General features: G+C 44.1%; 1 protein-coding gene across 1 annotated transcript; it reads left to right on the forward strand.

Moving 5' to 3' along the window:
* Nucleotides 1–23,186: 23,186 nt before the first annotated feature.
* On the forward strand, nt 23,187–53,268 carry LOC119174125 (uncharacterized). The gene is made up of 6 exons (XM_037424935.2): nt 23,187–23,328; nt 29,408–29,562; nt 34,086–34,153; nt 46,910–46,993; nt 52,892–53,033; nt 53,136–53,268. Exons 1-5 carry the CDS (start codon nt 23,227–23,229, stop codon nt 53,026–53,028), a joined length of 546 nt encoding a protein of 181 aa, XP_037280832.2. The 5' UTR covers nt 23,187–23,226; the 3' UTR covers nt 53,029–53,033; nt 53,136–53,268.
* Nucleotides 53,269–72,089: the final 18,821 nt, after the last annotated feature.

The following is a 72,089-nucleotide window of genomic DNA, read 5'->3' on the forward strand; positions in this document are numbered from 1 at the left end:
AGTTTGCATATAATCTATTGTGGAGTAGCCTGTACAAAATTCTGCTTAATAATTTGGTTGACTGAACTTTAGTTGATTCATATATCTCTATAAGTTCGCAGGGAAGTGCCAGTATTTGTCGACCAGTATTTTGTCAAGTCCTTGGCTTCTCCTTTCTTAAAAATTAAATTAATGTTCGTATTCTTCCAAGATCCTGGCACCCTTCCCGTCAAGAGATACTTCGTATATAAGGTGGCTAAATGTTCTCACACAGTCTCTCCGCGATCTGTCAGCAGGTCTGTTGTTACTTTATCCTGACCAGGGGTTTTACCTCTTCGCATTTCTTCTAGAGCTTTGCTTAATTCCCCTCTAATAACCGGTAGGAAGTTGAATTCATCTGGGCTTTATTGCTCTTTACAATTTTGCCATGGTTGTTTTGCCTTCTGTGCAGCTCCTTGTAGAACTCTTCCACCACGTCAACTATTCAATCCGTATTGGCTATGACATTGGCTTCCTTGTTCCTTAATTGACAAATCCGATTTTTGACCATGCACAAGGAGGAAGAGGAAGAAAGTTTAAGCGGAAAGACAGGGAGGTTAGCCAGTTCTTAGACCAGCTGGCTACCTTGTGCTGGGGAAAGGGGTGAGGGGAATGAAAGGTGTTAAAAAGAAATGTTGCGAAGAGAGAGAGAAATTACGAAAAAAATGCGACAGTGGTAAGGCTACATCAAAAAGTATAAGACACTAAAGTCTGTCTCTGAGGCCAGTTGTCCGCAAAAAGCGCAGCAAAGCATTCAAAGCCTTCTGGGCTGAGGATGAGCTCGGCCAATGACCCAGAATACTTTGTTCCGACAAACGCCGATCGTCCAGTCTATACAGATCTGCAGTGTGTTCTTGTCTTTGCCCGTTGAAATGAGTGCAGTCACACAGAAGGTGCGCGATGGTTTCTTCGCAGCTGCAGTAAGTGCATGTAGGAGAGCTGGCCATTCCAATAAGATAAGAGTATGCATTCATGAAGGCAACTCCAAGCCACAGGCTGCATAGAAGAGTCTCCTCAGCTCGAGATATCCTTGGGGGAAGACGAAGCTGCAGATCGGCATCCAAGTTATGCAGGCGCGCGTTTGTGAAGTCTGTTGAGTTCCACTGTACCAGTGTGAGGTCACGTGCAAGCGAACGAAGTCTTGTAGCTGCGTCGGTTCTTGAGAACGGGATGCCTTTATATTGGGTAACATCGTGTGCAGATCTAGCGGCCTCATCTGCACGGTCATTGCCATATATTCCGCAATGACCTGGTATCCACTGATACACTGTGCTGTGCTGTTTCTCAATTTCTAGGTGATGAAGAAGTCTGATTTCAGCTACTAACTGTTCATTAGGTCCATGGTGAAAGGGTGACATAAGACATTGAAGAGCTGCCTTTGAGTCCGAGAAAATAGACTGAATTCCCGAAGGTTCTTCCAATATTAACTGAAGAGCTGCCCGTATGGCGGCATGTTCTGCAGCCGTCCACGACGTCAAATGCGATGTCATGAATTTAATAGTGATGTGCCTCGCGGGAATAACCACCGCCCCTGCAGAGCTTACTGAAGACACCGAGCCATCCGTGTAATTGTGAAGGTGTCCGTTGCGCTTCTCTTGCAGGAAGATTAATGTGGCCTGTTTCAGGGCTAGATACGACGACGTTTTCTTACTTTAGATGCCAGAAATTGTAAGAAGGGCTTTGAGTGGGTGTAGGCACCATAATGGTATCGGCGGCCGTGCTGCATTCGTAAGTGCAATGGAAGCACTGCGCAATGCTGAGCTACAGTTGCGCTGAACGCTGACTGGGGCCTAGAAGTTCGAAGTGAGGCGAGGTGATGAGATTGAAGCCGAGCGAGATGTCTTATGTGCATTCTCAAAGCGTCTCGGCAGATGTATGCGTTGACTGGATAATCACGCGCAATGATGACTGTCGCTGCTGTAGACGCGCATCTCGGGCGACCAAGGCATATTCTCAGTGCTTGGGCTTGGATCAACTGGAGGACGCGCAAGTTTGTTCTTCGGATCCCGCAATGCACGGGTAAGCTGTATCGCATATAACCAAGGAACAGAACAGTGTAGAGTTGAAGCATCGCTCGTACCGATACATTCACGTTTTTTCAGCAAGAAACCTCAGTACGTGGGTGATCATGGTGAGTTTAGTTTTCATGTGGGTTATGTGAGGGCTCCAGAAGAGGTCGCGATCAGCTATGACTCCGAGGAATCGGTAGGTCTTCACGTATTTGATCGTGTGTCCGTTGATTTTATTAACTAATAAGCTCATCGCCTTATGCGTGTATGCTATAAGCGAGCATTCCTCTGATGACAGCTCGAATCCCCGTTCTTCCAGGTACTTTGTCGCTATTGTAGCCGCTCTCTGAAGCCGGGCACGCAAATGAAGGCGTGTTACGACTGACGCCCAGATGCAGATGTCATCTGCATGTATTGATAGATGGACAGATTCTGGAAGTGCGTCAACCAGCCCGAGTAGCGCTAGATTGAAAAGTGTGGGGCTAAGAACACCACCTTGAGGCACACCACGACGGTTGCAATGATGCGTTATTGTGCCATTCTCCGTCTGTACAAAAAAAGTTCCGCCTTTCAGATAGCTGTGGATCCATTGGTAAACCCGACCCCCTAATCCAACATTTTCCATGACATCCAGAATGGCATCATGTGATGCGTTATCGTATGCACTTTTCACGTCCAAGAACAACGCCGCACATAAACGTTTCAGTCTTTTTTGATGCTGAACAGATGAGACCAGGTTTATAACGTTATCAATTGCGGACCGCCCACGCCGAAAGCCTGTCATAGCATGAGGGTATACCTCGTCGTGCTTCAGGTACCACTCTAGGCGAGTCAAAATCATCCTCTCCATCACTTTCCCGAAACAGCCTGTAAGCGCGACGGGGCAATAAAAGGTCAAGTGCAGGGGAGATATTATTGAAGCTATGTAATAATGAAGCTATATATAAGGGTTTGTTGTATTCCGCGTATTTTATTCTACTACCTGATTGATAGTTTGCATATAATCTATTGTGGAGTAGCCTGTACAAAATTCTGCTTAATAATTTGGTTGACTGAACTTTAGTTGATTCATATATCTCTATAAGTTCGCAGGGAAGTGCCAGTATTTGTCGACCAGTATTTTGTCAAGTCCTTGGCTTCTCCTTTCTTAAAAATTAAATTATTGTTCGTATTCTTCCAAGATCCTGGCACCCTTCCCGTCAAGAGATACTTCGTATATAAGGTGGCCAAATGTTCTCACACAGTCTCTCCGCGATCTGTCAGCAGGTCTGTTGTTACTTATCCTGACCAGGGGTTTTACCTCTTCGCATTTCTTCTAGAGCTTTGCTTAATTCCCCTCTCATAACCAGTAGGAAGTTGAATTCATCTGGGCTTTATTGCTCTTTACAATTTTGCCATGGTTGTTTTGCCTTCTGTGCAGCTCCTTGTAGAACTTTTCCACCACCTCAACTATTCAATCCGTATTGGCTATGACATTGGCTTCCATTGGTGTAATCAGAAGGACGAGGCAGCTGGATTTCTATGAATGAGCGATAAATCAGCTGCTCCACGAGTCGTTGTACACGGATAGAAGGGCCCGTCGAGCTGCTTCTCTGAGGTTGAAAAGAGCCAAGTACCTGATCCCATCCGAACCAGGCGATAAAGATCGTTTGCACGGCGTCAAGGCCGCTTGTAGTTCCTCTAGAGAGGAAAAAGTGTTCATTCTTGAATCTCTGGAAACTGAAGCGTTTTCTAGGTGGCGAGCGGTGCACGCGGACGCCTGACCGGCCACTTTCATGCAGAAATCTTCTGCTACTTCAATTTCGGTGCGGCCTTGGTGGAGAGAAAGACACTTGAAGGGGCCATGTTGATTTGGCGATGTTCATAGGCCACGAACAATCCTCCATGTCTGCGTCAAAAGATTGTGTGAATCCAACGATTCGCACAGATATTTCAAGCGAAAGAACGGAACTGAATTGATTCGCCGCTGAATTTTTTCTCTAGGCGCCTTGCCTCCTTCAAGTCGTGAATGGACATAGTGCGCCGATATCTTCGTTCCGTACGACGACGGATCACTCTTAGCCGTTCCAATTCCGCTTGATGTAGAAATATTCTGAACTATGTTGAATATGACAGGTCGCTTCTTGAGTAGCACCTCTAATCATATCCTTGAGGGTGTCAAGGGGAGGCGCTTTGTTTTCTTGGCACCTTTTTTCCGTCAGTGACCTGAGCTTTGTCCAGTCGATGCTAGTTGAAGTGTAGTAGTTTGGCGATTTTTCCAGGCCTTTGATATTTAAATAATTTGGTATGTGGTGGCTTCCATGAGTTTCATAGTCTGCGAAGTACTTGACTTTTCCATTTAGGCATCGTGACACAAATGTCAAGTCAAGAGTGCTGCTGTATGTCGTTCCTCGTAGAAACGTTGGGCTTCCGTCGTTTGCACAAAAAAGCTGCTGCTCCAGAGCAAAGGAGAATACTTGCCTTCCGCGACTGTCTGTCTTTTGACTTCCCCGTAGTGGGTGGTGAGCGTTGAATTCTCCGGTGATGATCCATAGTCCAGGCGTGGCTGTTAACAGTGCACGTAGTCTTTCAGGTTCAAAACAATTTGAAGGTGATATATATGCACCTACCAGCGTGAAATGGAAGTCTATACGTTTAGCTGTCAAGCAGACATAGTGGTTGTCATCGTGAGGTGTTACGGGGTGCTCGATATAGGTAAAGTCGCATCTGATATACACAATGACTTCACCTTGTTCGTTGCAGGTAGCGGACTTGAAGGCTTCGTACCTGGATAGTCGTATTGCATTGTGTAGCCATGGCTCACAGATAACAATAATTGGAAACTGGTTTTTACACAAATTGTCGGATATCAGAAATTCGGGACTTGAGGCCTTGGGCATTCCACTGAAATATCGAAGCTCCTTTGACCTCTTTACGAAACGTTTGCAGAGGCGAAGCCATGGTGCCTTTCCTGACTTGATAGCACCGGCTTCAGCACATCCACTAAATAGAGTGCACTCCTAGCAGCTGGACTGTCAATGCTAGTGAGGAGCATACGAATGGTATTCATAAGGGCCTTTTCAAGGCTACGATTTCTTTGTCGCGACTATCACCGATCTCTCGTTCCGAAGGCATTGTAGACGTGCGATGCGGCGGCTCAAATGGCGAGTCTATCATTGGCAGCGCTGGCCATGCTTCAGGAGAGCCAGTGATGCTTTTTATCTTGCTTGGAGGATTTGTTGTCGGCGTGTCTGGACGCCTGAGGTGGTATGCCGGCGGTCATTTGGTGAGGTTCAATCCTTGCTTCGGCAGTGGCTCTCCTCAGGGGCCTCCGGTGACGAGGCCGCCGGCGTCGTACTTGGGCAGCGGCCTCCCTGTGAGTTGAGCCATCCCGGACCATTTGCCTCAACACTTGCACTTCTTTTTTCATGATTGGGCAACCTTTTGACAATGTTTCGTGAGGGCCAGACAGTTTCGACATGTTCGAAGTTCTGCCTGGCAAGCGTCTGCGCTATCTGATTCTGAGCATAGCGAGCACACAACCAGGTTAGTAGAAACAGCGCTGACAAGTCGCAATCTATAACATTTCTTGCATTCAAGGGGCTTCGGTACAAAGGGACACACTGTGTGTCGAAAATGGCCGACCTTGACTTGCGATGGAAGGCTGTCACCCTTAAACACGAGCTTCACGCAGCGTGATTTGCCAAGGCGACGAGCTTGCAGTGTGGTAAGTTCTGCAGACACAGGTTTGATGAGAGCAGCAAAGTCACTTTCGCTGATGGAAATGTCGACGTCGTAAATGACGCCTGTAGTAGAGTCCCGGCCATCAGGTATATATGAGTGAACATTGATGTTATCCAAAATCTTGACGTTGCTCAGCACTTCTAATGTGCTTCGTTGAGTGACGTCTACGGCGAGGATATTTTTACGGCCATTGATCCGCACTTCTGCAATCTCTCCCTGGGCGAGTTTTTCAAGAGACCTAGACTTGGCTTGACGATTGAGCCGGTTGAGAGTATGAGCCGCATTGACCGGCTCAAACAGAATTGTGTATATTGTGGGCTCTCGCGTCTTTGCCGCATTCTTACGTGTTGTTGGAGACGGCATCACTAGTCTTCTTTTTCGCGGCCGCCTTGTCACAGGCACGAAGTCACCTTCATCGGAGCTTTCGTCGCTGACGTAGAGTAAATCAGCGTGTCCTTGCTGTCGGCATCACTCAGGTGACCCCTACGCTTTCTCGTGGTAGCTGCCGACGATGTCAATGGTTGCGGTGGAAGCACAGACAAATCCACGTTCATCGCCGCAGTCACTGGAACGGTTTCTTCTACAGAGCCGCAGAAAAACTTTGAAAAATTACAGATAGCGATAGCAGTGTTCTACGCCAGAATCACTTCGTCGTCGTTTTCTCGCCCATGCACAAATTTGTAAAAAACGGCAGAAGCTCAAAAGCTGTGAGGCCCATGCACAAATTTAACTTCACAGCTTTTGAGCTTCTGCCGTTTTTTACAGCCTATTGTAAAGGGTCGAGGTTCATAATGGCATTCCGCCGCTGCCATCAGTTGTCGAGAGCTCGGATTAGGGTGGGTCTCTTTACCGTAGCTGGATCCCTGCCATCGTCCACAAAGCCGATCTTTTCCACTGAGGAGACGCGTTCTTTGAGGCCGAACGTAGGTTTATTTACGTGACGGAAGAGAGAATACTGTACAGAGATTCATTAGTTATGTACTAAATGTATTCGGTTTTTTATAGCCCGTCAATTTCTTACATGAATGTCTGACGAAGGTGGTGACCACCGTTTCCACGAATCATAGGACGTTAAGTCTCAGTCATCCACTCACCAGAAAGCGTACAGATATTGAACCACTCGGCTAATGAGAAACACGGGCGAAAAGGTTCGTTGGGGTAGCACGAGCACACCACACAATGACGCACATGGTCCCCGCATCGAAGATATCGAAGGGCGAAGAGGTAGATGGAGGGGGAAAGTTGACCTCCTCCAGGCAGATGGCCACTGACACGAACGTCAGCAGTGGTCAATGGCTGCGTTCATCTAATGTGTTCAAGAAGTTTCTCAAACCCGGCCGGCCAGGTGCTCGATCCCTGAGAAATGCGACTGCGACGCCTTCCCACGGTTCCAAAATGTGGGTTGTTTGTCACAATCTCGCGAAGGTGACAATGGCTGTGTGGAGAGGTTAACTTCATGAGAACTGCAACAGGGACGCCATCTGACGCTGTTTGACCTCACTGAACAAAGGGTTGTTCGCAAAGCTTCCGGTAGCCTTGTAACCCGGCAACCGCTAACTGCCTGGCCCACCTGCAGTACAGCGTCGTGCGTTTTGCTTCCGTCCCGGCACCAATATTGGGGTAAAAGAATTCGTGGAGACTTGCTCACGCACAATGGCGTCTGCTAAGACGAACTGCTCGGCCAAGTGTAACGCTCTGCAGTTGTCGTCATCTCATACCTTTTGATGTCGGCTACCATGCACCTATTGAGTAACCTCGAAAGGTCCACGAGCTCTATATTCTCGGCTGTGTAAGCTTTCAAAGATTCTCGGCTCTGAATAATAATTTTTATTACCCGAGATAGTTTGCCAGTGTATTTTCTTGACAGTCAATGAAGTTGTGCATCAACAATATAGACTTATAGTGTATAATAAGGGCCCACAGTATAGTGAACAAACATATCACTGAATGATCGAGTAGAGCCTGAGCATTCTATGTTTAGTAGCAAAAAAAAGTATGCCTCCCTCAATCGAACAGGTGAATTACGTTATAGGCCTCTAGATTTTGAGAAAGTTAGCTATGAACCGATGTTTCAGTAGTAAGCGAGTGCGCCTTATATAGAACCTGTTCCAGTCGCTGACCACTGCTAAAAAGGTGGCGAATGGTGACAGGCGAATGCTGCACAATGACTACACCATAACGAAGACCACACACTCGAGTAAAGCTGCACTTGCACGCGTCAATTAGGTAATAAGAAGGGGGTATTTTGCATTTGTTTTAGCATGAATATTCTGAATTCTACAGCATCCCCAATTCCACATCTGCCGCAGAAACACATCACCGATGCAACCATCATACACCCTTGTCTTTGAGTCTCGCACTACTGGAAGTGTTATTGTGGATTCAGACCAGAAAACTGTTTAACTATCTCAGATGAAACCTAACCACTCTAGATATTCTAATTCATTGCAGTGAAACACGAGCAGTGATAAGGCAGCCGTTGAATAAATTAAAATTAAGGCGTAGAATTTGCGTTAATGTCATGTTTAGACAATAAACTACTTGAATAACACTCTGCCTTAGATGTTAACTGCCTTCCCCACGTTGTAACCACCTGTCATCACTGGCGATTGGCAGATTTTTTTATCACAGCCCCGTCTGTAATCACCGCCAAATATTTGCAGCCGTCTAAGGTGAACCAACCAGTTCAAGCTTCAAATATGGTAGGTGGACCAAGAATTCCCTATTTGTCCTTGTTATAAGATGCTCATCGTTTGTACAACAAACAGATAATGTAGTTAGTAAGTATTTATTCGAAAAAAACCAGCCAACCCAGAAGGAACAGAAGAAAAAGGTCAAGACGCTGCAAACGCGTTAGACATGTCTTGACTTCTTTGCGTTCGTCATTGCATGCGAAGTTTTTTTTAGAATGAATATCGCGGTAATTAAGTGGTAGTAAAGCTTCATTTAGTGGTTTGGGCACATGCAAGATTTGAAGAATAATACATCGATGTCACATTTCTTGCTCAGCCCCCACGTGACCCATATACCGTTTTCGGCCTTGCCCTTTGAGCCGTGATACACTGTATTAGGGGAGGAGCTCCTAAAGCTGCAGTTTGTCGACGCGTTCCTCTTGTGACCACTTCAGAACCACAAGAACCACTCAATGAACAGGTAGCACTAGTGTGAGTAAAATGAAGGCGGAAGAATTAACAGAATAGAAAGACAAACTGAAGGATGAACAAACAGATGGACCGACACACAGACACACGGAGGGACGAACAGAGAGAAAGTTGAGTAGACTAACCGACAGACAGATAGACGGGCAGACGGACGGATGGACAGACAGACGTATGAACAGACGGACGCTCGGACGGACGCCAAGAGAGAACCACGGATCGACATACAGACAAGCGAATGGACTTATGGACAAATTGATGGATGGATAGTCAGATGGATGTACTCCCAAAGGAACGGACAGATGGAAGCACAACCGGATGGACCCTTTTTTTTCATACTGCAACCCCCACTACAGAGATTTCAGCAGGGTGGTTACAGATATGAATTTCACAATGCTGGCACTCAAGAATGCATAAACCAATCAAACAAAAAAATAACGGCAGGATGTGAACAATGAGGTCAAATTTGCTGCAAACAACTTTAAGGACGGCTCCATCACTTGGTTAATAGTTAGTCCATTCCACTGAGTTACTGTACGAGGGAAAAAGGAATATTTGGAGCAGTTATTTTGGGACCAGAAAGGGTTACTGTAAGTTAATGCCTTTGGCGGGTGGCGTACCCAGAAGAAAAGGAATTAATATTGGAAACATCAAGCTTGTAGTGCCCTTTAATTATTTGGTAAAGAAATCTTAGTCGTATTAAACGATTTCTTTCGGTAGTTGAAGGCTCATTGGCACGATGTAGGAGTTCAGTTATAGAGGTGCGTCCAAAGCTATTAAAGATAAAGCGGATTGCCTTTTTCTGCACGTTTTCCAATTTAGTTATGTTAGCTTTAGTGAAGGGGTCCCAAACAATCACTCCATATTCTAACACTGGGCGAATGATAGTCCTGTACGCTAGAGTACGCACCGTGGAATTAGAATGTTTTAGAGCTCTTCGAAGGAAGAATAGTTTTCGGTTAGCGTTTGTAATTACGGAGTCAATATGTTTAGTCCAGCTAAGGTCATTGGACCTCAGCTAAGGTCATGGACGGACATAAGGATGCTTCGCCCCGCTCATCATCGTTCACTCCTTGCATATGCCGTAATTTTGTAGATGCGAAGCAGCTCTTTGATTAGCCTGTGTATAGCTGTCTCTACGCCAGCACTGCTCCCCCTGCCGCAGGTGTTAGAGTAGTGCCAAGTAGATATGCCCTCCTAGCAGTGCGTGGCGATCACTCTCTCCCTTCCTAGCCGTGCGTTCGGTCGTGAGCTCTCTCCTCGCGTCAGCCCATTCCTCACGTATACCCGGCGACAACTTTCTGTGGCAGCACGGCCAAGGCTACGTGGACGGAGCCTATGCACATGTGCTACTGCACCAAGTAGTCCGACCGCTTCGACGGGTGTTTCGGTTTCGATTTCTCGCGTTTGCTCGCGTTTCGCTGCAGGAAACGCGAGTCGCATCTTTGGGAACTCGAGAGCAATTTTTAATAATATTGTGACGTGATTTACTGACGCGTGGACCCAGATTGCTGGATGAATGATACACCCAATTATTCATGTAATGGTTACACAACTCATCATGCACGTACCGTTTTTGAGCGCGAAGTTGTCGGATGGTACGCAGGTACCGCCGCCGCCACGTGATGATGTCGTCTCTTTCCAAAAGCTCACAGTTTCTCTTCCGTTTGCGAAAGGAAAAGCCGATATCGTTAAGCAGCCTTTGCATCGTTCGCACGCTCATTTTAGGCATGTTCATGTCACTGTCACTGGTTACATCTTGAGCCAGTTTTGCAGCTGTTGGGAGTTCATTCCTCAGAAAGTATTGATGCACTTTTCTTCGTAGAGCTGCGAGGGAGAAGCTGTCGTGAAGCTTCAGTCTCGTCTTCTCGTTTTTCGCACGGTCATCCATGGCGGGGAGGCGCAGGCGCTTGCGCTTCGGTGACTTCAGGGTTCCACGGTTAACGTCGAGCTTAATCCGGAAGACACTGCACTCGCTAACACCAGTGAGCTCGCTGACTTTCCGACATGCGGCTCTCACAGACAGCTGCGGGTCGCTTTTCCTTACTTGCGCGTAAACGTTGTACGCCACCTTCTTGGCCTGTACGGACAGCTTTTGATTTGACAACGCCTGGTACGGCTGCGCAGCTGGTGGACTCGCGGCACGCGGCGGTGTCTCCTCCGTAAGCGACGTTGACGAGCTGTAACCGGCGGACGCCATCTTTGACAGTGAGGAGTGCGGTGAGGTAAAAAGGCGACGGAAGCCAAAAAACCCCCAAAAAACCTGAGAAAGCGTGAAACGAAATTTTTTCTACTGCGCAACGTTTTTATTCACTAATTAAAAAATAAATCCGCGAAAAATGTAAGTGACGAATGGTAAAATCTTAGTTCCCCAGAACAGTATACAAACGTTTTCGTTGAGGGACTACATGCTGTGGCGCAGTAAGACAAGCGTGCTTCGGCTCCGTAGCCTTGGCTGTGCTGCCTCAGAAAGTTGTCGCGGGATATAGGCATCATCTCACTCTTGCCACCTCTCTCTCTTTGTCGGCGAGAAGAAGCCGCGAGCCGGCGGATGAGCGCGCCACGCGCGCCGCGCACGCCTCGAGAATCTCTTGGCGTCCACAATGTAGACAGCGCACCACTGTTTGTCGGGTGATCGCGCCGACGGGCAGGACGCTGTACCGGCATGCTTCCCGCTAGAGCGCGCGTGACTTTCCCGGCTGTCGCCGACGTTGCAAAGTTTAGCGAAACCGATCGCATTCGCTAGTGGCGACGTCAACACTGACGAGGCGCAAGCCAGAGAAGCCAAACGCAAGCGACGGAACTGGAAGACCACTGACACCGACGAGGTGCCAGTCAAGGAGTCCGAGCGCAAGCTTCTTCATCGCGTCTTGTCTGCCGTGTCTGCGTTTCAAACATATGTTTACTAGTTTACTCGAGTTAACCATACACCAAGTTTCGCTTCAAACCATTCTTCCTGCACCCGCGTCAACGCCCCTTTTAGGTGGGTCAGTGCTGCACGCACCACTGCTGCTTCGCAACCCATCAGGGTGATCTTCGGGAAGATGGTTGATTGTTTGGGGGCCAAAGCTCCCTATGATATGGGCCGTGCGTCCGCAATGTATGTGGTAGTAGTAGTAGTAGTAGTAGTAGTAGTAGTAGTTGCAGTAGTAGTAGGTAACCACCTCCCCGGCAGTACTAGAGGAGTGGTACGCGCGCAACCTTTCCAAGTGAGGAGGGAACCCGCGCATGTTAATCCTAAATAAAGCGGTAGTTCTTCCTGATGTAATACCTTACAGAAATGAATATTGGTTACTTCATATCTAAGAAACTTTCGCTTGAATATGATGCTTACTAAAAAAACTAGTATCACAAGGACGCACTTTAGCACACTGTGACCAAACAGGGTTGCCGCATTAAACTCGCTGGGGGTAACCTTTTTTGGTTTTAGCAAAGTCGACCTGTCCTGAGATAGATAAGTTGAACCACAATATAGTGGGGACACCTGCTGCTTTGTTGCTTTTGATGGTTCCCCCAGCCTATCGTGGTCACTCTAGTCGGGTGTCTTGGAGCACGTTCACAGCTTCTTTTCTGCCTGCACACCTCCGAGGCTTCTTGTGACGCCTGACATGGAGTGTTCTCCCCACTTTGGACCGCCTCAAAAGGGGGAGAATAGTCCAGTCAGCAACAAGTCCGAACTGCTCCCATCGGAAACAAATCAGATGAAGCATACTTTTCTTCTTCTGGCACGACACACTTGGGACATAAGCTAGAAGTGGGTAGTCTGCTGAGGAGAGGGAAGAAAAGGAGGTAGTTGGAACAATGGCGGAGTTTACTTGGTACATGCAGAAACAAAAAATGTAATAGCTACAGATGCTTCTGTCAACAATGAAAAGGCAGGTGTAGGAATTGCGTCTGATTCCCTCGGCTGGTCTTTTTCAGTAAGGCTTCCAGATTTTACTCCTATATTTGAAGCCGGGCTAGTAGCTATTATTTTAGCTCTTCGTAAAATTCCTACGACAGAGACCAGTGCAATCATCCTAACAGACTCACTTTCGTTGTGTTCAGCTCTGACAAACTCTGAATAATCTCGTGCCCTAGCAGCGTTCCACACATTAGCACCGCCGCATTTAAAACTCCTCAAATTAGTTAGGGTCCCAGGTCACTGCGGATTACAATTAATGAATAGGCAGACGCTTTGGCACGAGCATCACTCGATGGACCAGTAATTTCAGTACTTCCCGAGTTAGAATACTTATCAGGGGTTAGATATAGCAAATTCGCTATTTTTACAGATAGTTTAGAAAATATCACAAAATGTACAGATTATCAGCACCTCAAATTTCCATGAAAAGCCCAGTGGAGTCCGTCGAAAAAACTTGAAATTATAATTTCTAGATTCCGGTGCCGTGTCCCCCCATTAAATTTTTATATACACAGAGCTGGTCTGACGCTTTCCCCCCTTTGTCCGTTCTGCGAAGAATCAAAAACTATTGAACATTATTTTGGCTCATGTCGTAACTATGCATTAATTAGGAAACGACTTTTAGATATTCCATTTGCGAAGCTAGGTTTGAATTTAACCACAGAAAATGTTCTAAGTTTTGGTGCCTCTGTTTTGGGAAATTGCCACAGAGATGCATTCGATGCGGTGTGTAATTTTATTCAAGACTCTAAACGTTTTTCCACATAAAGCCCTCGTTAACAAATACTTAAAAAAACGGATCAAAAAGTAATTTTCTGTTCTGGATATATCCATGACATACCAGATTAATTGGGTTTTGCAAAACCAGCTGTCTGGTCGGCTCCCAAAATCAAGTTGTAGCTATTAGTGTCTACTTTTGTTATTGATTTTTTTCTCACTATCTAAATCTTTGCTTTATTTCCTTTTTTTCAACATACTGTCTTCACTATACAGCCCCCCCCCTTTTTTTTCGTTGTAAGCAATAATGCAGTTATCGTTCATATGAGACTATTTGTTCTCTTGGCCAATCCCCCAGAGTGGGTACGAGCCATGGATTAAAGGATACAAACAAATGGCGGAGATGCATTAATAAACCGCGCTGTGTTTTCGGAACCGCGTTTCAGAGTGCTATGTTTATTGGTGACCCGGACTACGAACGCGACCTTCCATGGAGCAGCGTGAGCATCTCGACAGCCTCAGCCCTGGTACCGCTGCCACTGCACCCGGCCATGCACCCTCTTCGGGTGTTGTTGGAGGTACTACTACCATGACGCTACCACAGCTGTGGCTTGCTGATCTCTTCTTATGGTTCCTTCAAATCGAGAACAAGTTGTGCATTCATCGAATCACACCAGAAGTTCGCAACCATGAGCTCCTCGTTGAAGCGTTGCCGTCCCAGGCAATGGCTGAAATACGCGACATCCTCGTGGGCCCGCCTGTTAACACTTCATATACTACAGTCAAACAGGCTCTTCTTCACCGACTCGTTCCGCCTAAGCATCGGCGCATTCAGCAACTTCTGTGCAACGAAGAGCTCGGGGACCACCGTCCACCACAGTTTCTACGTCACCTGCAGCACCTGCTTGGGGACCAGCCGGACGGCTCGGAAACATCCATACTACGTGAGTTGTTTCTAAAGCGTCTTCCGCCTAACACGCGAATGGCTCTTGTCCCAGCTCAGGATAAGCTGCTGGCGGAGCTGGCAGAAATGGTCGATGACATGACAGACATTGCACCGGCAGTCATAAACGCTACCCACACCTCTCCAATTTCCGAAGCTAATTCCATTCTAGAAACGGTAAAAGATCTCGCATCTGAAGTCGCCAACTTGCGTCTGCAATTGCTGAGCATTCGCAACCTAAATGACCAGCCTCGTCCACATCGACCATCTCTCATGTCGGCTGCTCCGCAACGGCCCCTCCACCAGCCCGAGCACTGCTTTTTACCGCAGAACACATGCTGTTATCACCGGAGTTTTCGTGCCGTGGCTCGCAGATGTGTGCCACCTTGCTCATGGCACATGGAAAACGCTCCGTTCGATCGTCAATAACAGGGTCGGGCGATCAAGGCCACATCACCAACAGAACCACAGGTCTGCACTTGCTGGTGGACACTGGAGCAGAAGTCAGCATAATTTCAGCGTCCAAAACTGACCGGTGTCTTCGCGAGAAGTGGACTCCTTTACAAACGATCAATTCTTCGATCATCGCAACTTACGGACAGAAGTCTTTGACCCTTGATCTCGGTCTTAATAGATAACTGCAGTGGTTATTTTGGATAGCAGACGAGCGCTACGCAATCTTGGGCGCCGATTTCGTAAGGCATTTTCATCTGCTCGTGGATATGAACCACTGTCGCCTGGTGGATAGCTACACCGGCTTATTGGTCAATGGTTTTCTGTCACGCGCTACGGCCCTAAATCGCACTTTCGTGAAACCGCCCACGTCACCAGATACAGCTCTGCTCGACGAATTTCCGGAGATTACAACGCAGTCTCCCACGGATAACACCCCCAAGCACACTGTGACCCACTGCATCGTTACCACAGGCCCAGCGTTTCACTGCCGCCCTCGCCGACATGGCCCTGATAATTTTTCGAATTGCTGGCAACGAGTTTCAGCATATGTTACAGTTGCAAATCATTCGTCCGTCATCAAGCTCGTGGTCGTCGGCGCTACACATGGTTCCCAAGAAGAACAATGCCTGGCGGCCTTGTGGTGATTATCGGGATCTCAATGCAGGCACCGTTCCAGATCGATACCCGTTACCCAATATTCAGGACTGTACTGCTTTTTTAATCGGCACAACTGTATACTCGAAGATTGATCAAGTGCAAGCTTATCACCAGATCTCCATTGAGCTTTCTGACATCTCCAAAGCTGCAATAATTACCCCATTTGGGCTCTCTGAGTATTCACGAATTCCTTTCGGTTTGAAAAACGCAGCTCAGACATTTCAGCGTTTTATAGACGAAGTCACAAGAGGCTTGCCGTTTTGTTTCGCCTATATCGACGATGTTCTCGTTGCAAGCAAGGACGCTGAAACGCACAAGGCACATCTGCGTCAGCTTTTCACTCGACTGCGTAATTACGACCTTGTCATCAATGTAGAAAAGTGTCAGTTTGGAGTCTCGGAGAGAGCATTCCTCGGACATCAGATCACTAAAAATGGCATCACCCCTGTACCTGACAAGGTTCAAGCTATCCTCGAGTGCGCGCCTCCCACGTCCATCCGCAGTCTACGACGTTTTCTCGGACTCTTCCATTGTTATCGCCGCTTCATCCCTACATGCTCTACACTGCTGCAGCGTCTGGAAGCACTACTCTTGACTTCGCAAGCCGAGTCAGCCGCACTTCCCTGGGACATGGTCGTGGATCAAGCTTTTGCCGCCGTTAAGACCAAGCTCGCCCAGGCCACCCTCCTGCGCCACCCATCACCAACTGGTCTCACTAGCCTCATGGTGGACGTTTCTTCTGAAGTAGTTGGGGCCGCTCTTCATCAATGGATCAATGGTGCATGGGCTTCAATTTGCTTCTTTTCCCGCATGTTACGCGACACTGAGCGCCGATATAGTACTTTCGGACGGGACTTCCTCGCGGCCTACCTTGCGGTGAAGCGTTTCAGGAACTTCCTTGAAGGGCGACAATTTGCCATTCTAACCGACCACAAGCCCCTTGTTTCGGCTTTACGTTACTGTAGTGCCACGCACACTCCTAGAGAACTTCGACACCTTGCTTTCATTGCCGAATTCACCGCAGACATACGTTATGTAAAAGGCAGCTTTAACAGTGCAGCGGACGCTCTCAATCGTATTACCATCAATGCCACGACAGGCACCACCGACCTTTCATTGTCCTCACTCACGGAGGCGCAGGCATTAGATGATGGGCTTCCACGACTCCGATCCTCTACTTCCCTCCGACTGGAACAAGTCAACTTTCCCGACGACGACGTTATGCTCTGGTGCGATGTTTCACACAAATTCACTTGTATCTATGTTCCTTCACAGCTTCGTCGTGCTGTTTTTGACACCCTCCACTCCATCTGCCATCCAGGCGTAAGAGATACGCAACATCTGGTCACTGAACGCTATGTCTGGCCGCGCATACGAGCTAATATTCGTGACTGGGTTCGCACTTGCAGAGCATATCAGCGTATCAAGGTACAACGGCACACCAAGCTTCCATGGGGAAAATTCCCTCTCCCTGATGCACCTTTCGACACCATTTATTTAGACATTGTTGGGCCTTTACCTCATGTCGGGGAAATACGTATTTGCTTACGTGTATTGACAGGTACACTAGGTGGCCTGAAGCAGCTCCAACGCCTGACATCACAACAGAAACAGTTGCTCGTACCTTTCTTACTACCTGGATTAGCCGTTTCGGTGTACCATAAACGGTGACTGCTGATCGAGGCAGACAGTTTGAGTCAGCGCTTTTCATCTCTGTCACATCTCTACTGGGTTGTGCGCGTATGTGCACAACTGCGTATCACCCAGCATCAAATGGCTTAGTGGAGAGACTCCCCCGTCATCTAAAAGCAGCACTCGCATCGCAGCCTCACGCCGATGATTGGGTATCACACCTCCCCATCGTGCTTCTCGGCCTGCGTTCAACACTTCAGCCAGAACTTGCCTGCTCTGTAGCCGAGATGGTTTATGGCTGCACACTTTGTTTGCCTGGTGACCTCGTCTGCCCCGTTACTACGCAGAGTGTTTCAGATCCATCTTCTTTTGTCTAGCGTCTGCGGATCTTCATGCAAAACATGCACTCATCACCAACTTCAGCTCACGCTAAGAACGACGTTTTTCTGCCGGCAAACCTACAGACATCTTCACACGTTTTTGTTTGTGTCGATGCGTCTCACCGTGCTCTTCAGCCTCGCTATGACGGTCCTTTCTCAGTCATCAAGCGGTATGAACAACATTTCACAAACCTGCGTAATGGGCATGAAGACACAGTCAGCATTGAAAGGATCAAGCCGGCACCCATTCTGACAAGCTTCGTCTGATCATTTTTTTCGTCAAGTGCCCACAGCCAGTTGTCTGCAGGGGCTATCTGTGGCATACTTTTCTTCTTCTTCTGGCACGACACACTTGGGACATCAGCTAGTAGTGGGTAGTCTGCTGAGGAGAGGGTAGAATAGGAGGTAGTTGGAACAATGACAGAGATGCATTAATAAACCGCGCTTTGTTTTGGGAACAGCGTATCAGAGTGCTATAAGTATTTTTTGAGGCATTGTGTCATTGCTCGAGTTTTTTTTTTTGAGAGCCGTAATTGCTGGATTTCGCTGCCTCAGAGCGAATTGTTTCGTTTTTTCTGGGCGTTGTTCTCGGGGCCGCTTCACTTGTCTTCTCATTGTTGCCGGCTCTTTCTACCTCTGGCGCAACCCCGGTGAGGCGGTTGCATCGGGCTGCCGCCGACACGCCCTCTTCCCGATCCTAGAACTATTGTACTCAGAGCTGCTGTCTGTTTCGTCGGAGAGGTTTTTCTTCCTCTGTAAAGAGGAATTCATTCGGCACAAGTCTTGACCTTTTGTTTCGGTCTGTTACGGGCGAGTGAAATTTGTATTTCGGCCAGCCTGGTATTGGCAGGCTGCAGTGTTGATGCGCCAGAAAAAATGACATGCCAACATGTAAACATAATAAATGTACATAATGATGTCTTATTTGTGCCTCTTGTCTACCTAGCATAATTCATGTGTATCTATTCTTCTGTGACATATTTTTGTGTGGCTCTGTTTGTGTGAATCATTGAATGTACAGTGTGAATTTTTATGATCGGGAACACGGCGACGCGTGGCCTGCGCATTACGGCGGCTTCTGGCAGCGCGTTCAAGTGGAATCAAGACAAACCACAGTCGCATTTCGTGTCGTCTCGTGGCGAGAAAAACAACCATTTGTTGCTGATATGAAACCAGCTGTGAGATGGTGACCCCCTTCCCCTTCAAAGCAGTTACGCAAGAGCTGGTGATCTCCTTGAAAGGGGAGGGGTTTGCAAGATTGTGGTTCTATATCAGCAACGAATGGTTGTTTTGCTCGCTGCGAGATGACGCCAACAGAGAGTGTGGTTGCTATATCTCCCGCTTTAATTCGCTGCGAGCAGTCACCGGAGCGCACAGGCCAGGCGTCGCTGCTTACATTTCATAAAAATTGTCACTCTTTCCACGTCACCTGATATCCATGTTTATGTCAATGAAGCTTTTGTCATCATTGTTATTGTATGGCTAAGAAGAAAATGATCTGTTGAAGTGTTATTGACGTCTGTGGCAATAATTTTTTCTAGACAGGTTTAGCGAAGGTGGTGCTACAGGGCCATCCATATAGTGAACTAGCATATAGCCATGAACTAGAGGTGGTGAATGGTGGGAAGTAGGCACAAAACGCGCGCCGTAAGAATGTGCGCAAGCGCCGATTCTCGTTAACTCCTTAGAATGTCCTCTGGATGGCGGTACTTCTATTGGCTGAAATAATGATGTAAAGATGCGAGATCGTGCTACTTGGTAGTAGATGGAAGGACGAATAGACGACGTATAGGCAGACAGACGCACGAAGGAATGCACAGATTGATATACGGACGGATGGACGCATGTATGGATGGACCCACGTATGAACGGACGGATGTATGGACGCGTGGACTGATGAACGGACGGGTGGACGCATGGATGATCGCTAAGACCGACGAAATGACGGTTAAAAGCAAGAACGAACGAAGAAACGCTGCTTCACCTCACTCGTTATCATGCACTCAGTGGGTTTGCTGTGATTTTTTTTACTGTTTCATGATCTCAAAATTCATGTAGTCCTCACCCTGCTATCTGGCTAAGAACGAGGTCTTGATATCTTTCTGCTCGTTTACTTGCAGCCCGCTACCCAGTTTGTGCAAGATTCACTCAGATTCCGGCGTTTGTATTGGTGCAGGCAAAATCTACGCTTCTCTAGGTGGTGAAGAGACATGACGCTTGTCTCCTTTCTATGACGGCGCGACTGTTCCTTCAGGGCACATGTTTATTATGAAAATATGAAGAACCTTTAAGTTTCTGTGAGTAGCATTCCATTAGAATTCATAAAATATAATCTTGAGAGCAAGTCAACAGTCCTTCACACTGATTTTTTTAAATTCATCTCGAAGCACTAATGAAACCACAGCATTTGGACGTCTGTTTGGGGGCTTAGCCTACGACTTATGTTATTTTCAAGCCAATCAGTTTTAATCTGTGGTCAATTCGAACTCTTTACACTCAGACGTATTTTGCCACTTTTTGCACTCAAAAATAAAATCGTCCACTGTCACAGGTGCGAAGAACTCTCTGCAGCTGCTTACATTATTTTTCGTCAATCTGGCGTATGTCTTCTTTTCTGTCCTGAGTTATCGTGGTGACGCTCAGGTATGAAACACCCAACTTGTAACGCGCGTAAGACCTCGCTTGCGGTGAGTTTTGTTGAACTGGTAAATCTGTTACGCGTAGTACAGCATAACATCGGCTCAACAGAGGTTTCTAAGCTACCTGATAAACCAGAATGACCGCCTACAGATCACTTTCAGCCTTTGTACACTCCTTGAAACGCGTTCCGTGAGACCCGTCTCGAATTAATGGTTTTTCGCATAAACTCCTGTAACAAAGTAAATCACGTACTGCTACCTGCTTGTACGACGTGATCTGTGGTTTCATTTTTTTGTGCAACTTAGCCAAGAACGCTTTATTAACGTCGTAACCTACCACGTTACAAAGTTGTTACAAAAGAAGCGCAGCAGGACGTACTCACTGAAAGTGATCGCACACATACTTAACTTTCGCACGGCAAAAAAGCCAACCATGGGCTAAGGTCCAGAGCGAACGGCATGACTAAATACACTGATAAAGTGCTCACTAATATACTGGCTGCGTATGAATGTGACGCCCCCTCCCCCGCCCGACTGGGACATTATTTGGGCGCTTGAAATAACCAAATGTAAGGCTCTTGAAAGACCACTGGTTGTGCGCTCAATTTCTCTTTAGTGATGCAAATGCTACGTTACTCCAGACAACCTCAGGCTTCTTCCTCAGAAAATTCAATATATATTGTGAAACAAGAAATATCCAAACTGTGCCATCCACACGCACCAAGTTACCTGTACTTGCTTCGCTATGTGACCCTCCTCTGTCAAGGGGGTAAGTCAAGTGCACTTACAAGAAGTGTACTTTGGGTCCCTCGGGCCACGTGAGGCTCGGGCCACGTGAGGCTAAGTAGGAAGACAGCCGCTTTTTGTGGGACATTGTTAGGGTAAATCTGTCAAAAAATAAGTAACGTTGCTAGGAAATAGGCACAATATTTGTATACTCCGCTGCACCCTTTTTTTTTCTTTTCCTCTGGTCAATATATTTTTGTGTTCCTTTTTCTTTTTTTCTATTTAAATCTCACTTTTTTTCTATTTCTTTCTTTCGTCTCCCATGTATAATTCTTTTCCTTTCTCCGATCTTTCTGGCTTTCATTTCTTTCTGTCTTTCTGTATATCTGACTTTTTTTCAGTATATTTCTTTCATCTAATCTCTTTTTGTCTGTCAGTGTCTCTGAATATTTATTTGTTTCATTTTTCCTTATTTTTTGTTTGTTCTGTCTATTTTCTTTTTCTCAAGTATGATGTAATGTATACCTCCTCCTCACCAGCAAATATCTCCTCCTCAACCTCACTTCCCTTTCTTACTCCTTTCTGTGCAGTACTATACAAGGCTATATTACGCTTTACTACCACGCCTGGCTATGAGAGTAGTCAAGACGCTTCTCTTCGCATTGCGGCTACGCGGGTTTCAATCTTTTCATACGACAAATTTGTGAAGTGACGTGACCAGAACTTCATTGATAATTCTGAAGTATATGATCAATGGTGTCCTAGGGCTCTCCATTAGGTCGGTGGTTCCACGGAAGAAGGAACTGGCATAGCGCATGCCGGTGTCGCAGAGTAGGTGCGGCGTAGCCGTGGTGTGACTGGTTGCTAAGCAACGCGAGGCGCTTGGGGGCGTTTTATGAACACACCTAAGTTTTTTTATGGATGCCTAAACAGCTTCACTGCTGCAACGCCAATGTCGAGCACTAATAATGGCATACCTTTATGCCGCTCAAGCGAAGCAAGCCAATGAAAAAAAAGCGGGGTGGGATGAAGCAACGTTTTAGCCTGTTTGAATGCAATGTTGACACTTTCTAGAATGTAGTGCGTGGTCGAGAACTCGTTGGATTTGCACTCGGCCAGCAAAGTCTGTTTCTGTGCAGTACCTTAGCAGGATTTTACTCTTCTGCGAGTGGAACTCCTTTCGCGGAGTGCTGATTCAGCAAAGCGCACTCAACGAGGCATGCTCTTTTCGCAACTACACTAATATTTGCCGCCATGCTGCGGTATGAGATCCGTAAGTGATAACTGCGTAGCTCGAAAACTCAGCGCACGTCAACCAACTTCCTTCTGCATTCAGTTATAGTCTTGCGGTCTTCTAGAAGCTTTGTAGGTTATCAAGATGGTTTGCCCTCCAGTATGCAAGATCACGTAGCGTCTGCCTTTGATTTATTCATAATAGTTGTAGAATGTATGGTATTTGTGATTTTCTCTGCATTAAATATCTTCCTTAGAGGCACTGTGTACGTTGTCCACGATATACAACAATTTTTAGGCACCCTGATACAGTCTCTATGCACACTATCTCGCCCTGTTTTTTTTTTCGAGCATGCAGCTTGCGTTTGTGCCATCAAAGCTTAGTGCTACTACACAGCACTGATTAATTGATATGTGGGGTTTAAAGTCCCAAAACCACCAACTACGCAGTACGGTAGGTGCAGAGTCACAAGTGAAACTGTATAGTGGGCTCAAATTAGAAAAAGTTTACGGTTATTTTTTCGTATATTTATCTACATTTGCTTTCTTATTATCTTAGTTAATATTGTGTTTAAACCTGTGGCAGTAAAAAAATTTCCGAGGTCTCATTCAGAAAGACTTAGCCGACGATGAACCTCTCCTGTCAACTGGCAACTCAGAGAATTAAGTCGAGTCTCTCTATGTAGATAATATGCCCTGTGAAGAACGTCCACGCGAATTTGCAATGTTAATATTGTCCCCGCTGTTTCTACGTGCAATACCTATTCGCCAGCAACATAGAGAAAACGTTAGCTTGGCTATTGCCTGCGCTACAAAACTGCATAAAACATATTGCTCCCATGTGTACCTCTGTATGCATTCATTAGCATAGTCAACCAAACACAGCTGGTTTTAGCTCCATTTGGTGATTGGTAGTCGAGAAGAAAAAAAAACTTCTGTGCCTCATTTCTGTATATATAGCCACGCTAGTGCTCACTCAATCTCGTCTCACCGCGGCAAGCTTGACGCTGTACATCGGCTGCCTTGAAATTATGATGGCTATGTTGACGGCACCAGTATTAATCGCAGCTGTACTCTTGGGGTCAACTGTTGGAAAAAAACAATGTGACGTTTACGACACCGATGGGTTCGAGGTAACGTTCTGTTATTACAGTTTTCATCAAAATGCAGGCAATGACGCATTACTTGGTATAGCCGCCCGTATGTGCCAGTGGCGACGACCACGAAACATCGCGAGTGATGTTGTTTCACTGTAGTCAGTAATACAGGCTCAAAAGCAAAATACTTGTAGGTTAAATTTCATGCCTTACGTATTATCATCATTTCATGTCATTAGTTTTGAAATAACCTACAATCCTAAAGCTAGAATTTAAAAGTCTCAACGTCGCGTTTGTTGCCAGTTCCTCATGGTGGGTACTCGCCAGATATTGTAGGAAAAAAACAAAGAAACAAAAGTGTGTTCGAGATCAGGGACGAAAAACATGCATCGCGCAACCTGGTTTATTACAACCATGTGCGAGGTCAGACGTTGTACGATGGTGCCGATGCGCTGGACAATATGAGTTGAGAGCATAACTATAACCCGTTACTTTCTTTTCACGTAACAGTAAAAGACTACCAGCTTTGGGGTAGAAAATTCTCGCTCCAGCACCCAAAGCTCACTAGACATCAATCTTCTACCCTTAGATTGTTACAAACTGTATAATTACCGTTGAGAGGATGGCTCAGTCACTTTGCTTCAGACATTGATGGATTTGTGGAGTTTAACGTACCAAAACCACCATATGATTATGAAAAACGCCGTAGTGGGGGGTTCCGGAAATTTCGACCACCTGGGGTTTTTTAACATGTGCCCAAATCTGAGCACACGGTCCTACCGCCTTTCCGCCTCCATCAGAAATGCAGCCGCCGTAGCCGGGATTCACCTCCGCGACCTGCGGGTCAGCAGCCGAGTCCTTTAGCCATTAGACCACCGCGGCGGGGCAGACAATGATTCATACTACACTGAGAGCCATTAAAAGTATTGCTCGTTAATTCACATGCTCTGGCAATGTTTGGCGTTACAGCATGCCTCCTTCAAGAAAGAAGAAGGCTGAGAGGAAGCCCTTAGAAGTGGTTGTCTGCATAAACAACTAAGGGCTGTGCAAAGGGCCCGCGAATGGGCGGACAGCCATGATCATTCAGCCCCAACGTGGGCCTGGCCCGCAACTATAACTCTGTATTTATTTAAGAACCAACTAATGTTTCATCGCTTACTGACTGACTGGTTTATTATTTTTTCGTTGTATTTCGCCTATAGGTGTCCTGCACCTTAAGTAAACCTTTCTGTACAATTTCTTCTCGATCCACAATCCACCCAATAAAGAAGGGTTATTTCGGCTTGTAATTCGACAAAATTCCTTCAAATCTACTTTGGTAACCTTTTTCATAATAGAGCTAAGCACCCCTCTAGTAATATGTTAGGAGCTACTTTACAGAATTACCCGCTAATAATGCAAGTAAACGCGAATATTGCGACTGGTGCATCGCAGAGATATGAACTGAGTGGCATCGGTAAAATCTGCCCTATTCTGCCTCCACAATTTTTCTCCGAATTCCATTCCGATCTCACGTAAAAATTACTAAACAAGCACCTATTGCACATATCTGCACGCACTTCCTCGAACTTCCACACAAGTGCACTAGCCCAGAATATTTTACAAATGCTTCGAAGTCTCATGCATCTGTTGACTCATCTCTTGCGAATTCCTGTATTTTGCACTATAAAACAAGCCTACTCACTGCAGAAACTCATGCAATATATGTGGTCGTCAAGAATATTAAGAAATTGGAACTATAATGTCCGGTTGTATGCATAGATTTGTGGAATGTGGTATCAACTTTCAAAACACTGAAGTAACATAATAACCTTGTCGTGGTGTCACCATAATCTCTTTTGTGCATGATCTGCGCTTTCAAGTGACATGATGTACTCCACTAGGTGCCCAGGCTCCGCGAGTTAAGAAGAAACATGTTGGCGCACCAAGTAGCCACATACGCCTATGCCAACGTGGCCACCAATAGATTAATAGCTGTCCCTGCATTTGACCTAAGACTTTTCGCTATACGGAGGCTAACGGCGGGCTGGCAGCGCCCATTGGATATGCAAACTGAAACCAAATTGCACATTATCAAACAAAGACTTCCAAATTGGTCAACTCTATCCAAATCCCACTACACACAACTAACACTTCATTATCATCATCAGCCTGACTACGTCCAAAGCAGAACAAAGGCCTCTTCCATGTTCTGCCAGTCAACACGGCTTCTGCTTGCTGCTGCCCAAACTTCTTAATCTCATGTGCCCACCTAACTTTCTATATCCCCCTAACCCGAGTACCTTTTCTCGGAATCCAGTCAGTTACCCTTAATGACCAGCGGTTATTGTGCCTACGCGCTACATGCCCGGCCCATGTTCATTTACTCTTCTTGATTTCAACTAAGATATTCTAAATCCCGGTTTGTTCCTTGACCCACTCTGCTCTTTACTTGTCTCTTAAAGTTACACCTATCAGTATCCTTTCCATCACTCGCTTCGTCATCCTCAATTTAAGCTGAACCCCCTTTGTAAGTCTCCAGGTTTCTGCTACATAGCTAAGTACCGGTAAAATACAGCTGTTATGTACCTTATTCTGAGGGATGGTGCCAATCTACCAGTCATGATTTGATAGTGCCTGTCAAATGTGCTCTAAGCCATTCTTATTAACACTTACCAGGCTACCAATAGGAAACACCAGCACAAATGCATACTCCTTGCTTTTTTGTAAACAACCCATCTGTGAAAGATGCGAAAAACCACTCGTGGTTCGCCACAGCCTCGTTCATCGCAAGGCGTTAGATGCTCTGAGAAAAAAACACTTTTTATTGATTTATATGTGGGGAATAACGTACAAAAACCATCATATAATTATGAGTGATGCCCAGTGGAGGGTTCCGGAAATTTTCACGCCCTAGGGTTCAATAACGTGCAACTAATTCTGAGCACATGGGCATTTAGCATTTTTGACTTGATCAAAAATTTAGCCGCAGCTACTGGTATTCAATTCCACGACCTGTGGGCTGGTAGCCGAGTACCTTAGCCATTTCATCACCACGGCGTGGAAAAACACATTTTATTGCTCTAGCGAAAGCAGCTTCCATTGCCTTCTGTCACTCTCATCATTAGAGATGCGCTTGTATATCCTCAATGACGCTTCACGTTTTCAAAAGATGTGCATAGATTTCGCCCCATGTTCCGCGGTGACTTGTTGCTCAGCCTCAGTATAGAGGTCATGGCTGCGGCGACCATCATTACGAACACTGCCTTATATTAATTCTACCTGGACACATTTCACGACACCCCTATGTTTTACTACATTTAGGTTCTAACGCACATTAAGGTGCGGAATTATAGGCTGATATACAGCCATGTAACATTGCAATCGTTTACATCTCTCATAAAGAATCACAAATTTCAGCCCAGTGTAATATTTTTAGCGTTCGTTACGTTGCCGTTTGACCAAGCGTGGCCCTTGTGCCATGAAAATTCGCATATCATCAACATTATCGCAATTTTCCTCATTCTCTTTTATTCAGGTGTTCGCTCTCCTACCATCTTCCTCTCTCCGCCAGCGGTGCGGTGCAGCTGGCCGGGGCACATAAACTTTTTTCACTCTCTCCTTTTCTCTCTAATGGTCCCCCTATGGCGTTGTATCAAAGTCGTTCGGGCAAAGCACCAAATTGTGCGCTTAGTGTTAAACATGATTGCGTAAAAAACAGCATAGCCTTCGTGATCGGTGTACTCTTCGGCTCGGGGCAGCCTCCGTTCAGCGGCCTTTACAGCCATACTGCTCATCTGCTACTCTCCCTCATTATCCTTTCCTACGCAGGCGGGGACTCGGCTCCTCCCTCTGCACCTCTCCAAAATAGGGGCAGTACAGCAAGTCCTTGCACATAACACTCTCACTCTCTCTGGAACGGTCGCTCTACGAAGCTGTATCTCCCAATTGGGGTTGCACAAGTAACGTCTTTTCTATTTTTTTAGCCCCCCTCTCTTTCTCTTAAACGCTTTGTGGTGTTGCCCCCAACCCTCATTGGCATCGTACTAAACGCGCTGTGCGTTTGCTGCTGAAAATGGTCGCACCAAAGACAGCACCCCGATAGGGATGAGTGGAATGTTATTATGCTGGGGATAGTGCTCGTTCTGGGGCTTCGACAGCAATACCGCACATGCGCAACTCTCTCTCATGCTTATTTCCTACGCAGGTTGGTGCTCTCCTCCTTCCCTTCACCCCACTCCGCCATAGGTGCGGTGCAGCAAATCATTGCATATAAATATCTCTCTATCACTCTATCTCTAAGGGTACGCCAGAGGGCGACGAAAGTGTTGCGGCGCCGAGTAAGGCATGCAACAGCTATGTATCTTGGCAGCTTTTGTCTGTATCTCGGGTACGGCTTGTTCATTTTTGTATCGCACGAAGACGGCGAGGCTTAAACTTGAACGAGTCTCTACAGCAAGACCCATTCACGCTACACTTCACCGACCACCAAGCCATTGTATTCAATATACTGCGTGCATCTAAGCGAGGTATCACGTGTGATATCTATATAAAGACGCAACAACCCCGTAAAACGCCTATTCTCAGTATACTCTCTCACTGTAACTTTTATTGGGTTGTGTTGCCAAAAGAAACAAAACGAAAATCTGATTAGCAGCCCACCCCCGCGATGCTTTCGCCAGCCAGCATGGTTTGCCGTAGCCCCTTTAGATATGCATTAGGATGCTATTGTCAGAAACACGTGAAATCCACGAGGCATCATTTCAACGGACTCAACGTTTAATTGAAAAAAAAAAGAAAATGAATTATTCTGTTGTGTTGCGCAACTTTCTCGAAATGAAGTTGTGTGTGGCAGCGTATTTTCTGATTATGCTGCGATCAGCCAGCTTCAGTGTTTGCATAAAATGAATTTCTTTCTTGGCCTGAAATGCAAGCAGAGTTTATTTTTTGGTTATATTCATTTTGAGCGGCCAAAAACAGTTTTCACATTGGTCCTGACCCGCGGCACGTTTACCAATCGTCAAACGTGGTGGTGGCTTCAGAAAAATAATCTTCCACAGAAATACGCAGCACAAACTAATTCAATGACTGCTAGTTGTCAACTCACGAAGCCTTCAGGAGTGCGTGCACCGAGTTTCAAGTTATTTAAAGAACTAGGTGGCGTGTGATGCCCTTTTATATTCGTGCCCATAAGTGAAGACGCCGTGACTAAGGGGGTATGGGAGAATGGTGTGTAATTGTTAGACCGTACTTCGAAGCAACAGTAGTGACGATTTCTTGAAACCCCAGAGTCCACCGTCCACTGTGGTTTTGTCTGGTTGTCGGGATAGCGGATTGGAAACGTACAAGAATTCACCTTTAGGATTGCCAATAAAACGACGATTTAACAACTTGGAAACTGCATTAACTACACAGCCTGCATTTTTTTCATTCAGCATTGCTAACGTATTTATACATCTGTCATAATTACTTTTGAAGAGCACCCGGAGACAAGGCACAAGATCGAAGAAAAGACATACAACCGCTACATTCTCAACTAGTTCATTTTGAAGAAAATATGATTAACTTGCAGTGCAATAGCGTGCCACATGTAACAATGAAGTTCAAATAACAACAGTTTCTGGAAAACTTTAAAAGTGATTATTTGCAATTGTTTAGACCAACCCAAAGTTGGCTGATACAATCAAATTTTTATCTTAGTCATAAGAAAGACCTACACCAACGCCTTTCCATACGGGAAAGAATTCACTATAATTATTGACATAGGCATTTGGTTGATTGGTTGTAGGCTTGTGTAATAATATTTGGCGGGTCGTTGTTTCATGAATGTATCTGCCACATGGCTGCATTAGCCACCTGCAACAATGTTTCGTCTATGAATTTCATATTTGGTTCATGCTTCCTCCTTGGGTAATGTCTATAACAGGCCGTTAGGTTCTCTGAATAAAAACTAATGAATAAATAACACAAAACGTAACAATGCTGGTGCAGCCCCAAAACACCGTTTCAGCTGATACAACAGCCAAATATTTTTTACAACAAAACTACTCTTCGGTATCTTTTAAAAAATTCAAAAGGCAGATTCTGTGTGTAGCTTATTTTGTTACGCCAACGAGTAACTTCGTTCTCGTTGCAGGTGATTCACAGATTGCCTCACACATATGCAGCGTTTTCTTCGGGTGACGTTGGCTCGGAGCTTTTGTGCTCGACGGCTGACCTTACCTACTACAGCGAGGAGAAGGGAGAAGTGCAATACACCTTGCATGTGCCTGGCGTCGGAGGAGGAGAGAAGTACGGGAGTTAATTTTGTGCCTGTTACGATGCGGCGAATGACTGCCTTTTTGCTTTATACTGTGGAAAACTCTGATGCGGCACGTGTATCCTCTTTTAGGTCATCTGCATTAAAAGTGCCCCGGCAAACATTGAGTAATGCTTAAATTGCCGTATACAACGTTATTGCGTGTTTCTGAATACTCGTGTGAATGCCCCACTTATTCTTCTTTCGCGGATATTTACCTCATTCCAACTACTTGCAGAATAGTGTATACAGGAATAAACGAAGAAGCGTCTGCAAAGATATCTTCAAGAATATCTGAAAAGAACTCATTTGTGGGACGCATTTTATTGCTCAATTGTTCCTTTATTATTTTCTTTGCAGCCACTCTGATTCCTGCATGTTCCGCTTTGGTAGCTAACTTTCAGTCTATTTGTGCAATGACGCATTTCTTTAGTAGTATGTGCATAGAAATCTTAGCTTAAAGGCATCTTTTGCGACGAAAGTGTGCATGTGTGAAACGTATAAGAATTTTTCTTGCTCGCACAAGCGGCACGCGATATATATACGCCTGCATCGAAGCTGGACCCCTTTGCACGGGAAGTGCCCGCGACATTCGGTTTTGCAAAATACGGCTTGTTTCTCTATCTCAAAACTTCAATGGGTTCTTCGAATGAAGAGCTTTAATCCTGACTTGTCACATAACAAGCTGACTGCTCTAATTAACAAGTGAGTTATTTATTGTTCCTACTTATTGTCAGAATTATTTCCTTAACACTTACCAGATGTCTGTAACTATAGAAAATGTATTGATAAAAGCGGCGAGCAAGTATCGCGTTTTCTTGATTTATGAGTAGGTTAGACACATTTCTTGAAACACCATGTACAGCCTAGATACTCAAGACGTAGTACGCCCCTCTCACCTAAAACGATAAATTTTTAAATTCAATAAAACCTGAAAGATAGATGCATCAGAATGAACAAAGAAGGAAATAAAGATTGAAATGCGAGGGAAGGGTGAGAACGAAAATTACAGCGGGGCTGGTTAGTCAAACAGGAATACCCCTTCTTTGATAAGCAAACAGACTGGTGGCTGACTCGCCGATCGCCCCACCTTCCAGTATGGAGTTTTAATTACTACATGACTGTTTTGTCACGCTATCTAGTCGTTTCTTTTGGCTACAAATATAGTAAAACACTGTACGTACTGAATCAGACATGATGATAGCAGCCAAAGCCAAGTGGCTCGCATGTAAAACGAATCGTGCTAAACACATTTACCCTCTTGTCAAATGGGCAACCGGTGTCGTGTTCATATTGCTCCTGTCATGTGGCTATGTCTGCGTTGGCCAAGTGGCCGATGTTTAAAGATTCGTTTGGAGGAACACAAAAGAGAGGCAGCATCAAGGGGAGGTACGTAATTGGTTCAGAAACGCACTTATGCTGCTCTTCGCTCAGTGTTATTGATACAGCCGTCAAGCCTGGGCAATACTGGCCCCACTAAAGCTAACGAAGTATGAAAAAACTGCGACTCGTCTATACTGCTTTATGAATTATTTTGGTAAAGGCCAGCCACGGTAAATTCGGCATCGCTTCTAATCACGAATGCATTTTTGGTATGACATACTAGAGGCACCATAGTATATATTTATAACATAAAAGCTCAATATTTTTTACTACTTTAATATTTTTTCACATTAGCACACATAGCATAAACAGAGTTGACACATAGGCCTTTTGAAAGTGTTCACGTGAAGCTAACAATATGTCAAAATAGCGCGTGTAGACTAGTTGAGGCACTTTTAAACGAAACGGGAGCGGGCCTGAAGCGGGCCTGAATTTCACCTTCTGCGCCAAGTACAAATTTTTCTATGAACTAATTCATAATATTTTCTAAACGACGCGTAAAAATGCCACCTATATCATTTTATATGTATGAGTCTTCTCCCTAATGCTTTGTCAGTGATCGCGCTGCGCGGCGCAATCACTCACAATAACAGTTTATTCTCTCCCTCTCTCCTTCTGTCTAGAAGGCGTAAGTGTGTTGTGCGCTATGCACAGAACCACACATAAACGGACAAATAGCTACGTTTTGGAGAGTCTGCAGAGAAGCCCTTCTGCGGCTCTCCAAATTGTCCATGCCCTGGGACAGTCATGCAGTGAAAAATTACACCAAATCACTTGAAAGAGAGCCATGTGTAGATGCTAGACAGCCGGTGCTAACGTTTACACTGGCGGTGGCATTCACGCTGGCGCTCATCGCGGGGTTGCGCAGGAGGACAACCTGGCCAGGCGCAAATCACGCAATCATGGACCAGTGTTTTTAACAGGCCAATCGCCGTCTATGAGCAATGGGAAGCAGAAGACTACAGTAAGACACAGAAACCCACAGGGCGCTTTAATTTAACGGGTACGCTGCGAATTTTTATTGTTCAACAATACACAGGAGAAATGTTGGAGAAACCTTGGGGATCAAGATCCAATGTCTGTTTATACATGTGGATAGTGAATAGTGCAGCGAGGCCAGCTGGATGGTTCCAGCAAAAAAATTTGCAAGCGGACGCTGGCTGTGTCAGCATTGTGAGAGCGAAGAGGAGATAGCGTCGGAGAAGAAGGGAGGGCTGCGCATGAGCAGTAATAGTTGTCACATCATATCGAGTTCGACCACAAGACGCTTCGCATCTAGAATTGTTGCAGGCGCGACGCATGGGGGGTGTAGTTCATCCCAAAGTGGTTGGTCTAGGTCATCCTATTGCCTCCAGTCAACCATTATGAGGCAGATCATATATTTTATTTAACTGAATAGCATGCCACGTTCGTTTACCAGGGACACCCATTACTTTGTGGCTACTAGAGGGTGGTTTAGGCAACGGTGTAGGAGATAACCTAAGAGAGGCATAGATAGATAGATAGATAGATAGATAGATAGATAGATAGATAGATAGATAGATAGATAGATAGATAGATAGATAGATAGATAGATAGATAGATAGATAGATAGATAGATAGATAGATAGATAGATAGATAGATAGTGTTGTGAGAACTAGATGACGGAAAGATGAATTGCAACGTGAAAACCTAACGACTGTTTATTCGCTTTGTAGCAGAAGTTGGTGAGAATACCGACGCTACACTCGTCTGTATAGCAAAGGAAAGCTCTTGCGATCATATCGCAGGCTCTTTTAGCCATTACCGCCAGCGACACTCATCTCTGTTTAAGCTGTGGCGAGGCTGTCGTTTATGCGAAGGCGATACAGCGTGTAGGCATGGCATGACGAGCCAACAGACACTGAGGTGGAAGCTGCGCAGGAATTCGCGCAGAGTCCGTTGCCACAGTGTCATTTCGCCCTTACTTTTCCAAGAAATACTCTACATTTCAAAGTATTTGACTAAACAGAAACGCCAGGAACTAACTAAAAGTGCATTCAACCCGATATAACGTAGAGTTCAAGGAACTACAACAACACGAACCACGAACTCTATCCAAGTATTCGTGTCATATAAATAGGGATATATCTGTTCTTTATCTTAAGAGAATGTTCTCCCTTTTATTCCTTTGTTGCCCAATACTGAAAGCCTCAAAGAATGTCGCAGTTTTGCCGCAAGGGTGAAACAATAAATATAATAGAGAGAATTCATCATTGTGCACGAAGAATCATCCCGAAGTTGGCAGTGCTGTGCAGAAGCACAAAGAAGGGCACTCGAAAGGAACGTACAGAACAAGCCCAAAATAAATAGTTTACCAGTTGTTACGTCTTTGAGCAGCACGCTGCTAGTGTGCATTCTACAGAATGTAGTGACACTTTTAGATGTCTCTGTTTTTAAGCTGCTCCCTATGAAGTGCCTTCTCTGCGTATCTGGCAACGCGGTGGCGTCTAATACAAGGTTGGTATTGAGGCTGTTTCCTTGTTCATCACGTGAGCGGGTACAAAAAGGACATTTTAGTGTGAGTCTCAAGCATAGTTTTCAAATTTACAAGAAACGAAGATAAGCTGCAGAGCAGAGCTCTTCCGAGAACTGTGAAGAACTGTGCCTCAACAACTCAAGAACTCTGTCTCAACAACTGTGTCTCCAGAACTCAAGAACTGTGTCTTCCGAGAACTGTGAAGAGCAGAGCTCTTCCAAGCTCTTCCGAGAACTGTGTACCGCCAGCGGTAAATAGTGTATGTTAACAGTCCACCGTTATTAAGCAAGTGCATGCCACGCGCGCGGTAAAATTATCTAATGCGTCATCATAGTGGTGATTCGAATCTCCAGGTGGGTGTTCCAGATTATTTATTGTGCTCATTTATTTTGAGGCCTACTTATATATAAGGAATCTACCGGGACATACTAGCAAAGACGACGGCATTGCTACTATGAGACTGTTCATATAATTGCTCCTGCATTATTACTGTGCTGCTTATGCCCCTGGATTTTGTTTTATTAACCTTTCAGTATGTGTGTTACGGTGTTGCATGAGTTAGTGCGAAATTTGTACTAGTTACGTGATTGCACGATGCGTCTTCTGACATAAATATCAATGCATTTCCTCCGTAGGACTGATGTCACTTTGGACTACAGCAAAACTGAGTTTCCAGCCGTGCTCAATCTTGTAATAAACAATGGTAAGTACAAAAATACCAAGAACTTTTTTAACGTCTTAAGGGCGCAGCTCGAGGTGCCATAACGTAGAACTCCGGCTATCTGTTAGCCAATTCTGTGTTAGTGCCTGGACGTCATTCCTCGGTACTCTCTTTCTGAATTTCTGGGCAGCCTTGTACATCTCTTCTTTAGAGCTTTGTACAGCTCCTCTTTGGAGCGTTGAGATCCCGCAACACGGGTAACCCTCAGAGAATTCAGACTGAATTGCGTAATCCTTTGCCTTGATTCGGCCAGTGAGAAATTTTGCTGTGTAGAGCCTGATCAGGAAATCGCTCGATGGGTGCTTAACCGCGTGAAGTACATTGATCTTACAAGACTCCACTCAGTTTGAGATGCGGAGGTGACAAACGTCGCCACTTCCCTTTGTACTTTGCGTATTTTAGTTTTTGAAACCTAAAGAGAGAGCCAATGAACATAATGAAAATAGGACGTTCACAAGCGCTTCCTTTTAAAATGAATTGGTTCTCTTCAACTACCATCTTGTGTAGCCAGTCATAGTAATGTAGTTCAGGTCATTAAATTCAGGGGAACAAATCTTTCAGGAAGCTCCACACCGCTTTTTCCACTAGCGTAAAGGCTGTAAAAGAAAAAGGCGTTTGCAATGCGAATGTCAACATTCATGTCGTACTCTGTCAATAGTGATTGTTGTCACAGTCTGTCGTAGCTGAAGCGAAGGATTGTTTGACTATTTATAATGACTCATTGGTGCAACCTTAACTTCATAGCGTATTCATTCTTGCACATTGTCGCAGTGTATGTGTTGGTGGTTATAGCGGTGGTGTTGCAGTAGGCGGGGTTAGCCTGGCCAGCATGGCTGGCAATTGTTCCGCCTGAGCATCTCATGAATTTGGAAGTTGTCACCACGTGTCAGACAGCCCAGTGTCTCGCAGGAAGACCAACAAAAATTGTTGCACGTTCCTCTTAGTTGCCGCGGGTCTTTCAGGAAAAATGACGCCATCAACTGTCTGGTACCTAAGGCAGCCTTTTTGCAAGGTGCGGATCATCGCTGATCTTTGCACATCAAACTGTGGGCAAAACCAAATTAAATGTCCAATATTCTCGATGTCACCGCCGAAGGCACTGAGCGGGATAGCGTATCTCCCAGTTTTTAGTGACTAGGCCGGGGTTTATGCAGAGCCGGTTCTTATGCGGTACAACAGCATCGCTTGTCCACGAAAGAGTTCAAGAATTACACATGCTTGGTTGGAAACTTGTAGATCACCTTGAAATGATTGCGTATCACATCTCTGTTGTTATGTTAAGCCTTGGAAGTTCTTACTTCTGGAACAGATGTCCATGCTTCGCATGCAAGGGCATCAGCCTTTTCATTGCCTTCAATGCCAACGTGGGATGGGATCCACTGAAACTTTATATTAAAGCTTTTGCCAATTAGTTGTTTAATTGGTTCCAGAGATTGCCTGGTGAACCTTTCTTGAGGTGGGCCACGATTCAGTCTTTGTAGCGCCGATTTGGAGTCTTTCAGCACTACAACATCTCGTGCAGAAAAGGATCGCAATTTTCGCAAAGCCACCATGATTGCAGTGCTTTCTACCGTTATGAACGAAACCACGCGATCCAGACGGCCCGACCATGACACGCCAGGCACGGTATGCAGAAAGCCGCTGCGCAGCTATCCGTTTGTGTGCATACTGATCCGTCGGTGTACACTTGTAGGTGGCCGCGGTACATGGTGCTCAAGTGGTACAGCACAAGAAATTTTGCTTCGCGGCCTTAATGGTGCGCTTCGATGGTAGCTTGGTTACGCTGAAGTTACACGCAACATCCACAAAAAACCATGGCGGGTCCAAAGGGCGTCGTTCAGGTAGTTACAAGCCTAACTATCGAAAAGTGTTCAGTGCCACTTTGAAATGTGAGCCAGTTCTTGCTCTTAGCCGCCGGAGAAGCGCTGTGTCTGCGAAGGACTCGCCCAGTATTGACAGCTGCGTCAATAAGGCCTGAGACGCCAAATGGTGGAGCGGAAGAGACTCGGCTTCAATGGTGACCTTCGCGTTTGAAGCCGCCTGAGGAACCCCCATCGCCAAGCAAAGACGCTTTCTGTGCACTGCATCTAGGCCTTCGAACTGGCTCGGTGATGGTGGTCTCAGGGGCAGCTGATAAAGAATGCGGCTTGTTATAAGCGCAGCATTCAATTTAAACATGGACATAGGATTGTTGCCCCAACGTACCTATGCCATGCGACGAAGAACGTTGATCCTTCGCGCTGATGCAGTGGCTATACCGTCAGCCGCAAGTCGCCATAATAGCTTGTTGTCGATGGTAATGCCTAGGAAACGGACACTTGTTGCACAACGAATTGAGTGGCCTCGAATATTCAGCGACAGACGTGTTGACTTCCGTCTTGCTCCCGGGAAGTGCATGAAGGTCAATTTTTCCGCTGAACACGAAGCTAATATGCTTCTAGAGACCAACAATATCTGTGGCCTTGCCATATCTGCCAGTGTACCACACAGCTACACGAAAAATACATGCATTTTAAAAGGAGTCCCAAGATGGTACTCGGACGAAGAGCCGTTAACCTACCTGAGACCTCAAAGAGTATACCACGCAAGAAGAATCATACGACGGGTTCAAACCTCATCGTCCGAGTGGGAATCAAGGCGCACTGACTCTGTGGTTCTCACAGAGTCAGTGCGCCCAGAGAATGTTTGGAACGAGAGAGAGAGAATTCGGAACGCCCAGAAAAGATTAAACTTGGCTTCACCAGACACGAGCTTGTAGACTATACGTGGAGACGCCACCACGCTGTTTTAAATGTCAGCGTTTTGGACATGTTGCTAAACACTGTCGTGGGGAACAGAGGTGTAAGCGCTGTGGGAGGCCTAATGACTTTAAGGCGTGCACAAGTTAAGAAAAACTTGTGTGTGCAAACTGTGGCGGCGACCAGCAAGTCCAGCACGAACAGCTGCACAGCGAATAAATACGACGTTTCTCCTCGGCCCGAAGACTGTGAACGAACCATCGCTCACAAAGAAAGACGTCCGGCGCGCCACAACCTGGTGGTTTGGTCATTGACCAAGCAGGAAATACTCCGCGCCTAAATCCGATAAAAGCTGGTACTGAGTCAACGCAAGTGCTCAATGCTGGTGATAAATGTATCATGAAGGAGTCCGCTATGCGCACCTATGCTGATGCACTGAGCCCACCTCAAGTACCACCTGGAAGCAAACAGCACGAAAACCTCGAGCACGTTATTCGCGCTCTGTTCACCGCACTACGTTCACACGTCGCTAAGATGCCTACGAGTTCAACGAAGGACATGTTGGAAGCGGTCCTGGCTCTAGTGTCAGTATTACTTTGCTCTGCCTCCACATACACACAATAAAATAATGGCGATGTCTCGCCCACCCGGTCTAATTCGTCCTTCAAAAGTGCCCTTAATATAGCAATGGAACTGCGCCGGTCTTCTAAAGCATCTGTGTGAACTCAGCCTTTTCCTGCGCGACATTCCAATGCCAATTCTAGCCCCCTCAGAAGCCGGTCTCCCGAATGCAAGGACGCTCCCAGAGTACACGCCGCCACCGCCACCCGAGCATAATGTCATTTGCAAATGGAAGCACAACGATATATATAAGACGGGAAATGCCTCACGTCACCTTACCAGTGCAAGACATCTGTTCCAACTCACTGGAAGCCGCTGCTGTGCTAGTGCGCCTGGGAAACCGAAAACTGAGTGTGGTATATGTGTACATAACCCCACGAAAGAGGGTCTCCATGGAGGCTTTCCTAAAGGACCTTTTCACTCGTTGTCCCGCTCCTCGAATAATCTGTGGTAATTTTAATGCACACCATCCACTCTAAGGAGATAAGAGTGTAGAGTTTCGAGGCAAGGAACTTCTAGCAACTGCGGATGATGCCGACCTATGTGTGGCGAACGATGGCAAACCTACATTTTTCTGGCCACCAGATTCATGGAGTGCAATAGACCTTGTACTTCACTCCACGGACCTTCTGGTATAATCCATAACAGCTCTAGACAGGATGGGCAGCGACCATTCCCCCATCTTCACCAATACTTTATGATTTCTAACTGGTGGTTGACAATTCTGCAATGTAACATGCTGGGACACCTACAGAGAAGCGTTGGACAAATTCACTGGTGAGCTGTTCGTAGATATGTTGCAAAGCAAGCGAGCGGCAACTTTGCTGCTGAAACTGCCCGACCACTTTCCTGCTTCTGACTTGAAATTGAAGAACCTCTGCGCAGCACGGAGACGAGCGGAGCGGAAAATAATGAGAACAAAAGGAAATTCATCTGCCAAAACCGATTATAACGGCATAAACGCAAAAATTCGTCGCCATACAAAACAAATAGGACGAATTCAATGGGCCACTTTTTGTGACAGTTTATCAACGTTTACGCCCTTGACAAGGATATGGGTAGTATTAAATAGTCTTTCTAAGAAGACCCGCTCAAACATGCCATTCGAAGCACTCCCTTTGAAACAAGGAAAAGATTTGCAAACCCTTGCAGAGGATTTCGCAGACGTGTACACATCTGGCAGATCAGCAGTATCGGCGATTGCTTTGCCACCCGTTTTTTCACACGATGTATACGTCATTCACCTTCCAAGAGCTCAAAATGGCACTTAGCAAATTAAGAAGACGCTGTGCCGTGGGACCCGATTTGATCAGCAATCAAATGCTGACAAATCTGCCACATGAGCAAAAAAGGGCCCTTTTGGACATATTTGTTCATGTCTGGAGCACGGGAGAGATCCCAGTTGTTTGGAAGACAGTATGGGTGGTGCCAGTCCTAAAGTCCTGAAAGGATTTTGCGAGCCTCGCATTATATCGACCAGTATCTCTTACATCATGCGTATCTAAGTTGATGGAAAGATTAATATTGTCGCAGTGTACTTTTTCTTTTAACAAGGCTTTTCGCAACTGACATCACCTATATTGAGTTGCGTATGCTCGCATACCTTTCAGGGCTTGTTTAGCGGCGCGTTGGAAGGCTTATGAACATTTTTCTGTTTTTCAAAGTTTCAAACAGCTTGAGGGTCACATAAATTTTCAATCGTGGTCAAGGAGTTTAATGGCACTGCGCAACGCTTTCAACTGGCTTGAACACCATGGAGCGAAACCACACCGCACATTTTGGATTTCCAACGAACAATAATTGCTTTAATCACCTGAGCAGACACTGATACAGATTTCAATTCCAACAATTGTCGTACTATTACGTCATCATTGTTGAAACAGAATGTGTCACTGATCAGAACTTGCGGCATATTTTTAGTGTAGATGACACCCTAATGTAGCGTCACCATTATCATTTATACTATGAATTGATAGCATACAGCCCATGGGCAAAATGCAACCCACGCACAACCATCTCCTTCCTAGAAATATTTACATTTTCATATTTAGTATTTTATGATCTACTCAGATGAGAGAAGTAAACAAGATATTTTTCGTGGGCCAAGCTACACATTCACTGTGTGCTAAGGCATGACTGCAGCAAAAACCCATATTGCAAAATTTTCTTTCATACTTTATTCATTCTATAGACGAATGTGAAATGCTGACGTCAAATCCTCTCCAGAAAACAGTCCTTATGCAAGATGGAAGAATGGTCTACTTTCAGACACAACGTTAATCAGCTCAAATTTTCATATAACTTTTTCCACTCTTCGCATACGACTGCTACAGCGCTGCGCTTGTCCTATAGGGTGATGTAGTGAGACATGTATTAAACGCATACCACTCCGATGAAGCTTCTTGATTGATTCATTTGTGCGGTTTATCGTACCGAAACTACGATATGGTTATGAGAAACGCCGCAGTGGAGGGCTGCGGGAATTTCTATCACCTGGGGTTCTTTAACGTGCACCCAAATCTGAGCACATGGGCCTACGACATTTCCGTCTCCATTGGAAATGCAGCCACCACAGTCGGGATTTGATCCCTCGACCTGCAGGCAGCAGCCGAGTACCTTAGCCACTAAACCCACGTGGCGGGACCCAATGAAGCTTCTTGCTCCTGACAGTGTTGCAGAGAGAACCAGCTCAGTAGAGACCAATTTATAACCTCAATGATGACGTTAGAAACTGATTCGTCATGTAGTGTCCAGATCAAGGTCGCACGTGGAGATCATTGCGCGAGAGAATCACCCACACACGGAAGGGCACGCGTGGTCTTTTTCTCTTCAGGTACAAACGCGACATAGCGGTAATGTAGAGGAGGTGTCAGCACAAGCTTTTAGCATTCAACTCTCTAGGACAGACTGTAAGGCCCGAAAGAGAATGTAGTAGACGGGTAATTTACGCTAGACATACGAACTTCGTACCACAGCTCAGCTAACATTCAGATGTCCTCGCTGTCCAGCCGAGCTGTATGCGAATAATGAAATCTTTTTAAGTATATTCATTGTATACGTAGCTCCCGATGTTCCAGACGGCGCACCGCGTACAAAGAAGTATCTATATTAAACATTTCAACATCTGTGGTCACACGCAGCCATCTAAAGCAGTGGAAGAAGTTGTCCTACGAAGCATCTGGAGTTTTTGTGTGAAAGCTATGACCGGTACAAGCAGTGAGTTGCTCGCTGAAAGAGAAATAGGGCGTTAGGAGATAAAAATTAAAATAAAGCAAATTACCATCTCGGTAAGGAGGAATCTGATAGCAACGACAGCTCTGAAGGAAGAGCTTCATTCGTCAGCACAACTGTTCGTACTCGCACTTGCACATGTATTGCTGAAGTAGGACGTAACAACATGCAATCTTTGTTTGCATGGAATATAACCCTCAAACAGCGTGACGACTGCACGTGACACTTGCCCAGTAGCACAAAATTTTACATCTGAAGCGTGAAAATTATGGCCAGCCACTTCTTGTTTAGAGGCGAGAAAAAAAAAGCAAAAATCAAAACGACGACAAAAGGAAAAATACAATCAAGTGCACACCATCGCTGGACTTGCAAGCAATTGATTTACGCATGCATGTTTACTTAAACACCTTAACCGCTAATTATCATGACCTAGCGCGAAAAGACACAACGAACACTTAGAACTACACACCACCATTCGATACTAAGAACTACATTAGAAAGGGCAAGACGCAGATTATACGTTCCAACCAAGCAGGTGCAAGGGTTCCATCCGGCCGCCTACGGAGTGCGCTATGCAAATATTACACATGAACAATACGACTGAAAAAAACGCATGTTTGGAGGCGAACAAAACCACAGGCGCCTGGCTAACATAATTACTAACATATTGGTTGAAAAAATGCTTTTAAAAGTTTTAAAAGTTATCGTGAATTTCTATCTTCGCTCATACCCAAGATCTTACGTGATACCTTAGAGCACAATCAGAGGCTTTGCGATGCGCAGAAAAAATTGTGTTTATGTCCTTATTAAACATATTCACATGCTCCGTGATTCTGTACTTGACGCATCGACCAGTTTGCCCGACTAATGGCTTGCTACAAGACAGGGGTATTCAATAGACCACGCAAACTGATCGATGTCTCAATGACAAAATGAAAGATCCTCCTCGGTGGTGCTCTTGCCACTGAGGCACTCGGCTGATGACCCACAGGCGGCAGGATCGAATCCTGGTTGCGTTGGCTTTAAATGCTGTAGGCCTGACTGCTTCGATTACGGTTCACGTTAAAAGACCCCAAATGATTGAAATTTCCTGGGCCCTCAACTACGGCGTCTTTCATAATCATATGGTGGTTTGGGGACGTTAAACTCCGCAACTTATAATTATTATCATAACGACAGAGTAAATGAATACACAATTAACATGAACAAGGACATAAAATGACATCTTTATGCGCACTGCAGAGCCCGCGAATTTGCTCCAAGGTTTCACGATGTGAAGAAACTGAGAAGGAGTAAAGATGAAAAGGCATGAGGACCTTTAGAAGCTTTTTTTATCACCAGATATGGTGGTTATATTGTTAGTCAGACGTCTGTTGCCTTGTTTGCCTCAAAAAATTGATTTTTTTCACTCGTACTTTTGACGTGTAGTTTTCGCTTACCACCCCCTATAGCCCGCTGGATGTAAGCTTCAAATCTGCGCGGTTAGAACATTTAATCTTTGTGTCATCCACTTTCCATTGACGTCATTAGGAGCACGTTTGGTATGTAGTTTTCTGTCGGCGTTGTGTTTTATCCCGTTACATTATGATGAATAGCAAGCTATAACAACCCCAAGAACAAGTCATTCTGCAGAAACCTGTTCTGCGCACGTGCATAGGCTCACATGAAGCATAGGCTCACATAGAGCGCATAGGCTCACCAAAAGCCTATGATCTAGCCGGTAGAGGACACCCGAAGAGAAACAGTCACTATTTTTCAGTAATAAGCATGGAAGGTTCGGAAGGTTTTCTAATACTATATGCCTATTCTTTTTGATGTGATACACCTTGACTAGTACGTCTTTAATCTTTCAGTCTTTCATTTTGTCCGGTCGAGAATGCTGGTATAGCGCCCCACCGCGGTGGTCTAGTGGCTAAGGTACTCGGCTGCTGACCCGCAGGTTGCGGGATTGAATCCCGGCGGTGGCGGCTGCACTTCCGATGGAGGCGGAAACGCTGTAGGCCCGTGTGCTCAGATTTCGCTGTGCGTTAAAGGACTCCGCGTGGTCGAAATTTCCGGAGCGCTCCACTACGGCGTCTCTCATTATCATATGGTGGTCATGGGACGATGGACCCCACATATTGTTCAACCCCACATATCAATCAATGTGGGTATGGCGTAACAAAGACTTCCAACCATTGTGAGCTTTTGTTTTGCAATGCTCTTTATAACTTGATGTGTGCGCATCAGGCCTTAGTTGAAAGCACTCCCCGAGGTTTCTAAAAGCGATTTTGTCCTTTACACCCACAATATCCAATTTTGTGAAATGTATAATTGCTGAATTTTGTATAAATATGCTGAGCAAAACTTGTCACCATGTCATGTCGATATGCCTGATGGAGCAGGTGGATCGGCTGAGACCATGTATTTTCATACCATACTTCGCAATATCGGTTGGTGAAATGCTCACCAGAAAAAGTAAGAAAATCTTATGGTCGGCCACAAGATAAAACAGCAAAAAACATCGAGATAATGCGTGTTTTCACACGATGTCTCACGGGCTGAAACAAGCATCGCGAAAGTTCTATGCGAACCAAGTGTTTTCAGCCCCACGCAAGATTTCTGGCCTTCACGCCTGTATATAGGGTGACGAGAACGATTTAGTCTAGAAGACTGGTCAGAGAAATGTTTTCATGAAATGTAGATTTGGAGTACTTTATTCTATTCATACGACTTGTGGGCACGTTTATACTGGCGAAACTGGGAAGTGTTTCCTATGAAGGATTGCAACGGTTACAAGCCACTGTTTCGCCAAACCTGAATACGAGGCAGGGTAAAATAAAAAATTGAATGCTGACTGCTTGATGCCCAACCTGTCAAAATATTGGGCACGTTATAATAGCAAACATTCGGTGCATATCCCAGTAAAAGAGTGGATGCTTCTCATCACGGTATTGATGGCTATCGAAGTGGTGCTAGGTCTCAGGTTGTAGCGAGTGCTCGCGGAAAGAATATGGAGTGTAGGTACACGTCGATGCTTGAACAAATTATTTGTAGGTGAAGCAACAGTGAGTGCTAGAACGTGCGTACTTCTGTGTGCTTTTTTTCAGTTTTGGTGGTTTTTCTCGCTTTTAGACAGCGCACGACAAAAGCAGGGAACTCGGTTGGGCTGGCTGTGACGACATACCTCATCAATTAACTTAAACAATGTTTTTACATTTGATACTTGAGGCCGGCCCATGGGCTTGAATAAATGAATGATGCTTCTATTCAAAGTGCGCGCACATGGGAGAAAAGAGTTTTTCGATATGGTAGTCTTATTGTTGTTGCATGGATACTTTCTACCTAAATGTGCTCCAGATTTTATTTCTTAAGAGCTACGCCATTATTCCGCCCGGCGCAATACCACAAATTGGCAGATCCCACGTACAATAAAAATGAATGATATGTGAAGCTGGAATCAGGAAGGTTGGTATGTCACTTCAAAATCTTCAAAACAATTCGAGGTAGTCGTAAATTTTGCCTTACATAATTTATCGTCATGATTATTATACTTGGACGTGTCATTTACCTTCCTAATTTATTCCCCTCTCGTAATACCAAGTTTAGTATATGTGGCGCTAGCGAAGCGGCCACGAGCACGCTATGAGTGATACATGTTGCCATGTTTTACACGACACGCATATAATGAATTGAAGTTTGGACGTGTCATTGACCTTCACCATCCATTAACGTTGCGTAATTCTTATGTATGTATAGCTAGCAAAACGGCCGTGACCATGCTATGATCTTAGCATATAGTCATGTTTTACATGTCAAGCATATCATGATTATCAAGTTTAGGCGTGTCATTTATCTTCGTCATCTATTATTGTCAAGTGGTACAACTTGATATATGTGGAGCAAGTAAGTGGCCGCGAGTGCATCATAAGCGTGGCATATTGACCTGTTTCTACATGAAACACATGTAACCATTATCAAGTTTACACCAGTCATATACCTTGATCATTCATTCACGTCACCTAATACTAAATTTGGTGTATTTGAAGTTAGCGAAACGGCCGCGAGCGCACTATGAGCGTAACATGTAGTCATGTTTTACATGACACTATTGCCATGATTATGATATATCGACAAGTCGTTTACCTTCGTCGTCCCTTCACGTTACGTAATGCTAAACTTCGTATATGTGTATCTTGCGATACGGCTGCGAGCGCATCGTCAGCGTGGCATGTACTTCTGATGTTACATGACCCACATCCCCTGATTACCAGGTTTCCGCCAGCCTTATACATTCGTATCTATTCACGTCCTGTAATGCGAAATTTATTATTCGTGAACGTAGTAGAATGGCCGCAAGCGCATCATAAGCGTGGCATGTAGTCATGTTGTTCCATCACGCGCGTGTCATGATTATCATGTAGATGTGTTATTTATCTTCATTGTTCAATTACACCACGTAATACCGAATTTGGTATATGTGAAGGTAGCTTAACGGCCGCGAATGCATCATGAGCCTGGTATGCTGTCATGTTGTTACCGGACACACATGTCATGATTATCATATTTGCACCAGCCACATACCTCCGTCATCCATTCTCGTCCCATAAACCAAATTTGGTATATATGAAGCTAGACAAACGGCCGTGACCGCATCATGAGTGTTGCATGTATTCAAGGTGTCACATGAAACGCGTGTGATGATTATAATGTTGGGACGTGTCATTTACCTTTGTCGTCCATTCACATCCTGTATTAGCAAGTTTGATTTATTTGAAGCTAGCGAAACGGCCGTGAGCACATCTGGAGCGTGGCACGTAGTCATGTTGTTACATGACACGCATATCATGATTATCATGTGTGGACGTGTGATTTACCTTCGTCTTTCATTCGCGTCACGTCATACCAAATTTTCCAAATGTGAAGCTATCAAAATGGCCGCGAGCGTACAATGAGCATGGCATGAAGTCCCGTTGTCACATGACAGGCATATCATGAATACCTTGTATGTTGACATGTTCTTATACTACACGCATGTCATGATTATCATGTCTGCACCACTCTAATACCGAATTCGGTATACGTGAAGACAGCGAAAGGGCCGTGAGCGCATCATGATTGTGGCATGTAGTCATGTCGACACATGACACGCATGTCATGGTTATCATGTTGTGACGCGTCATTTACCTTCATCGTCCGTTCGCATCACGTAACACAAAATTTGGTATATATGAAGCTAGTGAAATGGCCGCACGCTCAATATGAGCGAAGCATGTAGTCATGTTGTTACACGACACGCACTTCATGATTTTCACGTTGGGGTCTGTCACTTGTATTCTTGCTGTCATGTCATACCATACTACTTTTTCAGCATTTCATGTAAAGGAAACCACAGCAAGAGCAGCAAGATTATGAAATGAATCATGACATGCATGCCATAAATTTCATTTTATGACGAGTCAGCTATGCTCATCATACAGCTCTATTAGGCCATATAAATTTTCATATCGATATCAATTTACGCATCCCATCATCGAAACGACCCGTAGGGCTAAATGTCGTCGGTGGATAGATAGATAGATTAGATAGATAGATAGATAGATAGATACATACATACATACATACATACATACATACATACATACATACATACATACATACATACATACATACATACATACATACATACATACATACATACATACATACATACATACATACATACATACATACATACATACATACATACATACGCTCAGAGTCACCGACGTTTGCAGAGAAACTCGTCGCATTTAAAATGGGTGGCTGTACACAATACCTTCAGCCCCTCCATGGGAAGTGAATAGTGGCATGAAATTTGTCCTTTGACCAGGTCTGCTTTCTAGCAACACCCCCGTGGTTTTATTGTGCTCTTGACAGTGACAATGAATCTACAAAGATGCCTTGATCCTCAATATTAGAATTGGAATTCGGCATTTGGCTTGACCATTGAGGTAATACTGAAAACAATTCGTAGGTTCATACGAGTTACTGTGATGAAATGACAAACTTCACTCTCTATTATGCGTCTATTGTAAATACTTGACACTTTTGATTTTCCGTTTGATCAACCAGGAAACGTTCAATAAACTGATAATGAAAGAACACCGCAACTTTCTTTCTATTTCAGACACTGCTAATCTGTATACAACTGAGAGCTTGTACAGTGACTTCGATACATGTTCCGTCTTCAAGTTACACGGCGAAAACAAAAGTGAGTATGCAGTGTTCCGACTGGCGCGCAGTACAGAAAAGAAGCAGAAAAAAAACTAAGTTACCACTAAATTCCTAATTATGAAGACTTCACTCACATTTTCCTTTGTTATTTCAAGTGAGATACCTTAAGTCATCGTGCCACAAAATATAGCTTCTTGTATCATGGCTGACTCGCAAGCAACGATTGGCGCTTGAAAAAATCCGCAGTCCCCACTAGGAATATTCTAATTCTAGGAGCGTACTAGAAACATTGTGCCCAAAAATTGAGTGTGTAAACGTTTTCGTACTGTGAGTACGTTGATGACATATGAATAACTTCAATTTACCCATGAGAAATTGGCACAAAAGAAACAGAAGGGAAGGTATAACTTGTTGTGAAGTATGTATAGGTGCATTTACGTATCATCAGAATCACATGTTCGCCGTCGAGGTGCCTTATTCTTTTATAGTAGAATAAACTCCAAAGTTGCCTAATCGAGCTCAAAGAGAATAACATTGTAGAGTGATTCGGGCGCTATCATATGACAGCGGAACGTTAAGCCATAGCGACAGTTCAGATGCACTGCCGGTGAGAGATGGCATGATCTCAGGTTAGGGTGGATCTTTCTCAACCCGTGAAAAATAAACGGCCTGAATATTTAGTCTCAAACCTTTAGGACCGATCAACTTTTGCGGTGTTATAAAAGTGGATTATATGTAATAGTCAGGATAATGATTCTTTTTATACATGGACATGTTTTTGTGCAAGTTAAACGTGTCAAAGTGTGTGAGTTGCCTAGAATTAAGACGAGGATCATACAAAGCAAAAATTATCCTTCAATATGTCCGGCACGAAAAACTATGCTTCGAGCAAAAATAGTTTGCATAACTATAGGCTAATTTCAAATATAATAAAGCAGCAAAAAGGCAGCATCCAAAACAATCAGTTTCTAAACAATGAAAGACAGTTTAAAAACAAACTTTTTAGGAAATTATGATTGATTGTACATAGGAATGTAAAAAAGGACAGTGAGCCCAATTTTACAGATATGTCTGCATCGGAAAGGCGGTTGCCCTTTTCGCGGGCCACAGAGTAGAAAACAAAGAACTCCTTATAAGTATTTTAAAGGTTTCAACATAAACGCTACAGTCTCCAGATTTTTCAATGTGTGTAAAATTCAAAACTTATCACGCTCTTAGCACTGCCCCTACTTTTTATCTGGGCATTTTTTCTTTGTGTGTGTGGATGCGACCGTTTTTTTCCATCTGTTCAGTGCGCAAGAATGACTGCCGAGGAGACTTTCGGTTAAAATAGAAGAGACGACTAGTTAGCCTGGTAGTCTAACTTCATGTCTGAAGCATTCATAGATTTTATTTTGGCTGTATGCTCACACATAGTTTACAGGCCTCAGAAATTCAAACGCCCCCTTTAGTAGGCGCAAACATGCACATTTCTGTGCTACTTTCTCAAGTTTTGTAGTTACCCCTATGCGCTGCAACTGCTGCCTTTTGCAGCCACGCCAATTGACTAGGAACCATTGAGATAATTATAGCACAAGCCTATCGAATTACACGCAAACCAATGGCATTACAAGTATTTCTGGATCCTATGTTGCTGGCAGGTATAAAACTGGAATATTTGACGGCACATGCATACATGCAGATGCCCGTACCCACTTGTCAGTTTAGCGACGGCTGACGCTCAATTGATATGATTGATATGTGGGGTTTAACGTTCCGAAACCACCATATGATTATGAAAGACGCCGTAATGGAAGGCTCCGGAAATTTTGACCACCTGGAGTTTTTTAACGTGCACCCAAATCTGAGCACACGGGTCTACAACATTTCCGTCTCTATCGGAAATGAACCCGCCGCAGACGGGATTCAAACTTGCGACCTGCGGTCAGCAGCCTAGTACTTTAGCCCCTAGAACACCACGGCGGCGCGACTCTGTTCCCCGCCATCAGTGCGAGTGTGTAATGCTGTAGTCCACCCTTCAGTTTCCCGGCCACAAGTTACACGATATGAAGAATTTCTTCTTTGACACGCTGACTGTTGCCAACAATGACGTGGAATCCGAAGAGTACTTCTCAGTCAATGTATCGAACGCCCCCTCCAGCTGTGAGCGAAGGCCACACTGTCGAGGGGACATCGACGCTGATGCTAAGCAGCGAGTAAGCCCCCAGCGACAAGGTCTCCCACCAGAGTAGGCGCCAATACATGAAATGACCCAGAAGATCAAGGCCATGACCTCAACTGCCACAACGACCATAGCCGCTGCGCCGCTGCCCGCGACTGCGATGCAGCAGCCAAAGGAGTCACAATTCCTTCGGGGATAATTCCCAATCGTTCGGTGATCTTTAGAGACTGAATTATTGGCAAACACCTATTTAGTTTTTTGAATTCCTATCAAGACACTTTGTACGTGAGCTTGAAATAGAGGTTAAGAAAATCTTCAATAGTGTTTTACACTGCCTATAAATGCCTATTTTCTAAGTTTGTGGCTGTATTTTTATAGGTGCCTATAAAGGCCTATTTTCATAATTGGTGCTTATATGAACGCATTTTACCTCATATTTTGCTTTAGAGCACAGTTGGAGACCGGTGTTTATGTTACTAGACAAAACTGAACTTTTGGAACTCTATGGGGTGCAACCTATACTGCATATATTAGCTCCTTTAAGCACTAGTGTCTGGTCCATTAGGCCTCTTTGCCAATAGGGAGGTCAATTAGCCTTTATAAGTGCAATGATATCTCCGGCGTCTGCTCCCATGCGTACGGACAGGAGGTGCTTCTGTGCTTCTGGTGCAGGACGATGAAAGTTGCTTCTGGTGCAGGACAATCAAAAACGAATTGTAGAGTGTCATCAGAATTGTAGAGTGTCATCAGGGAAAGTATAGTGTAGATAAAGAAAAAAGTTATTGGCGTGGTTTTTGTTTTGTTTGTCATTACTCTTCAACGGGGCATCACTGGGTTTCATGAGAACGTCTTCTTGGGCACTGGAAGTTGTCACGTGCACCGTTGTAATTATTATTCGTTCATTACACTCTGCTAAAGCATGAGGAGAAAAGGTGAACTTGAAACATTTGCCACTGACCTGGTAGGTATAGACTTCGCAAGCCAAATTTATTCCATGCCCTCTTCGCTGCCAGAGCAATTAAATTGCAACACAGTGTAATTGCAACCATTCCCTGCCCATCATCGTTCATAGAAAATATCAATAAGCACTTTCTATGTTAAATCTTTGGCTTCTATGTTTTGTCTTTATAATTACCCACCCAATATGTAATACCCCCTCGCGGGTCTTTAAGGCAATAAAATGAAATGTAATGAAATGAAATGAAATTTGAAGCTCGAAGTTCACACGACTCAGACGCCTGAACACGTCATGGGCATGCAAGGTTACATTCACATGACATGCCCTAGCCAGATCATGCACTCAAGCAGTGTTGTGTCGTTTCGACGTTTTCGCTATTGTTATACCTATTTGTGTTGTATGGATCCCTCTATGCATGCACGTGTGGAAAGGCTGGCATGGATGATGCATCCCTACCACGATACACAGCGAGACACCGCTGGAATCGCTCTAACAGAAGATCTTGCAAAAACATGCCAAGTGTTGTAAATGCTAGCAAGGACACGATGCGAGAACGGTGAGAACGCCAACGCAAGTGAAATGAAAGCAGCTTAGCCTCCCATCTTGTTCGATGCGAAGATATAAAAAAACGCACATTGGTTTTGTTCGCATGTTTTATATTTTTGTGAACCTTCATACTTCTATTCAGGCGAGAGATGGCACAAAAGGCACCCATCGCCTCGAATTCTTCTCGCAGTGTCACGTACTACTTTGACGTACGCAGGACCATTCTATGTGTACATCACCTTCAACATGCTGGGCGCGCGCCTTAAGATGAACATCAAGTGGCATTCAGTCTGACATTTCAACTCATTCAGTGGCATAAAGCTTTGCAAATCTTCGCGGATCAGATCGTGAGCGCTAGGCGCATGCATTCATCTTGCCTGCTAGAAATTATCAAACCTTGTGAAGGGCCCTTTAAGGTGTTCTCAGACGTAGAAGAAATCAACCCTGTGCGGTTAGACCCAGTTATTACAAAGCAAAAAGACCCTTCTGTTCTATTAGAGCTCGGACTACTGGCTTCTGTGTGGTCCTTCTCAGCCATGCCAAAAAGAAAGAGACCCAGAAGCGTGCTGATTCGACGTTAGATTCTTAGCTCTCGATGCTGGGCTAGCAAAGAACAGGCCGTATACTGCAATCCCTGCGGTGAAAAAAGCACGGCTATCCTCATGCATTGGCGCCCTTAAACCAGCAAAAACAAAAACATTCCTTTTTGCTTTCCTGTCGTAGACGCAGATCCTACAAGTATTTCTTCGAAAATTCTAATTTTGATAAAGTTTATTAGGCGTATATTTAAAATTTTTGAGGCCTACACGAGTTTTTCGCCCGCCAGTTTTCGGCGCCTAGAACCCGGTATTTCAGTGCCTATAAATCCAGCCTTTTGTGATCATTCTGTGCGGATGCATAAACGTAGTCTGGGTCATACGTGAAGACTTCAGCCTTCAACAATTTGGGCCTGAACGACAAGTACCGCTTTGTGTGCTTTGCGTTGAAATGCAGTGCTAGGACGTGGTTCGAGGGTAGTAAGTCTACCATGAAAGCCAGGAACACCTGCCTGGTCATATTCGTCGTAGCGGCCGTAAGCAGGGTGTGGACCTAAAGGGCCACCGCTTCACTGGAAACATGGATCTACCTACTGAACGAAAACGCAACAATATTCGTGGAAATGAGGACACGACTCTTTCACCACAACAACCCTGACAGGTTTGAGAAGAAGAATGTGTGCTTCCCAACGTGAGGAGTAAAGAAGGAGCTCATTGCCGGGCTGATGCAAAACTCACAGAAAACTCTTCAGGAAGTCCTTCAAAGGGCATTGCCTATAAAAATACACTACAAATGTGCATGCGACAGTTCAATTACAACTTTACGTCAAGCTACGCCTAAGTCTAACCATTCTGCTCCTGCAATTTCAGCGAAACCTTAAGGACCGTACAGCAGAGAGAGCTTCGTCAAACGCTTTAGCCATGCCAACCACAAGTTTCCTCAAAGAGCAAAGCGACCGTTCGCAGGGCATCCCTGAACAGTGCGACCGCAACCACAAGCTATGAACTACGCTGCGGCAGTTCTACCACCAGACACTATGGCCGCCACCACCGACGTCATCCCGTCCACCAGCCGGCAAGCAGTCCCCGCCTAGGAAGACCAACGTTTGGCATTTGACGTGCACCCTACCACCGCCCAATACGCTGTGACTGCGTAGAATCAGGCCCATATATCGCTACTGTCAACACCATCAATGAGACTGCGTGGCTTCACCTCTAACGCGCCGCGTGCGCAGCCAGGTGATCGGCCACATTACATCGTTGGCTACATAGCAGGAGCGCAACGGACACCTCGAACGCCTTTCCGACCACCATCCAGCGGTGGCTACGTCTCTTCCCAACGCCGTGTATACGCTGGCCCTAGCCCGTTTTTTTTTCATATTTGCCTTTTGTTGTTAGCGAATGATCTGGGTAATAAAAAGGTCATTTAAAAAGGTATGTATGAAGTGCAGTAAATATTCACATTAGTGTGGCACACTTCAATGAGCTCAATTTAGTGAATCAAATATTCTCCAAGGTCGTATTATATGAACAATTTCGGCTGATATATGAATTCGCTCGTAAACTAAAAAAAACAAGTCACTCGAAGTATTTTCTCTGAAAGAGGAAGAGTGGGAAGACAACAATTGTGTTTTCGTAGCATTGCCTACTATATATTACAGTATTATTGTTGTTATGCTAATGCGGTGAGCGTGATTGACTACATGTTGTAATAAACCATATGTTTGGTTTCAGAATGTGTCATGTGGGTAGCAAGAGGCTCAGAGGATGAGATACCCGACCTGTGTCTTCACCAGTTCAATTGTGCATGTGGTCCCGCTGTTCCACTCTATATCCGACACATTTGTAAGAATACCGAAGACAGTCAATAAAACATGTGAGTATGCACTGTCATCGCAAATAAAGCTGCGAGTACAATTTAATATCCCCACGTCTCTTTTACTGAATCATCGATACCTTATTTCTCTGTTTCTTGCAGTTGAAGACATTGTTTAATTGATGAACTTGCTGCCAAAAGCTTTCCTGATATCGGAGTGTGAGGGATTTTTTCAAGTCTGACTGCGGGGTATTTATCGCAATGGCGTTGGTATTAAACTTTGAATGAGTGCATATGTATGTGTAAGAGATTGAATATTTCTTAGAATGTGGTGAGAGACATTAGCAAACATAGGGAAATCCAGAAACAAAAGGAGGTCGAGAAAGTGCAAGCAATTGGTACATAATAATTCACTGGTGATCCTGAGCCGGAATTCTCTTTTTTTAAATAACTTCGTAACACTAATGCGGTGAAAAGCGGGCAATCCTTCAAAAAAAGCATAAAGCATTCATCAAAATCGCGAAGGAATTTAATCACAATATCAGGCTCTTCACTGTCTGTAAGCCGGTCAACTTTATTCAGAGTAGTGTCCATCAAAACAGGTGCCACCCTTTATCCAGTACATACACCAGACCTTCGCAAGAACTGCTTTCTTTTCGAAGTTAAAAAGTTGGACTGTAGGGAAAAGCTCAAAAGTTCCAGAGAAGACTCAACAGAAACTAGGCTACTAATAAAAAATACCAGTTCATCGTTACTCTCAGTGATGCGAAATTTCACAAATATGATAAACTGATCGTGCGGCAGACAATTAAACAAATGTTCCGCATGGAGAATAACCGATTCGCAATGATTTGTACTATTTCTCGCTAAGGAATCCACAGCAACGCAGGAATGAAACACTCGGAAGAGATGCATGGCATGCAGTGTAAAAAGCTGCTTTAGCAGGTACCCAAGTAATGCAGAATGTTACCCCAACGTTGATTGAAAGCACCCAGATGTCAGCCAGGGAAGTTACCTGAAAGCGCTCAATGTCCACGTTTTTCATGACGTGATAACGTTACTTGTAACATTCAGGATGATAGGGCAAGATTTTGGATCACATTTTCATGATCATGGCAATGTTTTCGCAACATGCGAGCAACATGGCGTCAACACCGCTGAGTGACGTGTTGACTTTCATACGACGTGCGCAGAAGATACATACTACTATCTGCGCGTTAATATTAAAAGGCACCTTGGCCTGTTATGGCAGCTGCCTTGAAGCTTTTGGCCAGGAGAAAATACCAGGCCTGCGGGGAAGGCGTAGCACAGTCACTGCGAAAACTAGAAGAGCGGCCTTTCGAGCCTTTTCTAAGCACTCATATGATAACTACGGCATTCATATGATAACTACGGCAACCAACTACGCCATTATAATAACAATTTCTAGATAGTAGACCGGCATCAGCGTGATTCTATTGAGAAGTATGGCATCCGCTAAACACTTGCAAGGAGTTCAGTGTCAATTGTTCATGCAGTGGCTGACCCTGATTCGGAATTATACCAGAAGTGGGTATGTGCCTAAGTTAATAGGTGATCAAGAAAAAGCTTTTGTAATGGGTTGGAGCATTGGTTAAAGCAATCGTCATACTATTCCCAGTATGTGAAACCTAGTTGTGTTGCAGGTTTAAAACGCCTTATTGCTTGTATTACCGTGTCTACTTTCCCGACAAGAAACCTGCCTAAGGGATGTTTGCCAACAAGTACCAAGCACCAGCGAGACTCAGTGGTAGAAAACTGGGCTAGCAGGCAGCGTACCTCGGTTTGAGCTCCACTGTGTCCTTAATACTTAGTTTTTCTTTACGTGCGAAGTGATTACGGACACCGGCGGTGCAGGCAGCAGTCAACTACTGCACCGCGCAAGACCCGAGTTGTGATCTCATAACAGCTTTCGCTAATAATGAGCTCTAGTATAGTAGGAAAACTTACATAACTTTTGCCCATGCACAAAAACCGCTTGTGTAGAGCTATTTATCAACAATCTCATACATTCATAAACAAGTGGTGTTGAAACAGCCAAGCTATATAAATGTAAGAACACACTTGTGCATGTTCGTAAGACCAAAGACAAACTTTTTAGGTCCCAAACTACCCGCCCATGTAATATACATACTGCGTTTTTGCTAAAGCATTGAAAGATGCGTAGTGTCACTCTGTGTCAGCAATGAATAAAACAAGTGAGCATGTGTGGGGTTCAAAAGTTCGCTATGGAAATTGCAGGCTGCAATAAAAACAACCGTGAAAACATGTAGTGCCACAGCTTAGGCAGCAAAGAATATGTCGAAGTGCCTGAATGCAATATGAAAGACAAAAGGATGACATTTATTGACGGAAACTGCAAACTTTTTATTTATTTGTCATGGTCACAGAGCAACACATGAATCTGAGTGGTACAAAACAAATTATAAACAATCAGTAAAAAAATATGAAGAAAACACGTTGCAAGTTTCTTTCATAATATGTCAACTGCTGCGTCCTAGAAAAACAACTACAGGGGTAAAACAAAAACACATCTTGTTTATACAGTCTTTGCAAACGTTTCACGAAAATATTGTTCGTCCTAAGTATTTACAATATCAGTGGGAAGGTGTATAAGCAAGAAAGAAGAGGCTGGCGAAAATGCTCTGTGTCAGACTGCTCGGCACACGTGAACATGAATAACATAATTGCGACGGATGCATCGGTATCAAAGGAAAAGGATGGGGCAGGTATCTTTTCGCGTTCCCTTGACTGGTCCTTTTTGGTTAGGCTCCCAGATTACACACTAATATTATTAGAACTATTTACTATTGTACTGGCACTGCGCAAACTTCGTTGAGGTGAATCAGAAGTAGTCGTAATTACACATTATTTTTCAGTATGTGCTGCTCTGTCTTCGGGAGTTAACTTAACTCATATGCATAGGTTTCGACAACTCTTACGGACAAACTTGCAAAAACTTAAGCTGTTATGGGCACCAGGCTATCCTGGCATATATCTGAATGAGATGGCAGATACACTAGCCATAGTATCTCTTAGCGGTCCTCTTATCCCAATTTTGCCTGATGTGGCTTACGCGACAGCAATAGTTTAGAAACCTTTGTTTGCACTAAATCAACTCCTACTCGTTGGCCAAATTTCAAGATTTCGCAGATCTAAGATGGTGCTGAAAGAGACAGTGGTGCGCAACATGGCAATTGAAAGTTGCTTATACCAGAATGCGTTGTAGAATTTCACAACTAAATTATTATTTACAGAAAATTTGTCTAAAGGTGTCACCCTTATGTCAGGTTTGCGAAGAAATGGAAACGATAGATCATTTATTTTTATTCTGTCGCCGATATTCTTACCAGCAGGAAAGATACCTGGTAGCTCCACTTGAAAAATTAGTATGAGAAATAAATGTGGCCGTAATTTTATCGTTTGGCCGCATTAAAGTACGCAATAACCCCATAGACACCCGCTCTGCTGTATTTGACTACATAATTGAAACAAAGCCGTTGCCACGTTAGATTCCTTTATATATATATATATATATATATATATATATATATATATATATATATATATATATATATATATATATATATATATATATATCGAAAATTACTTTGTGTTTGTAAAACCATAGGCTCTTTACTTAAAGACCCTGTCGCCCGGTTCCTATCCAATCCTCCTTTGTGGGTGTGGGCGCCAGAAGAACAAGTATCATCATCAGAATGATCATCAAATACGTAGGAGGGCACAATCACCATCGACAGCCATTGCCTTCTCGATAATGTTCGAAGAGTGATGCATGCGTTGTATTCGATGATGGTTGCCACTGATGTTGATTGTATTAAAGCCATGTCACGAGTTTTGAACAGATCAATATAGTAGCGTTAAAAAACTGGCACATTACACTCAGGTACAGCTTGTCTTGATGGAGCCTAAAAGGTTCAGAATAAGAACTTTTATTCACCGAAACCAAAAAACGTGCCAATATCTGTGTTGCTAAACATTTTATACGTAAAAGGGGGTTCCCATTTTTTTAAAGCAAACAAATTTTATGATTACTGGCTGACATACATTCAGTGAAAGGGCTCTATAAATGTGGTCGCTTGATTACATAAAAACATACACCCTTGAAACTCAATGTAGGCGACACCCTGTGAGAAGTGAGAAACGATCAGTAAAACAAAATCTCGGTGTTCTTCGCACAGCACAGTTACCTCTCAGCCGCGACCAAGCGAGAAATATTAATCAAGAAAGGAATGCACAAAGTTTGCAATTGTTTTCTGTTTAGTTCATAACCAAATTTTTGTCCTTTCTTCCATTGAGCCATAAATAGTTGAACTGCCTTGAAACAAATACTCTTGTTCATTCAGTCCATATTCTAACAATTTGTTTTGAGAGGTGAGCTCAAGTAATTTTTAGATTGCTATGAGCTGCTCTGTATAATGTCTGGTGTTGTTCATTCAAGCATTTGTAGTATTGTGTGTGCCCCTAATTTTAACGTCGCAAGATTTTTTATATCTGCAATGAATGCAGGTTCCAACTCGGTATTTCGCATCGAGTGGTTACATGCATCTTTGGAAAAGTGGCGAAGTTCTCGCACTTGTTTGCGGAAGTCGTTGGGCAGGAAGTTGACTTTTCGAAGATATTCAGAACGAATATTATGACAAGGTAGCCCCTATCTCACAAAAATAAAACACCAAGAATGTAAACTAAAGGTTTACATACAGTATCAATTACACTTGTGGTCAGAGGAACAACTGCCGGCCCATGAAATGCAACCTTTTAGCGTGGAATGACTAATGGGCACCAACCTGCATAACGATTATATAAGCATTAACAGCCATCCACTGTCACAGCAGTTCACATGCCAAGTGCAGTTCACATATGCGAACTGAGCAGCATGTTGAAGTTTCCTGTTTTTACTGCCAATGTGGTTTAACTTGATTGAACAAGCTCTCTAGGTGAGGATACGTCCAGCAGGGGTACACTGCCGACGACGTCGGCATACAGCAAATGCAGCATGATGGCTGTATGAACCGTGGAACAAGTCATGATGCGAGGCACTTGGTTCGCACTGAGAGCCTGCATTTTATAGAGAAAGTCCATACTAGACCCACGCTTGCAGAAAGACACATACTGGTAGCACTCATCTCATGTCCGCTTACCAAGCACAAACAAAATATTGAAAGGCAAAAACATCTCCGAAAAACGCAGAAAATCGGCTGCAAGATGCATCTGCTACAATAAGTATCCAAATAAAAGATATAAAGGGTAACAACATGGCCATTGAAACAGACGCTTCTATAGGAGAATGTAGCAAAACAGCTAAAATAAAGGATGAGATAAGAGTCTCTACCATGGATTGGATCATGTACTAGTATTTGCATGCGCAGCAAATAGCAGATACTCTATAAAGAGCGCCGTCTAATTGATGGGGCAGAGTGTGGAGGGCAGAATGGTTTCGACATCGCGAAGTCCGACAATCAGGAAGTAGCGTTGCTTTGCCAGATCTTTGACAGCACGAAGTGTTGAATTGGCCATTATTCAGCACCTACAATTTTCACGCCCATGAAAAAAGATCAGACAGGGAAACGCTTCAACTCAGGCTACAAACTCGGGAATGCTGTGAAACACTGGATCTAGTCTTGGCCACAGTAATTATGCGAGCAAAGAGTCCTCGGTTTGTCAAACACTAGGATTGTTGTCATCAGGCACATAGTGTACCACCTTCAAAGAACCGCTTCAGTAAATATAAAAATGTAATGTGCGGTTCTGCCATACATTCACACGTTTTCTAGCGGTATAAAAAAGTTGCCGGGAGTAAGGCATTGATGTTGTTTTTTGCGCCCCTATTAAGGGACCACATTTGGGTAAGACCATTCGAAAAAAGCTAACAACAGGGGAAAGAAGCTCTAGCTGTTGCCTCAAAGAACAATTGAAGTTCGAAGAATTTGGTAGATCCCGCATACCTTGGAATCGGCGTTATGCGAAGCGTGTGGCGAGAAGGTGACTGGGTTGCAGTTTTTTTTTATTAGGTGACAAGTCATAAAATATGTACAAATTTGTACGATATATATGTATGTACTAAATACACGCAAAAATGTTACACGTGTAAACACATTTTTAACAGCTGTAGATATTTATGTAACCAGTTGTTTGCACTTGCGTAACAATTCCAAATGGAACATGGTTGTTAGCAACATCAGAAGCTCATATGAAGCATTGATTATCGTGAGGAGGCTGGCCCTGGACACTGTTACCTAAATCAGCTTCAGCGCATGGCTACTAACCACAGTTGACATTAACCCGACGTGACGGCTGTATCAAAAGTGCACATATGTAATATTTTTAAAATTGGGTAGGCAGCACTACAACCACTATTGACGTTTGACGAAGATTAGCATCTACTTGAAAAGTAGTTTCGAGACCTGGGTTACGTATATGGTAAAATGATTCAATGCCACGCAGAATGCTTGGGTTCGATTGCAGCTGGGAGCCTGACATTTATTTTTTGCAATCGTTGGGTCGACACTACCGATGTCGGGTATTTCTCAACACTCGCGCGTTAAAATTGCGACTGTGGCTTTTCTTCATTCGTGGGTAAATAGAATGTGTGAAACACCTGTGGCACATACCTGCATACTAGTGGCACATACCCACCCGTGGGTATGTTCCACTGTCTGGCGGGAAGTGTTTGACGACGTACGCAACTGGATTGTGACGATATTCATGTTATTACCAGTGCGTCATATTCGTCAAACCAACTTACCCTCCCATGCCAATTTCGGTGCACGATAAGTTAAGGGGGTGACCACGAGAGCACCCAAACGTAAGCAGCCAGATAGATAGATAGATAGATAGATAGATAGATAGATAGATAGATAGATAGATAGATAGATAGATAGATAGATAGATAGATAGATAGATAGATAGATAGATAGATAGATAGATAGATAGATAGATAGATAGATAGATAGATAGATAGATAGATAGATAGATACGCTCAAAGAAGCCGAAATTTACTAAGAAATGCTTTGCGTGTAATATACCGAGAAGTGTGGCATATTCGATACCACTAACCCGTGCAAATGTGTTCAGAGAAGAGACTGGCTGCTGCATCAATACACGCCGAAAAGAGCATGCTAACTCACTAGAAAAAGAAGCATTTTCACACTTGTCAGGTCATTGTATATCATACCCTTGGGGATCCTGTGTTTCGCGATACACCTATTTGGTTCTCACATGGAGATAAACTAACACGTGAACCTACGGAAGTCTTCCACATAAATAGGTGTACAAACAAATGTATTAGTTCACCTTTGGTGGCTCTGACAAAGAGGGAGTACAAATTGAGAATTCTATTTAGCCATATCTTTTTGTTTGCCTGTCACATGACTTGCACATTCGCTGGGCTCATTCCCAGGTACTTACATAATTTGTTCCTTTCAAAACATAATTAGTGGAGAGGTAGCACCTGTCCATCTCTTCATTGTCCTGTTTTTTGTCCGCAAGAAAAAAGCTATATCATTATTATTTACCAACTCGTCCAGCTATCTGTTTACAGCTACATTGTAGTAGAGTAAAATTTAAAAAGTCTGGACAGGCCTGTGCAAAGTAGTAGTGTGACGCGACATGACCAGCTGCCCGGAGGCAGTCGTGAGAGCTGCTGTGTTTAAATCAGAACACTGCCAGAGGCACTTAGCCTTACACACAAAAAAACTGAAAAAGGTGAAAGATCGACAGTGCACTCAAAGCTCATGTTCCAGGCATCTACAGAAAGTGTCACACTCTTATACTTTGAAATGAAGTAGATATGGAAGATTAAAAAACTGACTTTTAGCGACCCATGTCTAGTGACAAGACTTTTGTCAAACAAGAATTTTTACATATATAAATCTTTCAATTGACTACTACCGAAGCACGAGTATATTTTGTGAAAATTAAGAATCAACTTTATTCCTTCTTTATGGGAACAAGAGACAGCGGATGCAATTTTTAAATTTCTTTACGAACTAGCTGGGGATAAGGAAAAAAGGGAAGGTGAATCTTCTTTGGCGGTGATAGTGATGAAGAGATGGTGGTTTCTGTGGTTGCATGAAATTGATGGCCTGGGGAGGGCTGGGGATAGTTCAACTCACTCACATCTTAGTTTGCCTTACTTTTCTCACTGTAGGTAGTTCGTGAATCTGTACAGAAGGCAGGTTTTAGCAACAGTTCAATGTTTCAACGATTTGGATGAACCACGACTCCAGTAACATTCGTTCTTCTTGGTTAGTTCCTGTTGTTAGAAATTCAGTTTTTTAGAAGGTAATCACATGGTTGCAGTATTCAGAATTTTTATTAGAAAATATATCAAAATGTTCAGCACTCAGGAGAGAGAGAGTAACGAGAAAAAAAGGAAGGCAGGGAGGTTAACCAGATGCTAGTATCCTGTATGCTGCCCTACACTGGGGTTGGGGAATTGGGGGTTGAAATAGAAAGGGAGAGTTAAAAACTAAATAAGAGAAAATCACCGACACACACGCACACACAAAATCAGTTCACTCAGAGGCGTTCCGACAGGCCAGTAGTTCGCAAGAAGCACAGTAGCGCTTGCAGGGCTTTCTTCTGTGACGATGAGTCATGACGATGGCGCAGTATCCTTTCTTCTGACAGCGGCTGGTCATGTAACCTGTTTAGTTTATTAAAAAGGTGTTGTCTTTGAAAGTTGCATTTCGGGCAGTCACACAGGATATGTCGAATGGTTTCTTCATCTCCGCAGTGTGCGCAGTCGGCGGTGTCGGCCATTCCTATGCGGAACGCGTACGCACGGGTAAACGCGACTCCCTATCATAGTCTGCACAGAGCAGTAGAGTCGCTTTGTCGAATTTTTGTTGGAAGCTGTATGCTTAACGTTGGATCAAGGGATCGTAATCTTGCATGTGTAAAGAAAGGCTCATTCCAAAGAGCCATGGAGCGTTGGCGAGCAAACATGCGGAGCCTCCTAGCAGCCTCCGTCCTCGAGAGAGGTATTGACTGGTTGTTGTCTTCTGTATGGGTTGAACGGGCAGCTTAATCAGCTCGTTCGTTACCAGTAATTCCACAGTGACTTGGCAACCACTGAAATATAACCTGGTGCCCTTTCTCTGTTATATGGTGTAGCATTTCTGCTGTTTCCAATACCAACTGCTTGTGTGGACCACGGCGTAGATTTGACAGAAGTGACTGCAATGCCGCCTTGCAGTTGCAGAAAATCGTCCACCGTTGCGTGCTTTGGTCATTAATGAAACGCAGCGCAGCGCGAAGCGCTGCAAGCTATGCTGCCGTTGTTGTGGTTGCATGAGCTGTCCTGAATTTGATGGTTGTGGCGGGCGTTGGAATAACGACCGCCGCAGTTGAGCTGTTTGGCAGGACGGAGCCGTCGGTGTTGAAGTTCGTTACGCATGTAACACTCTAAGTCAGTTCGACTAATTGAAAGCAAGCTGACACATGTTGCATCTTTACATTTGATTGATAATACTTCAAAATCCCACATGCAGTCTCAGTTTTTCACACCCCAGTTTACTCCTGCCACCACTCTACCGCGAGGAGTAATGTCTCTCAAGTTCAATGGTTAAAAGAAAGTAGCTCTTAGTGTGTGTGCCGTGTTGTTTAACAGCTGTTTCACTGAGAAATGTTAGGTCTATGATAGATTACGTCTGGCCAAGTCATCAATGGCTACAAATGCGGCCATACCTTAAGTGCATAGCGCATCGTATCATAACAAAAAAGCCACAAGGTGGGGGAGGGTTCATTTGTCCATTTGGGTTCCAGCAATGGGCCTGCCTGAGCAAAAGGGACGTTTAGAACAACTCAGTTAACGAAAGTTGAATGGAAAAAGCACGTCGAAACAGTATCATGCAAGTGTCAGGTCTTGTATGCGACTCCGACCTCATGTGGCAGTTGCCTCAAAAATTACTCGTGCGAGCACACAAACAACATAGCGTCAAGAAGCACCCGCTATTGTGCCATACACTAAACAAAATGGTGCTACCTACCTCTTTTTTAAAGAGAGATGGGTGCTGCTAAGATACAAAGATAAGGCTACATAATAAAGGTTCCAAGTGTTTTTCAATGAACCGTAAATATGCAGCCTGTGCCAGTGCGCCTTGATTTATTCTAACCGACATAGAGTATTGCTACATATGTAACTAATCCTCATTAACTAAGCAGATGTCTTCCCTGGACGCATGCACCACTAAATGTTGAGATAACTTACCTTCCACTGTGCTGTGCATCAAAGTATGTTAGTGTGCCTTCGCAGTAAACCAAGCATTTGATAGTGATTGCCAGTCCTTCATCTTTCTTTTCCATATACCGTATTTACTCTAGACTAGGCACCTGGACTCTAAGCCGACGCCAAAAAATACAGAAGCCCGAAAAAGAAGTTACCTCGAATGTAGGACGACCAATAGTGACGACAGTGTTCACATAGAGATAAAAATTATTAAACATAAAGATGAAGAAAAGCAGTTCAATAATGACGCAAGTAACTTTCGAAACATATAGCTTCTATAGTACTGTGTATTCTTGTCGTCTTGTTTGCGCTTCTTCTAGTCGTTTGCATCATAAAAGAGGCCCTGCTTGCGAATGCCGCACTCATTCTGACTCGCAGTTGCTTCTTCCCTCGTCGATGACTTCTTAGTCGCTGTCTTCGAAAAGCGCACAAACCTCAATGCGATCAAGTGCACTGGATATGCCACACTTCTTAAAAAAGCACACATTCAAGATTCGTTGGATGTCGTCTTACGCTGAAGTTGCAGCCCCTCCAGCGACGCATAATTTTATCATCCACTTCAAAGATCCGCCCGTTTTCAAAGTTGGAAGGCTATTTTGCTGCAAAGACAACTTTTTCATTATAAGCGGCTCTATGACGACATCACCTGTTTGGCAACACCAAGCTACGCCTCACACAGGCCACTCGAAGCCTGACTCAACATGACAAACGGCTCGCCTCAGCACTCGCCACAAAGATCCAAATCGGGGCCTCTTGTGTGTACTTAAGTCAGCTGATTGCTCGGCTACCAAAGGCTACAATACCGTCTAGCTGGCGATAGTTGTGCGCCACTTTTCTCAATGAAAAATGGCGCGTTTCGCAAAATTCTGGAATCTAAGACGACCATGGCATTTGATACAAAAAATATATAAGCTAGATTCGACTTGCTACAGTACATATATTTCCCGGTGTTAATAAACTATAAACAATATGAAGGCTGTGCCATGACTCGCAAAATTTTGTGTAACATTCCATTAGTGAAAAACCACAGCAGTGAAGAAACTTGAATAGTGCAAACATTAAACTTGTGAAGCTCTATTTGAAGCTGAATCTTTGGCTCTTTACTAAATATTGATGGCAAAGAATCAAAATTTCGTACTTATTATTGGCCTTATCTCAGTTCTTCAGCTCAAACATATTCAGTCTACCTAGCTAGTCTAAGGGTGGCGATGTTTGTTGAGTTAATAGAAATGATGCTTAAACAAAACTTCTAGTAGTTTAAAATCACCAGAAAATATGGTGCTTACCAGACAGATGGCACTCACAGCATAACTAAAAGGTATTCCTTTCTGTCACTCCTCATCAGCTGCATTTATGGCAACGGTAAACTCTGCTTCTCAATTTCTCCTTCGGTCACGTGCATATATATTTGAAAAAATATACTAATTTCATCCAACACATGACAATAAAATAAAGAGCAAATTCTTAGGTACAGCACAGTATGAAGCAGAGTTAGAACTATGGAGCAGATGCAAAAATGTTCCAAAAGAAGAATTAGTTTATGATTAATGTATGCACTCAGACCTAATACAGCAAAATATAACAAAACTACATAGACGTTTCGCCAAATATGCGTCTTGCATTCTCCGTTTGCCCTGGCACCGAATTAGCTCGGGTGACGCAGTTTACTGCTTGTATCGTATGTTTTTACATTCGCTACACAGCCACGGTTGTTGTGGCGCACCAACGTGTCACAATTAATGAAATACGACTCGCGAAACTTTCTCTTCTGCCACTTTTGTTCCCGTGCCAGTGTCGTCTCATTACTGAAGCCGAAGACATGCCCATTGTCCGGCAACATTCGATAAGTTCTATCTTGGAATGTGTAGCATGGGTGGCTTTCACAATGTACTCTTTACGCTCCTTGAGTCTTGTTGGTCACTTGCTACCAATTTCACATATGCATATTGTGTCACATACATCACTATTTCTGGCAAGCAATTGAAGTCATATCAGATGAAAAATGTGGTCATTCTTTAAGGAAGTTTATCAACGACACTCAGAAACACTTGGTGAGGGAACAAGGAGTAAGCCGCAAGAAAACACAAAAACCATTGATTTTATAATTTATGTTCAGTATTTGTCAGACTCTATTAAAAAAGCACTAGGTTCACCAAGCATTAAAATTATTTTCATGTTTCATTCTACTTCTGCAAATGTGTTAACCAAGCTCAAGAGCGCACCTCTGTGAACGATCAAAGCAGGGCTGCTTACAAGGTAAAGTGCAGCGAGTGTGACACCATTTAGAACTGCAAAACAGGCCAGAAGCGGTCAACAAGTCTTAGGAAGCAGAAAGACACATCACAAAAGCCGTGCATTTCAAGACAGAACTCGTCAAACAATTACAACTGGGCATGCATCCGACTTTCGTAAAGCGATGACACTGGCTCGGGACCAAAGGTGAGGGAAGAGAAAAATTTTCGAGTCATGGTTAGACCGTTGTGACCAGTGAGTGTGTAACAACAATTACGACGTAGATGTGTATGAGTAGAAACAAAGTACACAAGCAGTGAGTTCGGTGACCTCCACTGATTTGGTGCCAATGCACATAGAGGATGCCACTCCCACAGGAGGCAAAATGTCTGTGTAGTTTTTTTATATAATTTGTAGAGTTAAGTCAGAGTACATATTATAACACCTAAGAAGCAGAGTTTGGTTTTCATGTTAATTTGGCATATGTTCAATTCTTTCCAGAGAAATATTATTTTATTGAAAGACAACACAACTACTTATCGGCATGCTTCCTGTCTTTCCCTACACATTTCACCCCTGAGGCAAATTAAATATTGCCAGTCAGCCTTCGGGTCATGTCTTGACTACTGAAACAAGGAACTGTTTTTTAGCAAAGTGTTATATAAAAATCTCTTTAATTTGACCACAGCCCAGTGGTAATTCAAGAAGTGCGACAGTTTACAATCAGATTTTTGGTTGGGAGTAAGCTCGACCACTGCTGCTCGCTCTTTCAGAATATAAATTCTAAATTTAAAGCAGCAGAAAAGCTTAACTCAATAATTACGTATTGTTTTATATGTTTCAATTTTTCACAACAATAGCACAGGCTTGGTTTATTGCTATAATATGAGATTCGAAAATCGATGTACTTCCTGTTCATGAGGAGGCTGTAACAGCAGCTTCACAAAGGCACTTCCTCGATTATCATGTTAAGCTGCGAATTCAAAACAAAAAGCGGCTAATTCAGGCACCGTGCCTAGCCTTCAATATACTGGTATAGCTTCTGTTAGCAACGATTTGCGTCGTGCAAAGCAACAGAATACCTGAACTTCACAACGGATCTTTTACAACACCAAGCCTCTCTGACACTCAAATTACTCTAATATGCATATCTATGTAATCCCTTCATCGGAGCTTAAAGCATACTGAACAAAAGTACGAAAATAAAGACAAAAGCATCGAAACTCCCCTAAAAGCAGCGTATGTTCCAATAAACCATTTTTCTGAGTGTTTCTGAAGATCTTCCTGTATATTTTAAACATTGCTAGCAGCCGAAGCTGTGCTTGTGAGGTAGAACACTTATGGAAAAGATCTCAAGCGTCCCTCCGCCATAAGTAAGCTGCACGCTTCACTCTCCTGATATTTCTATTTATCCCCCTCTGCTTTACATCGTGCACTCCCCCTTCTACGAACATGCTGAAATGCCCCTCTCCCCACAACCCTTTCGCGGCTTTATTATTCTGCCAGTAGAATAGCCTGTCATATTCATTCTCGTTGTAGCAAATACGGTGAGGATATAGTGGGTTGAGGGAAACGAGTGATGGCTGGCGAGGTTCGCTAGCCCCTTACAGGGGGCGTTAAACGTCCCCTTCTCTACTTAATCGCCTGGCCGATAAAGGTGGCAGTTTGTGGAAAAAGCACAAAATTATTTATTTTCAGCAACTGTCTCTTTCACATGAAAGTTGTGTTCATAAATTTCAGCAGCTGATTTTTCATCTTGGCCTAACTCTCAATAGAAAAAATTTTGTTCACTATCCTTGTAATGAAAATGAAACTGCAAGGCTGAAAAGGTGCTTCGAGCAAATGCAAGAGGAGGGACAAAATATAGAAAAATGGAGCACCATCTTCCCACTGAAATATGTAACAAAGCATTGCACATGTCGAAGCCTCAAATCACGAACTCTCGCAGAAAAAAAAAACATTTTTTATAAACCCAGGTGATCATACTTAGGGTTTAATGCATTTCACACCACTTTACAGCAAATTGTTGGTAAACTGGCAGCCCGCAATAACGGGCAGTGATCCGGAATTCCCCCCACACATAATTGGTTTGCACTTAGTCATCATGCAGTAAAGTACACTTAAATCAATTTGCTTCACACCTAAATAGCGTAAAGTGTCTCCCCATTACGCCAACTTGAGTGCTGTCATCTTTGCTAATCAAATCAAACCGGTGCTGAAAGCAACTTCATGTACCTCAAATAGTCATCCACCTTATTGTATATTCAGAATGCTTTTTTTTATGCAGGGCATCAATGCTGTTCATGATAGCACCATAGCAGCTTGCTGTTTCGTCATTGTCGGTCAGCACCATGCAACGGTTTCACTTGCACACATCAAGCTTCTCTGGACACAAAGGGCACACTTCTTATTCTGGCAGTGTTCAACAGCAGCCTCACAATGACGGAGCCGAGTCACAATGGCGTAGTGGTTGTTGTAGCTGCTATTCCGCACTGCATCGTCTGCTTCCGTGGCATAACCTCTGGCGAGAATACCACTATCCAATGGGATTTGGTCAACATATTCAACACGATTTCGACATTCTTTGGAACACACAATGATAACGTTACTGTCGAAGGCTTGCCTGTATGGCGTGTTCACTATGGTACAAGGGTCAAAAGGGCAAGCAAACTAAATTTTCCACTAAATTTACGTTTTCTTCGAGGCTTTTTCTAACAGTACCGTGTTAATGAAACTTTTTGGGCGAGATTGTATTTTTTTACTGGACTGTGAAAAGACGCATACAATCCAATAAAAAAGTTGAAGAAAGGAAAGGGTGTCACTCACAACTAACTCTATTCTTGGAAAAGCAGCGAAATATATAGGCACAGCAACCATTCGGGCGCACATCGCCTCACAGGCGAGTAAAAAAAAAATGAGCGATACGACTGACAACAAAAGAATAAGGAGAAAAAACACTAAACGACAAGAGAATCTAAGAAATTAAAACCCGCGCCATGTAGAGCAACCAACTTATCAGTAACCCAGGTACCGCCCTTCTCTTCAATGTAATATGCTTTTACAATTTTAAGTTATCAGTGCTCCTTGCAAGGATGGATACAAAGAAAAACCTCGGCTCACACTTGCGGAAACCACAATGTATTGGCAGATGTGCCGGTGCATAAATTACACAAAAAAAGATCAAGAACTTGCTTTGAAAATAAACTTTCGGCACAAAAGCCTGCACATTGTGGTATGTGCAAGTGTGAGGCTAGGTTTTCCAGTGTATTCGTCCTTAGAAAAAGTGTTGATAACTTGCCACGTGAAATTATGGAAGCAAATTACATTAAAATAAGGAAGATACCTGGGTTATTGATACATCGGTCGCTCTGCATTGTGGTGAACATATTTTTCATAGGACCCTTTTTTGTTTAGTGGCTTTTTTGTCATCATTCTTTTGTCGTCTATCTTATCGCGTGTTTCTTGACAAGCATATAAGGCTATCTCAGTGTGCATGCTTGGTACGGGTATATATTTTTCTGTTTTTCTTAAAATAAAGTTAGTAGTGATTGGCGCCCTTTCTGTGCTGTCCTCCGTTTCCTTCTTAAATGGTATGCGTTTTTTTGTATTTCAGTAAGCATGTACCAACTAGCTAATAGCGTTTTATTAACACAGTACTAATAGGACAAACCTTGACAAAAATGTAACTTTGATGCCAAATTGAGGTTAGCTTGCCCTGTTCGCCTTCGCTGAGTAGTGAACACAAGGGTTTCTGCCACAGAGTTAAGTATTCAGCAGTAACATTATCATGGCGTGTTCCAAGGAATGTCCAAGTCGTGTTGAAGGATTTGTGCAAATTCCTTAGGTCACTGGTACTTTCTCTACAGGTTAGGCCATGGCAGCAGACGATGCAGTACGGAGTCGTAGCTATCGCAACCACTGCTCCATTGTGGATTGGCCTCGTCATTATAAGGCTGCTGTTCAACACTGGAAAAATGAGCTCTGTGCCGATTCTTCACCTGCCCAGAGAAGCTTGATGTGTGCAAGCAAAACCACTTGCGCAGTGCATCGCGAGAATGGCAAATAGCAAGCTACTGTGCTGCTAACAAGAACAGTATTGAGGTTTTGAGTGAAAGAACGCATTCTGACTCATCAATGTGGTGGTGCTGGATGCAGCTGCTTCCAGCACCGCTTCAATCTCATTTGCTAAGAGAACCGCACCCACGTAAGCGTAATGTGGAGGCACTTTACTATAATACGTTGTGAATAAAACAAATTTGAGTACACTAAAAGCATGCTGATCAAGTGCAAGCCAGTCATGTGTGGGGAAATGCAGGATTACTACAATTCTTGCTGGATGCCAGTTTACCAGCTCTTTTTTGGAGAGGTTCGACATGCATTGAATCTTATGGCTATTTACCTGGGATAGGATAAATGTTGTATTTCTACAAGATATCGTCACTGTTGCCTTTTACTGTTTATATATGTACGTTGCTTTGTAATGCATTTTGTGTGGAAAAAGGTGATCTATCTTTTTATCTTTTGTCCCTACTTTTTCATTAGCTCGAAGCAATTCTCAGCCTTGCAACTTTATTTTCCTTATAAGAATACTAAACAAAATTCTTGCCATGAAAACTTTAGGCAAAGATAAAAAATTAGCGGCTTAAATCTATAGAGACAACCTTCAAATGCGGCGGAATGTTGCTGGAAATAATGAACTTAGTGCATTTTTCACAGAATGCCGTACCTAGCGGCTACACAATCTAACAAAAGTGGTGGTGTTTAACTTCCCCGATAGTGGGCTTGCGAAACTGGCCAGCCATCGCTCGTGTCTCTCAATCCAGTACATTTTTAATTTAGAGCCCCTAGAACAAGTATGAATAGCACTGGCATTCAAGAATGCTAACAGCTGGAGAGTACAGCCCCGAAAGGGGGGTAGGAGGAAACTCAGCACCTTTGGGGAAGGCTGAGTGCAGGATGTAAAGCAGAAGCGGAGCAAAGTAAGTAGCAGGAGAGGAAAGCGTGTGAATACCTATGTTGGAGGGACGCTTGACATCGTGCTCCTCAATGTGCTCCATTATGCCCCGCCGTGGTGGTCAAATGGCTAAAGTACTCGGCTGCAGATCCGCAGGTCACGGGATCGAATCCAGGCTGCGGCGGCTGCATTTCCGATGGAGGCGGAAATGTTGTAGGCCTATGTGCTCAGATTTTTTTGCACGTTAAAGTGCCCCGGGTGGTTCATATTCATGGAACCCTCCACTACGGCGCCTCTTATAATCAAATGGTGGTTTTGGGACATTAAACCTCACATATCAATGTGCTCCGTCACAAACTGGTGTGCAGCTGCGGCTGATAGCCATTTTTCAAAATACAGGAAGACCTTCTGTAACATTCAAAGCCAATGGTTTTTCGGAACAGACGCTGCTTTACAGTGAAATTTTTATGTTTTCTTCTTTATTACAATATTTGTTCTTTATGCTTTAAGCTCCGACAGAGGTATTACAGAGTGGTGCATATTAAAAATATCAGAGAGACGAGATGTGAAGAAAATATCGTAAAATGCAGGTATTCTGCACCTTTGCATGAGGCTGAACTCTGGTAACAGAAGTTATAGCAGTACAATGAAGGCAAGGCATGTTACCTGAAGTAGATGTGTTTTGTTGTGAATCCACAACTTAGCAGAATATTCAAGGGACTGTCTCTTCGAAACCGCTGCAAAGCATCTTCCTTAACAGGAACTACATAGTTATTGAATCCTATTGTATATGACAAACTGCGGAGCAAAACAAAAGCCTGTCCTATTGTTCTAAAAATATATCATTTCACCAAGGGCAAATGCATGAAATTGGGTTACGTTTGTTCGGACGCTTTAAATTTAAAATGTTGAATTCTGAAGAGTGAGTAGCATAATCCAGCTAACTACTAATAAAAAATTTTGCACTTTTGCACTTCTTAAATATACACAGGGGTGTGTCGTGTGGCAAAGTAGAAGTGACACGTAGATAACAATTTGCCAAGAGAACAGTTCACTGACAAAGGGTAATTATGGGATGGTAGATTATCAGTATTTATCACATGCCGTTATTGCTGACTGGCAATGTTATATTTGCTTCAGGGGTGAAATATGTAGGCAAAGACAGAGAGCATGTCAATAAATATTTGTTTTTTTGTTTGATTGATATATTGATTTGTGGGGTTTAACGTCCCAAAACCACTGTATGATTATGAGAGACGCCGTAGTGGAGGGCTCCGGAAGTTCCGACCACCTGGGGTTCTTTAACGTGCACCCAAATCTGAGCACACGGGCCTACATCATTTCCGCCTCCATCGGAAATGCAGCCGCTGCAGGCGGAATAATATAATAATATAATTTAATATATAATAATATAATATTTTGAATAATATAATATTTTTCTCCAGAAAGAGTTGAACATACGCAAAATTAACATAAAAACGAAACCCTGCTTCTTAGTGGTTGAAATGTATACTTGGACTTAAAGCAACAAAGTATAAAAAAGACTACACAGACATTTTGTCTCCTATATGAGTGGCATTCTCAATATGCATTGGCAACAAATCAGTGGTCACCGAACTCACTGCTTTTGTCCTGTGTATCTACTCATGAAAAGAAGGCC

This window comes from Rhipicephalus microplus, chromosome 5 (genome assembly GCF_043290135.1).
Source record: "Rhipicephalus microplus isolate Deutch F79 chromosome 5, USDA_Rmic, whole genome shotgun sequence".
NCBI lineage: Eukaryota > Metazoa > Arthropoda > Arachnida > Ixodida > Ixodidae > Rhipicephalus > Rhipicephalus microplus.

Bases quoted from the DNA above. Each gene is read 5' to 3' on its own strand.
- LOC119174125 (XM_037424935.2), top strand. From the start codon at position 23,227: ATGATGGCTATGTTGACGGCACCAGTATTAATCGCAGCTGTACTCTTG. The intron at 23,329-29,407 runs GTAACGTTCTGT...TTCTCGTTGCAG, and splicing joins ACGACACCGATGGGTTCGAG to GTGATTCACAGATTGCCTCA. The intron at 34,154-46,909 runs GTAAGTACAAAA...TTTCTATTTCAG, and splicing joins CAATCTTGTAATAAACAATG to ACACTGCTAATCTGTATACA.